Source organism: Malaya genurostris, chromosome 2, assembly GCF_030247185.1.
Source record: "Malaya genurostris strain Urasoe2022 chromosome 2, Malgen_1.1, whole genome shotgun sequence".
NCBI lineage: Eukaryota > Metazoa > Arthropoda > Insecta > Diptera > Culicidae > Malaya > Malaya genurostris.
In genome coordinates this window covers 230016272-230088360 of record NC_080571.1, presented here as the reverse complement: position 1 = coordinate 230088360, position 72089 = coordinate 230016272, and the positions used below count along the sequence as shown (strand labels likewise).

General features: G+C 37.6%; 1 long non-coding RNA gene across 6 annotated transcripts; it reads right to left on the bottom strand.

The window, feature by feature from the left end:
* Positions 1-52485: 52485 nt before the first annotated feature.
* LOC131432612 (uncharacterized) lies at positions 52486-54018 on the bottom strand. Of its 6 annotated transcripts, none has more exons than XR_009229913.1 (4): positions 53813-54018; positions 53294-53741; positions 52816-53030; positions 52486-52755 (listed from the first exon to the last, which is right to left on the bottom strand). It is a non-coding gene; the product is annotated as an uncharacterized LOC131432612 (long non-coding RNA). The 6 variants fall into 6 exon arrangements; XR_009229915.1 differs by having other exon boundaries at positions 52487-52755; positions 53817-54018; XR_009229916.1 differs by having other exon boundaries at positions 52496-52755; positions 53294-53460; positions 53520-54010.
* Positions 54019-72089: the final 18071 nt, after the last annotated feature.

Below are 72089 nucleotides of genomic sequence, written 5' to 3'. Positions count from 1 at the left end.
AAAGGTGGCCTTCATTACCATTCTTGCATGCACTTCCTCTTACATTTCACTCACAGATCATCTCACCCATCTACACGAAAGCGACACAACCTCACAAAATAAACTGGATGAACATCGTTTGACAGCTATCAGTGGTTTGCTCATTTGTTTTGTCTTTATTATTTTATTCTATTCTACAATATTCTATCCCATTTCACGATATTCCATGGTATACCAACCATCAATAAACGTCAAAGATGGATTCGATTTACCGTTCATTTGTTGTCATCGGGTAAAACTTATTTGGAATACGTTCTCCTCACTTAATTTCCAATTCATACTGGTAATAAAGGCCGGAAGTAAAAAAATGAAACATAAAACAGAGCTCAGTTAAGCCCTACCGGCCGCTCCAACTCCGGATGTTGGAGTGTAATGCAATCAACATCCTATTCAAGGTGTTCCATATCTTATTCATTTAATTCAATAATGAAGCTAAAAGCTGTAACACATATCTTTATCAAATTGTAACGCTAATTGATTGTTTCGGATGATGTTTGCAATACCCTCAAGCTAGACGCGGCAACCCCCTCAAAAGATTTAGTGGAGTAGGCATGTCCCCCCAATATTTTGGCAACTGGAATATATATTAGAAAATTTGCTAGAAATATCTTATGATATAACACTTTTTGCCTTTTACATATAGAAAGGTTATGCAATCACTGTGAAAACCGACTTTTGAACCGAGGCCCGGACGGCCGAGTGTCATATACCATTCGACTCAGTTCGTCGAGTACGCAAAATGTCTGTGTGTGTATGTAACGTTTTTTTGTACTAACTTTTCTCGAAGATGGCTGAGCCGATTTTCACAAACTTAGATTCAAATGAAAGGTCTTGTGTTCCCATACAAAATTCCTGAATATTATTTGAATCCGACTTCCGATTCCGGAGTTATGGGGTAAAATGTGCAAAAAAATGAAAATATGTGTTCTAGCTTTTCTCAGAGATGGCGCGACCGATTTTCATAAACTTAGGTTCAAATGAAAGGTCCTGTGGTCCCATACGTTATTCATGAATTTTATCTGGATCCGACTTCCGGATCCGGAAATATAAGGTAAAGTGTGTTAAAAATTGTATACCATCACTGAAAAGGGCGAAAAACCGTAAAAAGTTTTCTAAATCGACCTCAAATCTTCTCCAATTAATAGTTTTTATCAGTAGACGGTCAAACAAACCGATTTCGGTTATTCTTTTTAGGAATCGAAGAAAATTATTTTGCAGAATACCACAGTATTATATATGATGGTATGATTGATATGAGAAAGGCATCATTACACCACTAGGTGGATTAAAACAGGTTTTTCTGTTACCCCCGTAGTTCGTCTCCGCAATTTTACACATTTCTTAACTAAGTTACTAAAATTTTAAAACTAATTTACTACAATGTGAAATGTGCTATACTTTACCACTTTCGAATATTGGTTATTACTGGAATAGTAGGAAAAATGTTTGTGATTTTTACTTGTTTTCTTTTTATTTGCTCTAATCTCTCCGTTTCCTGGTTGGTTGGTTTCATTTGATTTTTTACATGTTATACGTCGATCGTCGCCATCATTCTACTCATAGCATTATGAAAATTATTGCAATTATTTCAAAATATTTGTAAGATTCGACATAAATGTATTTCTATAATGTTTGATTTCCTATCTTTAATAAATAGGTATAGAATTCGCTTGAGCTAAGGAACAATTTTCCAACGTGTGAAAAAGTATGTCAGTTTTATTTGTATTCAAGTCATCCTGTGATGTCTCTTATATTACACACCCGTATTTTTTTCTATCTGCTTAATTTTCTCGGAAATGGCTTCACCACTTTCGATAATAATATGCTCGCTTAGAAATCAATGTCCGGTCATTGATCAAGTTCGTCGCGTTAAAGCATTAAAGTACCCAGTTAATCTGGAAATTATTGGAATTTTGTGTCCACAATATTTTCCCAATGTTATTACTAGACTGCTTGAATGACAAGAGAATGGTATTATTACACCACTAGGTAGATTGAAATTGATTTTTAAGTTCAAATTTGCATGATTCATTTATTTTAAAGGTTAGATTTTCTTGAAAGTGATAAAATTCAATTATCGTGGAGTACTAGAGGAACAGTCATTATAAATGAAACTTTTGAATCAAAATTCTTATTTTCAGTCTTGCTAATGCTAACATCCTTTGTTGTCTCAGTTGTTCACAAGCTCCCAATGTAAAAGCCAATATCCCAGGATCTGAAATCGCAAACATCATCGAAGAACGCATTTAATAAGTTTTGCATTTCAGAATTGGCAATTTATCTCTTCAATTATCATTCCCCAACTGCATTACTGCTAGCTTCCAAAGGGCGACCAAGATGCAGATACATGGCAACTTTGTAATGAAATCCTCGAACGTGAGTTCATTCCGCAAGACGCTCGACTTTCGCCTCCTTAATGGGAATATGTGCATCGTACAAAGCATCCTTCCAAACAGACAAACGGAAGGAACATTGAAGTGAATCGTTTCGCGATTTAGCTCTCATTACGTGTGCGTTTGCTTTGCCCCTTCCCAGTGGAGATTAAAACTCGGTCCCACTTCTTCGGAATCGTCGTTCGTCGGGGCCCCGGGTGTGGATTAGGACGGTGACCCAAGCAGAGTGCCAGGAAAATCTTCCAGTAATTATCTTCACTGCCAAAGCGCCAAGCGCGTAGACTGTATCGGGTCCCTTTTGTTTCCCGGTACATTCCACGTTCACGATTGCCACGTTTCACTGGGTTCCGAGTCTTCGAGAATGTGTATTGAATCGGATTTTCTTAATTATACCGTTCATTTCGAACGGTTTGTCTGCTCCCCGGCTCTCGGTGTAGTGTGGTGGCTTTCCCCGGGCACGACAACGACAGAGAAATGTATGCACAAGAAAAGAAAAGAAGACCGATTACGAAGATGAAATTTCTTAATTTCACTCAAGCCCTTAAACCCTTTCGGTTTTTCCTTGTAGTCGCAGTTGAACGAAACGAAGAATCCAACGGGACGGACGGAATGCATTCTAGTTTCGTGATTGGTTCCAAAGAAGGATTTGTCCCGCTCGAGTTGATCAGGGTTTGATTGTGTGACATGTTTTCCATGATTTCTCGAATGTTTGTTTCGGATACAAAAGCAAATTAAGTTACCCTACCCAATGAACAAACCAAATTTACTGATCCAATGACTACAGTTAACATCGAATTCATCCCTGGAACCACCATTTCTTTTCTTCACAGAGATCACGTTGATAAAGAGATGAATTTTCCCAGACCATGATAGCATGCGAGGAACCAAGCTGACAAAATTACCACGCGCATTGCATAATGCATATATGCAACATCAGCGGCAAACACGGCGAAAGACGACTCGCTCAATAACGGTGTCAAAGCTACATCGTCTTCGAATGCCCCCTGCACTTCTCGAGTGGAAAGTTGTACGAAACCAAACACTCAGCTTGGTTGCAACAGCACTCCGCTTGGTGACATCTATTTAGATTTAGATTAAGATTACGCTCTCTTCATTACACTGCTGCTTGGCTCCGATGTAGCGAAATTCCTAACCCCGGGATCATCATCCGAGCCATCGAAGTTCAACAAAAGCACGTCGTCGAGAGGAAGAAAATTCGCCCAAACTCCCTTCCGGCACCTGTTCCACGCATGGTCCCTTTCAGCCACCAAAGAACTGTAAGCTTTTGTAATTATCCCCTCGAGTACACAAAAAGCAAATAATTACGCACACCCGTTCTGTTCGTTCTCCTGCTCAATCCGTTATCCGATGAAGAGCACATTACCCTCCGCAGTTCGTAGCATAAATTTACCATCAATACCGTCGGATTCTTATCCGTCTTTGACCGGAGGAGCCAAACCAGCCAAACTATGCATGGAGACGAAGGCACAGCTTAGACGACTCATCGGACTACGGTGCTATTCGGAAGCATGTAATAATATTGATAAATGAAGCGTTATTATCTGCTTAATGGGACACAATTCAAATCCCACGAAGGCAACTTATTTCGCCCGGAGCTGTACATACAACTGGAAGCAAGCAACTTTCAGAACGTAGTTCTTTAGTGTGGTACTTATTTCCACTTTGTCAATCAACTGTTTCGGGTGAAATTGATGCGATAAATTAGAATTGTCATAACTTGCTTTAATAATTTATTCTTCTATATGGAAATTAGTTATTCTTTTTTTATTTATTCATTCAGAGGAAAAAATCTACAAAACTGTTAGACAGCTTCTCTTGTAGGCACCATCAAATCTAACTAATCAAAAGTGAACAAATCAAAGCTGCAAAGTTAGAGTAGAAGTTTTTCTAGACCCCAACGTTTCTGCTTGATTTTTTTTTAATATTTTTAAAAATTTTTGGTGGTTGCTCAAAGTGAAAACTACGATTTTTCACAAAAATATCCGCCATTTTGTAGCTGTAAAACCTCCCCAAAGTAACAAACAACAAAAAGGAAAACGTTGGGGTCTGGTTTTTTATATGTAAAAGGTTATTGGTGCAGTAGTTTTTGAATGACGATGGACACGGACTTTCAAAACCTGCTTTCGAGAAAAACGCGTTTGAAGTTTTTTGTCTATGTAATCAGTGGAAACAATTTATTACTCAGGGCTCCCTTGAGTAATAAATTGTTTCCACTGATTACATAGACAAAAAACTTCAAACGCGTTTTTCTCGAAAGAAGGTTTTGAAAGTCCGTGTCCATCGTCATTCAAAAACTACTGCACCAATAACCTTTTACATATAAAAAACCAGACCCCAACGTAGGGTAGGGTAGGGTCTAACATTTTCAAAAAATCATATTTTTTCTTTTATAATTTTTTATAATGAAACATTTCAAGAATGTTTTGTCGAGTTTTGAAGTCAATCGAAGAAGAAATCTTGGGCCTGTGCGTCGAGCTTTTGCTTCTTCGCAGAATGAGATAGCCATAGATAAAGGACTATAACTCCAGAGCTTCGTACCAATAGGCATGGACATTTTACAGAATATTCTTAGAATGTTTTACTATAGGTAAATATAAAGAAAATAATTAATGAATTTTCAAAAGTGTTAGACCCTCCCGCCCCTTAAGTCTAACGAGACGATTTCACATAAAAATTGGTTTTAATCCACCTAATGGTAATAATGATGCCTTTCTCATAATCCCTAATATGAGAAATTGATGCAGGTTCGTTTTCAGATTTTTGGGCGCTATTTCCAGTATCGGAATAACCAAATAAATGTTTTTCGCCATCAGCTAGCAAGACCAATCTGTTTTTCATCGTTATCTCAAACAAGGCCTTGAAAGTTTGAACTCTCTGCACTCTTCAATTCCAAGATCGGATCTGAATAAAAGTTCGAGGCAATCAAGAAGACCATAAGACTTTTCGTTTGAGCCCAAGATTTTGAAAATCGGTTCAACAATCCCAGAGAGTAAGCCATCATTCCTGGTAACAGTTCGGCTGAAAAGTTCGTATCGTTTAATAGAAACACACATTTTTTTTGCCAAAATTCGTTTTTATTACTCAACATAATTGCCATCAGAGGCGATACAGCGATTATAGCGATCTTCCAACTTTTCGATACCATTTTTGTAGTACGATTTGTCCGTTGCCTCAAAATAGGCCTCAGTTTCAGCGATTACCTCTTCATTGCTACTAAATTTCTTACCAGCGAGCATTCTATTGAGGTCTGAGAACAGGAAAAAGTCACTGGGGGGCAAATCTGAAGAATACGGTGGATGAGGGAGCAATTCGAAGCCCACTTCGTTCAATTTCAGCATGGTTTTCATCGACTTGTGACACGGTGCATTGTCTTGATGAAACAAAACTTTTTTCTTCTTCAAATGAGGCCGTTTTTTTGAAATTTCGTCCTTCAAACGCTCTAATAACGCTATATAATAGTCACTGTTGATGGTTTTTCCCTTTTCAAGGTAGTCGATGAAAATTATACCATGCGAATCGCAAAATACAGACGCCATAACCTTACCGGCCGATTGTTGAGTCTTTCCTCGCTTTGGGTTCGGTTCATCGCGTGCAGTTCACTCAGCTGACTGTCGATTGGACTCCGGAGTGAAGTGATGGAGCCATGTTTCGTCCATTGGTATATATCGACGAAAAAAACGGTTTTATTTCGATATAACAGCTCCAAACACTGAGCTCACGCGGCACCCATTTTGCACAAAGCTTTCTCATATCCAAATATTCGTGAATAATATGTCCAACACGTTCCTTTGATATCTTTAGAGTGTCAGCTATCTCGATCAACTTCACTTTACGGTCATTGAAAATCATTTTGTGGATTTTTTTCACATTTTCATCGGTAACAGCCTCTTTTGGACGTCCACTGCGTTCATCGTCTTCGGTGCTCATATGACCAGTACGAAATTTTGCAAACCACTTACGAATTGTTGCTTCGCCCGGTATAGAGTCTGGATAACACTCATCAAGCCATTTTTTGGTATTGGCGGAACTTTTTTTCATCAACACACGAAATTCCTTTTTTTCCATTTTTTTCACAATAACAAATATAGCTTCACTCAAAATGCAATATCTCACAAACTAATAATCAGACAGCTGTCAAATTTATACACGTATCTTTTGAAGGTTGGTACTAACTGAAAATGGTATGGATTTAATACTAGCGGCGCCTTCTCATAGAAACGATACGAACTTTTCAGCCGATCTGTTATTTTCGGAAACGCCAGCTAATTTGAATGATCCCAACTATATTTTGGAATAGTTTTTAGCACAGTTTTTGCATCGTCACCTTCAAAGGCGGTTTTATTTTTTTACACTCTCTATCTATCTATCTATATTTCTGGAGTGGGAGGTCGGATCCGAATGAAATTTCACAGCAGGTTATGTAATCATAAGACCATGCATTTTCATCAAAGTTTGCACAAAACTGTCAAGCAATATCCGAGAAAATCTATACGCTTTTTTCATTCTTTTGCACATTTTACTCCATCCATCAAGTTTGACGAAGATGGAAATCGAAAGCAAGGTACGGTACCATAAGACCTTTTATTTGAATCTTAGTTTACGAAAACTGTTCAAGTGGCTTACCAGAAATCAAGTGCAATTTTTAATTTATTTTACACATTCCACCACGTTAGTGCGGAACCAGCTGTCGTATCCGATTTAAAATTTCTTACCAGGCTATGTGACTATGAAACCTTTCATATTGATCCAAATTTGTGATAATTGGTCAAGCGGTTTCAAAGAAAATTTAAAACACCTCTTTATGCTCATTCCATACCATCGGATCCGGGTAAAATTTGAAACTAAAATTAAGTTTATGAAAATTGGTCATGCGGTCGCTGATTGCAGTTTCATTGCACATTGTACCCCGTTACTCAGAAACCGAAAATCTGATTTGGACAAAATTCAATAGACAAAATTAATTAATCTATATAATTAAAAATGGATGTAAGTTTGTATGTTTTAACTTTGGAACTACGGATTGCCACCAATCTTGGCACAGGTACTTCTTGCTCTTTTGAAAAGGTCATAAAGGTATTTTAATAGGGGAGGAAGCGTAGTAAGTGTTCTTAACAGGGAGGTGGGGGGCTGTGTCATGAAAAAAATTATCTAATTTGACGAAAATCGATACTTTTTTAAGACCATAGAAACATTTTGCATATATTAGATATGATTATATGGGGGTGGATGTAGCAAGTGCCTTTGAAAAGGGGGATGTAATGTTTGTAATGGCAAAACTCCGCAATCACTGAACGGTTTGCTATCAAACTTGGCACATGTACTTCTTGCTTTTCAGAGATGGTCATAAGCGTATTTTTATAGGAGGAGGGAGCATAGCAAGTGTCAATAACATTGGGGAGTCATGAAAAATTCATAGAATTTGACGAGAATTAATACTTTTTTAAGACCATAGAGACATTTTGCATACCTTAGATATGACTATATGGAGGGTGAATGTAACCAGTGCCTTTAATAAGAGGGGAGGGAGGGGTAATATTTGTAACGGCATAACTCTGAAACTGCTGAACGGATTGCTATCAAACTTGCCACAGATACTCTTGCTGGACATTTTCAGGGTACTTGAGGGGAGTTGATATAATGAGTTCTCTTAAAAAAGAAGGTTTAATGTGAAGTCGATTGAATTTTCAAAAAAACGATACAGTACAGATATTATTTGCACTTCAGATGATCCTAAGAACATTTTTAATAGGGGAGGGAGGGTGGTTGTGAGCTCAGAAAAAACTCAATAGATTACCACACCTCACACTTAACTTGGCTCAATCTATTATTGCTGCTGATGTGTTGCTATAAGGATATTTAAAGGAGGGGGGGGGGTGTAGTAAACGATTGCTAACAGGGGAAATTTGAGGCAAAATGTTTCGAATTTTTCCAAAATAGACATTTTCTAACAGATATTCATAACAACGTAAAGAGGATCGATATAACAACTCTTTTAATTATTCCCAAACTTGGTACAGAAACTTCTTGCAATTCAGAGGTTATAAAGATATTTTTTTTATTTTTCTCCACGAGTTTAGATATTCATTGCAAAGGTGATCAAAAGAAGGAAATTTATAGAAAGTGCCTCTAAAAAGGGGTGTTTATTGTAATTTTTTTTCTTATTTGTCGACAAGCAAGAGGGGGAGGGGGGTGGCTTGGCAGATCTAGACGGCAAGGAGGGGGTTTTGAACACCAATTTTCAGCCATTTTTTGTAAAACTAGAAAGGGAATTTCAAGGTCGTGCTAGATAGTATTGCTATTGTTAATTTGAATGCAACGCAAAATGAAAGGTGTGAATCGATACTTTATGACGAGCTCAGATAGTTTCTACACTACTCAGAGGTGATTATAAGAAAACTCATGGAGGAGAGTTGTAGTAAGTTCACTGAAAAGGGAAGCTCAGTATAAAATTTATGAGACGAGAAATGATACTTCTTGACAAATACAGATACTATTTTTGTATCGAAGGAGATTATTATGTTATTTCAGGACATAGGAAGTGTAGCAAGTGGCCCAAACATGCGAAATGTAAGGTGAAATTGATCGGATTTCACAAAAAACATAAAACTGACCAGATTTGACGATAATGCTGTCAAATTACTGTGATCTGAGATGGGACATGTACTGTGATCTGAGATGGGAGAACATGTACGGAGTATTGTTAAATCGGGTTGCGGGATTTAGCTACATTCAGAGTATTTCGATAGGCAGGACAATTTTTAGAATCGTTTTGCGACCTTGCCTTCACGAAACATTTCCGAGCAACGCCGGGTAATTCAGCTAGTGGGACTAAAAAAACTTTCATTTATAGACACGTTTATTGAAAACTGTTGAGAATATCGAGTGCAATTATTTTCGTATTTTCGCATGTTAAGCACCGTCACTCCAAAGCCTGTAATCAAATCCGGATGAATTGAATAGCAGGCTATGGGACTGTGAGACCTTTTATTTAAATGAAATTTTAGCAAAATCAGTATTGATATCTCCGATAAAACCGTGTGCTCAACAGAATCGAATAGTATATGACACTCGATCTTCTGAACCTTGGTTGTGAAGTCAATTTTACAGTAATTGCATAATCATTGAATATGAGAAAGGCAAAAAAATGTTTTTGTTGGATCTCGTCTGTTACCGATCGTCTGGAATGGCTCTCTTAGCCCTCGAGGGTGTTCTTCGAAGTCCAGAATCGATCAAAGGACCAAGGGGTGGGTATAGAAAACGCCTTTTGGGTCCTCGTGTTCCAGGATCGTTGTGGAGGTTATGGGGAGGCTTTCGGATCTTGTTACTAATGGTACTCGGAGGTTAGCATTACATTTCTATCTAGTAAGTACTCACACCGTTTTGGGCGATGTTGATTTCGTTGGTGGATAATGTGCTACTGTGGTGCGACGAGAAAGTGATTGCCTGGAGGGGATGATCGTGGAGATGGCGTTCACAGTGATGGATTCTTCCGGTGTCGGGAGCACTCCCACAGCGTGGTAAACCCTGTCCTCATTGGCGAACAGCAGATTGGATTGACGAAAGCAACCTTAATAACCTTAAGGGCGGTGCAGAATGTAGAAAAACCCACCTGACAATGTCTTCGAAATTTAGTTGAGAATATTCTTTGAAATTTTCAGAATGATTCATTGAGTTTAGCGGTCGTGTTGTATTTTTTTCTGACTGAAGAACTGCAGAAAATGGAACGCTCGGAAATGCATACCGCTACTTGTTCATCGAATATCTCGGCTTTGAAGGCTTGTATCATAAATCTACCGTAACAAAGTCTAGATAATTTATTTTAGATGCGATTAGTACATAAAAACATATATGTTATCGCGATAAAAATAAAGTCTTCTATTTTTCTGTGAAACAAAGTCAGTTTCAATGCATCCGCCATTATTTTCGCTTTGGTTTCCTGATAGCATTCTAAAAAGGAGAGAGAAATAAAATTGGCTCGACAAGGCTGCCAAACACACAGACATTCTATCTTTGTGAAAGTTGAATATTTTTTAATTGTTCATTGGAATCCATGTAATGTTCAACCCATACGATAGATTAGTGTGATAAAACTTCTCATCAAAATAATAAAATGTATGCTGGCAACCCGGTACATTTTGCTCATATACGAGAGAGTACAAGAGAAATGCGTTGCGCAAAGAAAATTGAGCGAGCCACGTGGTCGATTTAAAACTCAACACGTGACCCTCTGTCCTCAGACCTTAAAGAACAGAATTGCTTACTGATTCAGACGATGCTTTCGCCTCCACAGTCAAGACACAAGACAGCTTGTTTAACTCTTTTGAGATTCCAGTAACCTATCAATCTCGTTTTCACACCGTTCCTTCTAACAGCATCCGGTACATCTCTGCCATCAAGCTATCATCATGATCGAAAGTCATCGATTGGCAATGTCCATTTTACGTTCCACCTTAAGGATCAAGAGTAAACCAAGTTAACTTGTGTTTGTAATTTGTATATTACGTACATTTTATTTGGTACGTATGTCATAGATCTATGTATTCATATATGCAGTGCAACCAGTTTATCAACGATTGAGTCTCAAACAATCTGTTTAGCAATAATTTATTCTCAAACGAATGTTAAGCCTGACTTTTTGGATGAAATATCAGTTTTGATCAATTTTTCACCAACGTTTAATGGAAAATTGCTTACATTTTATGAATGTAGATTTTAATTCCCTAATAAATAAGTTAGCAAAACAGCTTCAATGCATTTGTATTAGATTGCGCTACACAAAACTAAATATTTTCTGCTGCAAATGCAGTTTTCCGGAAAAATAAATAGTTTTACGACAACATTCCATATCCATTGCCTTTCGTGAGGGTCATTAAGACTCCCTATTTTGCGCGTTTACTTATAGAAAGTACGTAAATCTTTATATCGCAATCATTTCTTCAAGAGGAAATTCATATGAGAATGTGTTTGTTGCTAATCGAATGTGTTAGTGAAAGTAAGCTGAAACTAAAATATTTTTTTTCGAGCAGTTTTCAGAAAAACGGAAGAGTCTTAGATTAGATTTTTGCTTTTATTGGATTGTAATTTAAAGCAGAATGAACTGATTGGTTTATTTTTCAACCATACAAAAGATTTATTGGTTAAAATCAGCTAAAGTAGCGCAGGAATTTAATTTTACTCACACATTGTTGACATTACTTGCTCCCTAATGAAACCGCGAGACAGCGAATAGGTTATAAAACCTCTCCCCGTACACCAGTTTTACCAAAACATATTTTCTTATTTTCTCGCATTCGATGAATACAATAGTAAACCTTTCTGGTTACACGCAGAGCTGAAAATTGTCAGTCATGTCAAATGACCTTGACAGACTGACTAAAATCATCGTCAACTGTAATCGGTACGATCAAAGTGTCTGTCAAATGAGATACTCGATAGTTCAATGACCAAGTAGAAGTATACTCAGTCAAAGACAGGTGACGCATTTTGTTCTCTCTCTCTCATTCTCCTATTCCCTGTTGAAGTACAAAAATTCCATGAGAGTACTAACATAAACATAAATTGATAAAGTTCATTGTTCTCAAAATTGATTTTTGTTTCATTATGATTCAGTTCCCCTGTGATTTATGTGATTATAGTGTTGTGTGGTAGGTGAGAATCAGAAACATTCGAACAATCAATATTTAAAATACACATAAAGACTGTACTAAAAAATTCAACACCTTCTTTTGTGTACAACTTTTTATTGCATGGGTAGAATTTGATGAGATATTTGGTAAAATTAATTTGAAGTTAACTATTTTGGGGTTTGTGTTAAAACATTAAGCAGTCTCTGTTGCTTATTAGTAGTGATGTGTATAGTTTGGAGTATAATGTGTACATGAGCGAAAATACATCGCAATCTGTCAAGAGGTTATAGAAATGACTACCAGGCAAGAAGTTCTTCGACGAAAACAATTTGAGAATGGTTGTGGAAAATCCAGACCAGTCCCACAGATGATTCGCGAAACAGTTGGAAACTGAATATTCTATCGACTCCAAGGCGGTAAAATCATCAAATGTACTATATATTCATATGGATTACTCTTGCGATTCACGAGGAACATCACAGTAACGTTACACGAAAAAAAAACAATAATACCGGACTAAAACACAATCTTTCACAAATTCGAGAGGGATTATATTTTAAACTTGATCAGTATCTAACGTGGAAAACAGATTGGAAAAATTACATGCGAAAACAACTATGTAAAAAAACGATAAAATGTTACCAAAAAGACAGGACCCGAGTTTTTAGCTAGCTTCTATCCAGGGAAATTGTTTTGCCAATTAAACTATCCTGCATGTAAAATACACAAAGACACAGCTTAATTAAGGCTCAGAAATCAATACACTTATATTCAGGTTTAAGATAATAATGATTATCGATTTCAGTGGTATCACAATATCACAATCTGTTTATTTTCACAATACACGAACTGTTTATTTTCAGAAAAGTTGAACATCACTTTTGAAAGAGAAGAAGATAAATTAAATTCTAATTCTGAACAGAACTTAAATAACCGTTTGTTATTTTAATTGTCGTACTGTTTATAGGCGTTATTTTTTCTCTTATTACTAATAACCTAATCTAAAATGGTAAAAATACGGCAGACATGAGAAAGGCAAAAACAGACAAGAAATACAACCCAATGAACGCAAGGAAAATGAGGAATTGCTTCAAGCTAAATTTGAACCAGTCGATTCTTAACGTGACCAAGAGGATCAATTTTTCCAGCAGTCAATGAAGCGAACTTCATGTGTTCATTATAAGCTGCCGTGCATAACGACCGTCACCATCAACAACCAACCGTGTAAAATAAAATATCTCCAGAAGCGACTGTTGTCTTTGTTGTCGGTCCCACGAAAATGACAATCATTTTTTATTAGATCTGGCATCGTGCCATTACGCGTAATCGGTGATGGACCAGTGCGAAGTCATTGATGGTGTCTCCGTGCAAAAAAAAATTTCAAGCCAATCGGAATAAAACTCAGCAAGTTAGGGGCCTTGGCCTTTATCTTTGCTTATCTCATACTGCGAAGAAGTAAGAGCTCGGTGCACAGACCCAAGATTTCTGCTTCGATTGACTTAAAAACTTGACAAAACATTCCTTCCCCCTTAAAGTCCGGAGGTGCGAGTAATTAGTATAAAAGAGGAGGTACGCTACGCTAAAGCATAGCAAAAATGTGTCTAGTTATTTCTTGGGAGTTTACAAAATATTCGACATTTTTTTGTATAATAATACAAGTTAATAGGCACACTGCTTGAACTCTAAGATGTTGAGGGCATAAAATATTCGACTTGAAAAGATTTTTTGGTGATCATTTTTTTTTGTTGTTGCAGTTTTTCGAGTACAGTATGTTTCATTACCATCAGTTTTAAAACAAATAAAACCGCATTTTTACCAGCATTCAGTTTCTGTTGCTAAAGCTGCATGATGCCAATCATCTTGGACGATTCGTCACTCCTGTCTGTTGGGTGGTCATTGGCCACAAACGAACAAAAAATAATAAAACAGCTGACAAAGAATAATTATACTTTCGTGAGATGAAATTTTCTGGCTGCCAGAGTCAATATTTAGAGCAAATAAAAAGCGGCAAGAGAAAAATACCGAAATTGTATTGCATAGCTCAACAACTCAACTTTTCCACTGCCACTGATGTCCATTATTCGGTATTCGATATTCAACTGTAGGGATGTCTGTTCTTGTATACTAACACGTCGGTCGAAAAGTCCCCGATCTGACAAACAGCATTTGTTTTGAAATTTTTATATTATTCATCGATGTATTATCCGTGAAGAGCAATACAATTATTCCAGTGGTGTTTCATCCAGGGCCGCCGAGAGAAAATTGGGGCCCAAGGAGGCTGCAATATTACGGGCACCTAAATATGAAAATTATAAAACACATTATTTGAATAAAATAATTTGCAAGCCAAATTTGTTTCGATTTTTGATATTTTGTTTTATTATGAAGAATGAACAAACAATTTTGAATCTTCGAATTTCTGGGCCCCCTGAAAATGTCCGGACCCGGGGAGGATTCCGGAACCGGGGAGGTTGTCATTTCCGGTTCAGGAGATATAATGGTATAAATGACGTAACCGGCAAACGATTTGTTTTTTACCCGCACAGTTTCCTCTGAGATGGCTGAACCGATTTTAACAAATCTTAACTCGTTTGAAAGCCTCTATTGGATTGTGAATAAAGTTTAAAGCAGAGGTGGAAATAAGCCCATTTTGCGCACGAAGATGTGAACGATCACAATTTAACATTTTTACAATTTTGTAAGAATAATAAACCCTACTTATTTTAAAAGGTCTGTTCTATGAGATTTGTTTAATTACTTTCCTTGGCGTACGGCACAGGGCTGGAAAAATCTTGAATCTGGGCTGGAAAAATCAAGATCAAAATATTATCAAATCGTAATCACTAGCGAAGATGATCGCTTGTGATCTTTTCCAATAAAGATCACTAATGATCTGATCTTGTTAAGATCAGTTGATCAGTTATCTTTGAATCACTTCGATCAAAATCATTATTGACCTTCCATCACACAAAATCGGTAGTGATTTTGAGCCACTATTAACACTGATTCCTGTAAAATCAAATCACTGGACGATTCGATTAGCTTCGAGCCATGTGAAAAAAATCACATATGAGCAAAATCAGACATGAGTGCCGATTGATTTACGTCTAAAATTTTGAGGGGTGTGAGAAATAGTGACAACCGTAATTTTTAACTAAGGATAACGCGTGTCAATGAGACTATTAAAATCGTGGAAAATTAGTAATTTTGTAGCTTTGGGAAGTTTAGTGATGGGTGATAAGGAATATTAAAGGAGCATGTACATCAATGAATTTTGTCAATTTATAAGCATGTGGCTGCTCAAATGGGGGAAAATTATCACCAGAGTTGGGAAAAATACCGGTATCATTACGGCACGCTTATGAGGTTTCGACTTATGTTCTCGTTTTATACAAACCGTATTTGATTTCGCCACCTGCACCATTAAAATGAATACTAGACGAAGCCAAATGAATGCTAGATGTAGGTTTTATGAAAATAATCAGTTGGGATCTTAATCACATTGATAATGTAAAATTAGTTAAAAATATAAAACATCAAATAGTAATTAGAGCAGCACAAGACTTTGTTTTACTTCCAGCTGGTTGAAGCTGATGATGCTCATGGACTATTTAGATTAAACCCAATAAGACGCTATTTGACATGAATTTGATTTATAGAAGTAACAGGAGCACAGCATTTCGCGCAGCGTTTGAATTGGCGTAGCCAAATCCTGCACTCCTGTTACTTCTGTGTAGGACATATTAATATATGGGTAATATTAATCAGTCGCATGGCACGCTTTGTGATTAGATTTTACTTATCATTATATTCTTATTATTCATTGCAGTATGTTTGTTAACACTATTAGCTGTTTTTTATGATATTACTCCACCACGACGGTATTACCGAATAAATTTCAAATACATCACGAAGCATAGAATTACGGGTATAAAATTATTGATATCGATTAATCCATATCCGAGAAAATTGAGCGGTAATCAGTTTTGACGTTCACATCACTTGTACCATCATACCACCGAAACCGCAAGTGACAGCCTTTAGAATAAACATAGAGTAGCATTAAAACGATCCTAACTTTGTTGAAATGTTGTTGTGATACTCATAACGATGAAGACATTTTTAAATTCTAAGTAAAACGAAAATTTATATTATCAAAAATCATTCGTTTCAAAATTTATTGTAATTTCTACAATAAATATGTGATATGGAAAGATAATACTGACTATTTTTATTTGCTGTGAATCAAAAATCTTGCTTATTTCCACCCCTGGTTTAAAAATAAAATGACTGGCACTTCCGGTTTCGAAGATATAATAGAATAACGCGTTGTTTTTTACCGTTCAATTTTCTTGGAGATGGTTGACCTAAAGTCTAGGCTCGCTTGATAGATACTACTGAATTGTGGATCATTTCTGAAGATCAAAATATAATGGTATAAGTGTCGTAGCGACAAAACGTTTTTTTCCACTCAATTTTCCCAGAAATGGCTGAACCGGCTAGTTTGAAAGATATTGTTGGACCATTGATCAAGTTCTCAGATTAAATGGCTGTCACTTCCGGTTCTGAAGATATAATAGTATAAGTGACGTGAACATCTAACCTCCGATTTTTCATCGATTGAATTTTCTCAAAGATGACTCAACGAATTTCGATAAACATAGGTTTGTTTGAAAGCAGAGATGGCATTTCACCAGAGTGATACACGCTGGAGTCAGATTCTTGTCCACACCGAGGATGCAAAAAACGAAGCACCGCACAAAGAGGAAAGCGCACTTCTTCTCAGTGTCGAATAGACAGCATTTGAGTGTGTGCTTGTGGGTAAAGCAGCTGGCGCGAGTGAAACACATTCTTTTCGCATGAATCGCTCACACGCGCTCTCGTCTAAATACACCCAAGTGACGACTGGCGCATGATGGTGAGAGAACACTTCTGTGAACTTCAATTAATAGAGAGTTGATCTGGCCTTGCTATGAAAAATTTGCAAGGAAAACCGAAAATTTTACGATAAATTGTTTTATTTTGCGTGTCCACACTTTTTCTACGCAAACCATACAGCAGAGTGCTCACCGGCGTGTACACCTCTGTGAAAGTATCTCCATCCACCTCAGAGAATTTATTAGCTAATGCTCTAGCACTTTGGTGCGATTCAGTGGAAGAGGTAAAAGGAAATAAACAAACGCACTCATGATGCGTGCACACTTTATACAACAGTGGTGTATAAATGTGAAAGAGAAGAGCTCTCGTTGAAGTTGTCAGTGCGAGGGGAGAAATTTTGCTTGCTCTTCGTCACACAGAGGAGATAGACATCTCTGCTTGAAAGCATTGCAACAAAATTTCTCGGAGATGAATGAATCGATTTAGAAAGACTTAGACTCGTCCGAAAGCTACTATTAGGTTATTTGATAAGCTGATAATACCACAAATGTTGTAATGGGACTATTTAAATGGCAAGAGAAAGACATTATCACGCCACCAGGTGAATTTACAAATGTTTTCCCATAATTGTTGACGGAAATTAAATTTCATAAATATACATCAAAATTTGTTAACGTAAACTTAATTTCATAAAGTACCTCGTTATGACCGTACAAAGGGTAAAGCGTGGTAAGTTTTTGCCTTTCTCTTATAGAAAAATTATGCAATCACTGTGAAAACCGACTTTCGAGCCGAGGCCCGAAGGGCCGATTGTCATATATCATTCGACTCAGTTCGTCAAGTACACAAAATGTCTGTGTGTGTATGTAACGTTTTTTTGCACTAATTTTTCTCGAAGATGGCTGAACCGATTTTCACAAACTCAGATTCAAATGAAAGGTCTTGTTGTCCCATACAAAATTCCTGAATATGATTAGGTTCCGACTTCTGGTTCCGGAGTTATGGGGTGAAATGTGCAAAAATTGTGAAAATAAGAGCACCAACCTTTTCCGGACATGGCTTAACCAATTTTCACAAACTTAGATTCAAATGAAAGTTCTTTAGATCCCATACTAAATTCCTGAATTTTATTTGGATCTGACTTCCGGTTCCGGAGTTACCCGATCAAATGCACATAACAAAATTATAACAAAATTATTTTAACAGTTGTTATTTTTATCAAAATGTGATATGTTTAGTTATCTATACAGTATATTTGTCTGTTTATAATAACGCATAATATCAATATTATAACACAGTCTGTTACAATTACTTTAAACGTATACTATCAAAGTCAAATATTTATTATTGTTTATCGTCTTGATCTAACATGGATAGATGGGATAAAACGCACCTTGAGGCAAACAAACATATCGCCTTTTCAAAAATTACGTCAAAATTAATTTTCTTTAATATAGTTTTGTTCCAATATAGGTCAGATATTTGGAATACAATTAGTTACTCTACACTTATGCCAACTGAGCAAAATTATATAAATTTCGAGAAGAACAACACTAAGCCATTGGTTCCTAGGATTTAAGTATGAGATATCGAATTAAAGACTAATCGTGAATAATTCTTACATTTAACAAGCGCACTCGCTTAAAAAATGTTCATCTATCTTTAATATAAAAACAACATATTTTAGTAATGAGTTTATATGTGTCGTTCGTTTTGTCATTTTATTGCATTATTATAGTGCAATTAGTAGTCTTTTTACAAGTTTCGGAACCCGGGATCGGTTAGAACGAAGCAAATTTATTTGGTCATCAACATAAATTGACCTATTACACCCAAACCTCCATTTACGTTATAATCGGGGGTTAGTAAAAAATTTACGTTACTTGGAATTTTCAACGTAAAAAAAGTTTTTCTTTTGTAAATGTATTATTGGGTATGAATAATATAATGAATAATTTTGGAACGAAAATCATCAGTATTTGCAGAAAAAGGATGTTCTAAATAGCTTCAAAATTCAAGAAGACGACTTCCGATTCATTGAAATGTCATAAAAACCCTTACAATGTTTTTGGAACAGGATTGATGAGAAGATGTCAACTTTTTGCCTATGTCAGGTTGTTTAACTATCTCTTACCACTTCATCGAAATTTTCCGACATCTAACTATAACACCCGATATGAAAATATCAAAATTGTTACAGTTAGAACCATTTTAAACATCCTTTCTCGACATCTACATATCCAATGAGTTCCGAGAATACCCATACTGTAAGGGTTTTCAATGAATATCAAAGAGGCCATCGTAGATTTCAGAACCTCTTTAGAACCCCATTTGAGGACATCTCATCAAATTTGTTCCAAAAACCGCCATATTTTAAGGGGTTTCATGAAATATCAATGAACCGGAAGTCGTCATCTAGGATTTCAGAACCACTCCTTACATCATTTTCAGACATCTACTCGTCAAACCCTTCCCAAAAATACTAATATTGTAGTAGTTTCCGTGGAATATAAATGAGCCGGAAATCCTTTTCCTTGTATGCAAAATCCTCTTTTTACGAAGTAGGTTCGTAAAAAAAGTTAACGTTATTTGGAATTTGCTTCGTAAAAAAGTTATGTAAAAAGATGCAACGTAAAAAAAGTTTACGTAAACTAAGGTTTGGGTGTAATCGAAAACAATAAGACCAATGCTGCAAATTACACGTTCGTCACTGTAGGACAATTTTGTAGTCATCACTCATCACAAGCCTCGGATTTGAAAATAAACTGGAAACTTGCAAATATTTGGTTGGTGGCTATTTTCACAGATTTCACAAATCCGTTATTCAGCAACCGGAAATCGAAACCGTATAACATCCAGTAGCGTATAACCATTTAAACATTTCAGGTTTACATACCCCACTCAAAAACCCGCTTACATGATCATTCACTGATTAAAAAGAAGCGACGCAAGAAGTGTGCGACGATGGAAAAACACCACTTATCATGTATTGGTGATATTTCCATCCACTCATAAGTAACCTTCACAGTCTCGTGTATTCGAAGTGTGTGTTGGCAATAGCAATCTTCCCGGTTGAAATTTGGTTCCGATTGCCGGATGCTTTTTTTTATTTCGAGCAAAATCGCCTAAAGGTATGCAATTGTATTGTACATAAAAATCTATTTTTAGAATTGCTCGGTGAAATCTTACGCACCATAAAATTGGTAATAATAGTTGAAAAACCTACAGGATTCATAACAAATTTGGATATAATATTGATATTAACATATTAAGTTTTGCTACAATTTAGTTGTCATCTAAGCCAATTTTAGATATAATTTTTGTTATTTTAACAGCTAACCAGCCAAATATAAAACCAATTTTGTTATGTGAAATAAATATCCCAATTTGTTATAAACTTGTTTCGACCATCTGATCGGGTATGGGGTAAAATGTGCCAAAATTGTGAAAATAAGTGCAACAACTTTTTTTCGGAGATGTCTAAGCCGATTTTCACAAACATAGATTTAAATGAAAGTTTTTAATTCCCATACTAAATTCCTGAATGGCATCTGACTTCCGGTTTTGGAGTTATGAGGTAAAATGTGCAACAAAATGAAAATATGTGTTCTTACTTTTCTCATAGATGGCGACCGATTTTCACAAACTTAGATTCAAATGAACCGATTTTCACAAACTTAGGTTCAAATGAATATAGGGTAAAGTGTGTTAAAAATTTTATACCATCACTGAAAAGGGCAAAAAAACGTAAAAAGAAACAAATCGATTTCAGTCATTTTCTCAAGCATCGAAGAAAATTATTTTGAAGTATACCACAGTATTATATATGATAGTATGATTGATATGAAAAAGGCATCATTGTTACACTACTAGGTGGATTAAAACAGGATTTAGTCGTGGTATTAGTCATTAAAAACAGTTCAAATTTTTATACGCCATAAATATCTCATTCAAATAGTGAGAATAATTATCATAATATCCCCGCTTTGCCCTCCCTTATCCTACTCTGATACGATATTGAGAATGGAAACAGCTTTGCATTGAAAATAATCAATGATTCTAATCAAGTTTTCGAAATTGTTTCGAATCATGAAAGAAAACACATGACGCGTTTTTGCGATTCTCAAGCACGGACGACAGTTTTAAGATAGTCTCATCATTGTGGTAATGGTGATATTTTGGTTACACGAATATATTTTGGTCCGACGTACATATTTCTGGCTGTAATCAAAATGAAGTACATCGAGTTTCCGAATTTTGAAGATTCACAAATAGTTGTAACGTACGAAGCAGTCTTGGCATTAGATTCCTTTTGTGGAATTTGGCCTTTCTGTTATAACAGACTTCGCAGCCGATTCATAGCGTACAGAATCATTTCATGGCTAGTACTCAGATTCTACTGACACTAAGAACCCTTCCAGGTCGGGGTTCGAAATTTGTAACATACGACTGATTCTTCGAAAACGAGTTATAATGAAAAACGCGGTGAGCGGCACTCCAGTGTTCCATAATGGAAAACTACTAAACTAAACAAAAACCTTCATTCTTCTACTTTCGGATGCCGTGTTTGTTTTCTCCCTTCCATGTTTGATTCAAATGTTACCGGAGAACAAAATGTGGCAGGTTCCTTTGCGTAACTCTCTGTGTTAGATATTAGTATGTGCTTCATGTTGATTACAACCAAAAATGTGAGCAAAAATATATTAGAGTGGACAAAATACCTCCGTGTACCTGTACACTTATCTAGGAAAATCTAATGTACTGGTGGTAAAAATCAATCACAAACTGATGCACAACCTATCAATTACCTATGGAATTGTTAAAAATCAATTACAATTAGATGGTTTGATTTTCAGTTCCGCAATTGAAATCGCAGCCCGTATAATTTAAAATGAGCAAACGTAGATTCCGTGTAATACTATCATAACGAATGGCTCACATTTTTCGACAAGATCCCGTTTCCATTAAAGTCTATTTATTAGACAACCCCACATAAGACTGAGCATTCAGAACTAGTATTTGTTTACTGGTAATAGGCAAAAAGTGAGGGATAGCAATAAATGCGATTGGAAAACTTCTCCCAGGAATATTCACCGGAACCGATCTGCAAATAATGTGATGGTCGATTATGTTCACGAAATCGAGAAGCAACACCACACGGACTTAGTTGAAAGGGTTGTGATAATTTATAACATCGATTATCCCTGGTTTCTTTATTGTTCTTCAGAAAGAAAAAAAATTAAAGCGAATGAAATATGATTTGCGGGGAGCAGATGATATGAAAATTCCTAACTGCCACCGTTTGATATTTGTTCTTGTCCCAGTTATGATTGATCTAGCTTGAGTTTCGCTTTGTGATATAAAATAACGAAACAAAGCCAAGTATTTCTGGTCTGGTTTTAAAGCTTGAAAGTGTTTAAAATATTGCCTTCAGTTTGGCTGTAATCAAAATTGAATTTCTGTAGTATTATCTCGCATCAGACACACACGAAATGCGCTCAAAAAATGCGATTTCATTTAAGGATCCAACGTCGTCATGCCACAACCTATTCGAAGATCAAAACGGAGATGCAACATCAACCAGCCATTCAATGTAATAATTCAATTTCCCAAAGCAGTGAAACTAGGCTTTCCTGCTGGCAGCGCAAACCAGCAAGCATGCGCCACTTCCGGAGACGGATTCGAGTGCCGTTTCAAGAAAGTATTATTTCGAATTGGTCATCAACCGTCATTTTAGCACAAACTCCCGTGCAACACAACGACGTTCAGTCGAAGGGTAAGTCCCGGATCGAGTTTAGTGACAAGTACGGCAGAAAGTAGCACTGAAAGTTCATGACGGAAAAATGGGCTCCAGGTATCCATATACCCAGCATGGAAACTGATGAAATTAAATTGCGGTTTTTTGGTGTAGGTCTTTTGCCCGTTGCAGACTAGGCCTAACTTTATCTTTTGCCGTTGGGGAAAATACTACTGATTGAAACGATTTTTTTTCTGCGGCAACCTCCATACTATATAAATGCGGCGAATTGAATGGGAACCGCAACCACATCAAAGGCATCTGCATATGCATGGAATTTGCCATCTACTTGTTCATATCAAGTTGTTTTCTTCATTACTTTCCGATAGAGACATCCCGGCAGTACGTGGAACTGTGGGCGGGCAGGGAAGGATTCTGTTTTGGAACTGTGCGCTCTTTTCATCATTGCTCCGTATGACTGTATGACTAATATGATTGATGGGCTACCTATTACAGAAGTTATTGGTAAATAATTGCGTTTCAGATGAATTGGTTCAACATCAGCTGGGTTCAGTTTCATTCGATAACTTCACCATATTAAGAAGACGACGTGGAATAAAAAGCGAAAGTTGATTTCGAATGACTGTAGCATTGAAAGTTAAACTTCTACTCTTTTACGTTTCGTCAGTCTCTGATTTAGATGTTTGTAAACAGCGATTTACAAATCGAGTACTTTTGACAGTTTTTACATTATTCCAAGAAACATTCTAGAAATACAGTAATTTTTAAACACAGAACGCTCTGGTCGTCCAATTCAGGTTGTTACTTCAGAAAACATAAAAAAAGTTCACAAATTGGTTATATCCAAACATAAATTGAAATTGCGTGAGATAGCTGAGGCCATAGAGATATCGAATAGCAGTGTGTTTACAATTTTTACTCCTTTCACAGTGTGGTGCACGTTGATGATTCAGAACAGCGTTTAGTCAAGTTTACAAAAAATAAATCAGATTTTTTTTGCGTCAATATGTGACAATGGATGAAACAGGGATCCACATCTTCACTCTGGATTCAAAACCATCCGGTGATCCACGTCCGAATCATCCAAAGACAAAACGGTCAGCTTGGAAGGTAACAGCTGCAGTATTTTGGGATACACATGGTATAATCTTCAACGACTATCTAGAAAAAGGAAAAATAATCAATAGCGAATGCTGCATAGTGTTGTTAGATCATTTATAATGCAAGTTCAAGGGAAAACGACCTCAAATGACGTCGAAAAACCAACCGTTTCACCGCAACAATGCACCGATTCACTCGACGGAAACGATGGATAAATAGAACGAATTACACTTCACTTTTGCTTCCTCATCCACCGTAAAGTTCAGATCTGGCCCCCAGATGCTACTGGCTGTTCTCTGATCTCAAAAAAAAAAGATCGCCGGTAATAAATTTAACCTCAAATGAACAATTGCTGAATGTGAGGTAAAAAACAATTTTCTACAATCAAAGTATCGAGCAGTCAGAGATGCATTGAACTGATAGTATCGCTCTTAAGGGATAATACCTTGATGAATAAAATCGATCCCGGGCAACAAAAAATATGATATCGTAGTTAGTTACACGACATATTGAGTGATATGCAATGAGGTTCACATAACTAAAAAAAATAAAAATAAATGATAGAAAAAAGAGCACATTCAGAAGAATACATTATTTCGCCAAAAGCCGCTTCGTTGAAAGCCGGGAATGGACCATTTCTCCAAAAACCAACCGAAATGAATTATTCATTTCGAAAATCATTTCATCAGATTAGGGATATTTATCGAAGTGTGGTCTTTCGGGTTTTAATAGAATCAAACGGATCAAGGTCATCTCACCGAAAGCGAAAACAGAAAGCCATTTCGCCGAAAGGGTCATTTCACCAGATGTCATTTCGCCAAAAGGACAATTTCGCTGATTTCTTCAATTGTCTTTATATCGTAATTGGAATATATTCTAGATAATTTAATAGTGTTTGCGCCCGTTGTGTTGACCTAAAATTGCATTTTTGAAATATATCATATTTAAAATAACGGATAAATTAATTTCCCTGTGTTTAATCCAAAAAATCTTGAATGTTTTTTCTAGATTGGTTCATGGTCCGCAGAGCGGAATTCCCAAGAAAGCTCATTGACTATATTAGCTACTAAGCATCAAAGCATTTCTTTTGGTATATCCACCAGGCAAATTATCGCGGTATTTTCCGTTAACCGAGTGCAAGTGAAATATTATCTAACGTGGCATTGCCACATCGTTTTTGTTCGTGTGCTATCCGACCTCGTTCGGACCTAACTAAAGCAAAGAAACTGGGCAAACGAGGCGGTTACAGGTTTGCGCGAGGCCGCAGAGACTCGGCCGTTAACTGGACCGGGAACGGCAACAGCATAATGGGTTACTCAATGCCTTTCATGAAGCCCCACCTGGGTTCGATTCCCAACCCTGAACATAGGGTCAGAAAGTTTTCTGAATTGAAGAGGCGAATTGCCTTAAGTATAAAACCTCTTTGATCGAAACAAAAGAAAAGCCTGGAAGACCCCTGCCTGCTGGAAATATATGTTAATTGTAAGTAATAGGGATAGGAATAGGAATGAGGGACAAAGCGGGGTTTTCTTGATATACCCGATCAACAAGGGAGAACAAAATTGTATCTGGGGTTGTTTTGTTTTTTCTATCTAAACTAGTCATAATCTTGGCCTCGTTAATAGTTAAAATAACAAAAATTATAACTGAATTTAACCTAGGTGATAACAAAATTGTTGCAAACCTTGATATCTAAATATCAATATTATATCTAAATTTGTTACAAATTTAGTACGAATTATCAGCTGTATTACCCATTTTTTGAGGGGAAAGGCTTTACCGTGCAAATTTAAAAATAGATTTCGCGAAGTGAGATGAAATTGCATACCTTTAGGCGATTTGATTTGCCATAAAAATGTTATGCACGGTTAAGCGACTGGTTCCGAACCGGGAAGTTTTGAGTTACCAACATACGCTACGATTGCATCGGGGCATGAGAACCAACTGATGTTGGAAGGATATATTGGCATCATATAGTAACTAGTGTAAGTCCATATTACTACAGAAATAATCTATCGCTCTTCTCGCTCCCTCTTTCGTCGTTCCCTTCCAACCGGCATAGGAATGACAAAGGGGCTATTTTAGAACTACGAGGAAGCTTTCTTTTGGTACTGAAGAAAAGTTGTGAATGAACGGAAATGATTAAATTCAGTGAAACAAAACTACCTTATAGAATCTGAGGAAATTAACTAATGAATGATAATTTTTCAGTTTTTTCTCCTTGTACCAGTACTCAGTTCGCTCGTTAGTTGAAGTAGTGAATTGTCTGTATGTGTATGTGATTCGATTGGTGGTCATATTTGATTAGAATGTGCACTTAATTTTCCCGGAGATGGCTGAATCGATTTTCGTAAATTTAGATTAGAATAAAAATTCGTTTGAAAGACAGTGAAAAATCAGAAGTGTATATAACATCGATTCGGACAGCAAGTTTTTATGATTGATGATGAACCAATTGTCTATTAGTCACATTAGTTTGCGATATTCGCATCCAGAAGCCCAGCAATTAATGTTCAAAAACCATCAAAATTGAACTTTCGTTCCGGTTCGATTGTTAGATATCTACTTAGATTGACTCACAGAATACCCGGTGAACGACCGCAACTAGGTTAAAACCGGATATAAATAAACGATATAATAATAATGACTCACAGAAAAATGATTCAAATGGAAAATCTCATAATGCGGGTCGGTTGCTTTAAACTCTAATTGCAAATTTCGAATCCCATCTCGCGATTCCAAATTGGAAGTAATCAAAGTACTACGAAATGAGGCTATCATAAATTTATCAGATATGGATAGATTGAACTTTTCAAATCGAAGGTATTATGGTGCGATAAATCGTTTTTGTCTTGGCCCGTACACAGGATTTCTTTTCGGGAGGGGCCCAATAATTAAAAATAATTTTACCGAAGATTGCTTATGTACCTAATTCTCGGTGTGCCTTTTACTGGTGTTAAACTTTATACTTTTCCATTTGAACTGATATTGCATTACATTTCATTACGTTTACTGTCTTGTAATTTGTGTAACACATGTCTGAGACCTTTTAAATAATTATATATCTATTTTTGATTTAGGGAGGTGCCAGGGGCTAAGTTTAGAGGTTTTGAGCCCAGTTTAGATTTTGTTTTTCGTTTATTGCAGCGTCACTTTTAAAGACGTTTCGAAATTTTTGACACTTATCACGTATCACGTATTCGGAAACAAAAATCGGTCACCGATAATCCACTTTTTCCAATATTTTTAGTCCAGTTTTAAAGCTTTTGCCTTACCTTTCTTTGTTCGTAAGAGAAAAAGCGAAAAATCATCTTGAAGAATATTTATTTTCAATTTAAAATTATTATTTGAATAAAAACTTTACACAATTTAAGTAGGAATTACTTGAACGTTCTCACATTTAAAATTTAGGCCTTTATTTTGAAATTAAATATCTAATTATTGTTTTCAAAAGCATCTTCAGGAATGTGAAATTGGAAAATATGTTTGTTACTGCTGTTTATTGAAGTACACTGAAGTCTTTTTTTATGCGAATTTAACTCTGAAAATTCGCATAAAAAAGTCGCGTAAAAAACGCATAAAAAACCGCATAAAAAAAGACCTCAGTGTATAGCATTTTTCAAGTTGAAAGTCAAAAACATGATCGACAATAGTGTTTAAACTCTCTTTTTCTCAACTCTCTAGTATAGTTTTATCCGAAATATAACGGCTTTTAATATAATATCTGGACTTGCTATAATCTTAATAAAATCTGAATGTTTGCTCTGATTTGGAATCATATTTATAACATAATGAGATATAAATATCAGGATCATATATAATTTTGATAGAATCCTGTTATGATCTGTTGATCGGGTATCTTCTGGTTTATGGTGCCAGCTATCGAAAAAGTTCGAAATTTCGTTTTGCAACATCATGCGTTTTCGTCAATTTTCTTGTAGAGATATACTAGTTATGACACTAGTCTCGGTTTGTTTCGGCGCGTGGTTATAATCGTTCAAAACTTTTCAATCGCACGTGGGGTATCTCAATCCATATATACTAATAGTTTCGTAGTATTCCATAGTGCTCTCTTTTGCGCTTCAATAAAGTATTATGTATTTCATTTCCAAGCCCTATTGTGTTTGCTACGAATCGGAAAGAAAAATGTTTTCTCGTGGCAAAGCGGGGTGGCAAAGCGGGGTATTGCACAGCTTTCAGCGACATGTAACCTTACTTTGCGCGAGTGCAAAATCTGGTAAATCATACAATTTTGATGCGTAATATTCATTGTAATTTTTCAATTGATTATTTTTCAACAGAATGGTTTGTAAGAGATAATTTTCTACTCGATGTAATTTTTAAGCACCTTTTGTTAAAATTAAATAAATAATTTTCTAACCATAAATTGTTGAGGAAATAGTGGTTTTTCAAATATTCAAATATTCGGCATTATTGTGAGATTTAATAAAATACATTGGGGTAATGTAGGGCAAAAAACATTTTTTTTCGGTCGTTCTGGACAATAACTTATTGTAAAGAAAATTTAAGATAAAAGTAGTTTTTAGTCGAGTTATTAGTTGCTAGAGACAATACAAATTTTTATACGCAATAAACATCCAATTTAAATAGTGAATATAATGTTCGAACTAAAATGTCCCCGCTCCAGGTTTAAAACTAATCATTAAAACTAACAATTAAAGCTAAACCACTAGCCCTGTAACCCTATAACTAGTTGATAGCACTAAGCATTACATAGCAGCTTCTTTAAAAGGTGAGATAGAAGAGAACAGTGATTAGGAAGTTGGAAGAAGATGGTTAGTTGAGGGAGCAGTGAGTAAGCGTGGGCGAACGACGGGGTTAGTACCGACATGCAGATCTAATTAGTGATCAAGAAGATGATGGAAGACCGAGAAAATGAGAGGAGGGACGAACGGATTAGTTTCAGCGAGCGCCACGGTAATCACCGTTTTTCACTTTTCTTGCCATCATTCAGTTCAAGAGAATCCCAATTTCCCACTATCTCATGACGTGAAGACGATCCGAAATGGTTTGGTCTTCTATCAGCAATCCTTGCAATTCAGCATCTTCAAAGTTTCTGGATTGACCTGTGCGTTCTTTGTCTTTCACACTGAAATTCTCACTTTTCAATCGTTTCAACAAACGATCACGCTTCTCGACCGATAAAGGATCGCGAAAGCTTCACCGTGCATTCGATGAGGGTCAGCTGCACTTTTTTTCAATAAAAAAATGAATCAATTCAATCATGTTTACTCCACTACATGTGTATAACACTAACTTGCAATTGACGATACAGCATTGGTTTTTAGAAACGTGATGTTACAGAAAGAAGTAACGCAATGATTTCAACGTTTTTCCTCTATTTTCCAAGACACTATTTGAAAAAATCCCGCATTCTAAACTGACTTACCTGATACATACCTGCAACCGTCGCACAGTGGTCCAAAACTGGAAAAAGACGGTCAAAAGTCTGTACGGACTTTCACTTATTTTTAAGAGCTAACGTGTCTTCGAAGAAGTTTTACAAGATTATATTACGCTTCTTTTGAAAGTGGCACCTTAATTTTTGTTAAGAAGGTAGTACCTATGTATTTCGAATAAAAACATTTTTTTCACAAAAAAAAATTTTTTTCTAGCTCATTTTGAAGAAAAACACATTTGAAGTATTTTTTCTGAAGATATCAAAAATGCAAAAAAAAAAAAAGTTTTTTGATATATCCACTTTATTTTAAAAACATTTTTTTGGATTTATCTACGTAGAATCTAACTCTATTACCAAAGTATCTACTACAAAGTGCGCGTAAACACGCATAAACATGCTCATGCTTGCACGCGCAACTTAAGCAAATTGTTGTGATTTTTATTTTGTTTACTTTTAGACAATTAACAATATTATGAAAAATCTAAGTGGAACTCGATGCAATTTTTTAGGCCTTTTTAAAGTGAGTTTTAAATATTGAAAATCCAAAAAATTATCAAAAGACACACAATACATATCAATAAAATGGAAAAATGTTTTTCAATCAAAATATGAAAATGTATTGCAAAAGTACAAACCTTTACGAAGAGATTTCATTTTTAAACTTGTAAATAAATTGAGTTATCGCGAGGTAACACGTTTTCTAAGATGATATATTGATCGTGCGACGCTCACTTAGATATGTGCGAAGCAGCTCATACCGGTGAGCAGCTCCGAACCGATCAGCTCACTAAAGGGAATCGATTCAATGTATCAGCTCATCAGCTCATTTAGATTGAACTGAAGGTTTGTTTTGAGCGCCGTTTTTTGCGCCGTTTTTCTTACTCCGTTTTTATTTCATATGCATGATCGAAATCATTGATGCACAAAGAACAATGCTATGCGAACTAACTTGTCTGCGAATTTTTATTATGGCACATTTGAGAAAATCTGCAAAAGTGGCATCTCTGAATGTACCTTAGCCTACTGAGTGAGAGGTAAGATTTCTTATTGACAATGGCTCATTCAATCTGTTAAAGAAGAATAGATACACATTTGGAAGAACGAACCAAAGCTCATGCACAAATTTCTTCTCATTTATAACTCGCTCTTCAAGAGCCGAAAATCCGTTCAGCTGGTAGCTTGTTGTTCAGTTGGTAGCTTGTTTCCAGCAGGGATACCAGTCCATTTTTAAAAAAAATCTGTGATCAAACCAAAAACCTGTCTGTGCAAAATCTGTGCACGTTTCCCCGTTTCCATAATATCTGATCGGAATCATTTTGGTAAGCAAAAAAAGGTCTCACTATTTTCTACCGCTCTGTAATTTTTGGTGCTAAACTGTGATCACTTTCAAAAATCTGTGATCGATTTCAGAATCTGTGTAAATCTGTGACAATTTTCAGAAATCTATGAAAATCTGTGCCATTTTTTAAATCTGTGCAAAAGGTTGAAAATCTGTGGAACACAGATTAATCTGTGAACCTGGCATCCCTGCTTACCAGTGCGGTAAACTGGTGAGCTGCGGTTCTTTTAAAAAGAGCTGTGAGCCATCAGATCACTTTAAAGATTCGATTCACTGGAATAGCTCAAGAGTGGATTGCACATCTCTACGCTCACTGCAAAAGTGAGTTACAGAAATAGCATACGAGCGACGCCCTCCGTTTCTGAAACATTCATGGTTTCAGCATGGCCATAGTGAAAATGAGTCACACGAATAGTGCTCAGGATATTCTTATTGGAAAATAAATTGGATTAGGAATATAATTTCCTAGAAGTATTGTAAAAGTTTGCTGCATTAAGTTGCATATTTCGCTTCGGTACAAGGTTTCCTAGGTAAAAATACAGGGTCCGGCACTCGAAGTGTAACCAATTAAAAAGGCCATAAATTCAGTTTGGAAAACTACTTTTACTTAATTCAAAGTACAAAATGTGTAAAAATAATACAAAATTCAGAATCAATTCACTTTTGCTCGATATGACCACCTTTTGCCTTGACTTGATGACATGAGAGAGCGAAGGAGTTGCTTCGTTTGGCCGAATGTGACTTGCAGGTATTTTGGCCCACTCGCGGACAATAACTATTTTCAGCGCCTCGAGACTGGTGTATCTTTTAGTTCGGACTTTGCTCTCCAAAATGGCCCAAAGAGAATAACCCATTGGATTCGCATCTGGTGAATTCGAGAGCCATTGTGTGGACGTGATGAAGTTCGGAACGTTGTTTTTCAGCCATTCTTGGTTCACTCGAGCTTTGTGAGACAGTGCCGAGTCCTGCTGAAACGTCCATGGTCTGCCACCGAAATGTTTGTCTGCCCACGGCTTCAAAGCAACCTCCAGAATACTTTCCTGATAATATGTCGCCTTTACCTTGACGCCAGGCTCGATGAAAACGATTGGAGAGCGCCCATCTGCGGTTACAGCGGCCCAAACCATTATCTGTTGTGGGTGCTGCCTCCTGGTGGCCAATCGATGACTCAAATTCTCGTATGAACGGTCGGTCAAGTAAACCCTATCGTTTTGAGAGTTTACGAATTGCTCAATTGGAAAAAATTTCTCGTCAGAAAACACAATGTTCGGAAATTGACCGCTTTCGGCCAAACGAAGCAACTCCTTCGCTCTCTCAAGTCATCAAGTAAAGGCAAAAGGTGGTCATATCGAGCAAAAGTGAATTGATTCTGAATTTTCTATTATTTTTACACATTTTGTACTTTGATTTAAGTAAAAGTAATTTTCCAAACTGAATTTATGGCCTTTTTAATTGGTTACACTTCGAGTGCCGGACCCTGTAGGTAAAATGATGTATAACTTTTTCAGAAAAGAATAAACCTATGCATTACCTTCTGCAAAATTATGGAATTTTGTATTTTCTACAATTATTCCAAACATAATATGTAAAAAATAACTTGAAACAAGTTATGATTAGAAAACTAGTTTTAAGGGTGCTGTCATAATTCAATAACTAAAACTAACTTTGGAATGTCCTAAAAAAAAGTTCCATCGAGTTTCGCTTAGATTTTTTTTATAGTATTTAGCATTTCCTATAAATTTTGTAAAAATCAGCTGCATAAAGTTGCATATTTCGTTTCGGTGTAAGGTTTTATCATAGGCAAAAAAAAGGTAAAATGTTGTATAACTTTGCCAGGAAACAGCAAACCTATGCACCTATGTGGAGCACGAGAATATTAAGTACAACATTCCGGTATATATGGAAGATAGTGCTATAGAAGTGCGTGTGCATGATCTTCCCTCAAGCGTCACAGATTATTATATTCGCAGAACTATGTCCCAATACGGAGAGATACTCTCTATCGAAGAAGAAAAGTGGAAGAATTTTTTCCCCGGTATTCTAAATGGCGTACGTGTATTACGCATACACTTGAAGAAGCCTATACATTCTTATATGATTTTCGGTCAAGATACAAGAATTCCGTGCAAATCACTTGTTACCAATGACAATCAGATGGCCACATGTCAGTATTGTCAAAAAGCTGTTCACTACGGTAAGCCATGTGATAAACTGGACAAGGAGACAACTACACCAAAGGACAACAGTGCTTCCGTCACACCAACCCAAAGCAATCCCAGTACACCTGTAACAGTCACCAACAACAGTGAAGCATCCACTTCAACGAAACCATCCAACGTATCCCCTATAGAACAAAGTGCATTAACTGCAGTGAACAACTTACCATCCAACCAACCAGCAACAGCAAACAATGTACAACAAGGCTCATCTCCAGCAACTAGCAATGAAACCAACAACAATACCATCGATGTGGCAATGGATGACGAGACGAACCACGAACGAAGTGCCCCTCAATCCTCGCAGGAGGGAAATGGAAGCTCCTCTCCCCCTAGAAAAAGGGTGACAACGAGATCCAACTCAAAAAAAAATATTTAAAAAATCGGCTCAATCGGCCACGTAAAGCTTGTACGCATATACTGCCCATACTTGCATATCAGTCCCATATGGAAAATCGGCATGTCGAGAAAAAGACGAGTAAAATTTTATTTTCAAATTTTTTGATTTATTGTGGTACCTAATGCTAAATCATGGTATTATTACATGAAATATCGGTAATACACCTTTGCTATTCCAATATTGCAACAAATGAAATTATTGAAATTTTCACTGAATGGGACTGATATGCGGGTACTTTGCATATGGGACAGACATGAGTTGATATTTTTTCACATTTTACAGAACAAACCCTCAACTTTTATTGAAATTTCTGAGAGTATATTGAGGATGGATTGCATTCCTGAAGCTAACTCAATATTGGCGAAAATCGATATGGGACTGATATGCGAGTATGGGCAGTATAGGCCTGAATAAAACTATCTTTTTAAATAAAAAAAAAAAGTTATGAAAAAAATTTATTTTAAGGGTGTTGCCTCAAAAACGCTTTGTATATCCAAAACGGTGCGACCTACACATTTGGTATATTTGACAAAGTAAATTATTTTCAATAGTTCTAAAAGTTTGTAGAATAAAAAAAAATTCTATCTTTTCAGAAAAAAAGTTAGGGTTATATTTTTTGTCAAAGTAGGCAATGAACAATTAGGGATAGTATCAAATTACGCGGTATATATTTGTTAATATTTTATTAAAGGCAACTAAATGCATTAAAAGAACGGTTTGGCAGCTACTGATTTATGTCCATGTTTTTATTGATTCGAACCACTGTGCGTCGTATGTCCGGTCTACACAATGCTGGGTTTCCATACCTCAGTTAGGTCAAAACGTGTAGCAGCTAGATGCATTCAAGTCTTGCAGTTTCCTAAATAAGAACGGCGGTTTTGTTTCCCGGCGCTTCGTCTACTAATTTTGTTTTTTATGGAAGGAAATATCATAATGCTCTTTGTCTGATAATCATGCCCCCAAAGATAATTTATGAAAAATTCTCAAGTTAGTTCACAGTGGTAAAATATTACTGAATAGAAGTTCTTGAAGTATGAAGTGACAAGGAATAAAACGCAGCTCTAACATCGTGCTGACCTGGATCTATTTTGATCACACTTCAGGGTGATGTAATGCTGACGCGTATTTCAAGAATCCTAGACGGAGAGTGAAATAACTAGTGATATATTAATGGTGACTTCATGTAAAATATTCCAAACACACAATCGGTGAAACAAAAGTAATTTTTCAGCCATGGAAGCTATCTTAAAGCTGGCTTTAGAATCAGGATTCATAGCGATTGCACCATTTTTTCTTACAAGAAATGTGAAACCATTACTCATGATCTGCTGATAACCAAAACCCACCAAGCCATAAAATTTCGAAAACCTTTCACGCCAAATAAGATGACGTTATTGACTGCTAAAGTTAGAGGTATAACTTCGAAAAAGGAAACCGAGCTAGAGTCTAATAAATTTTTTACTATCGAAAAATGGTGCACTTTTTCCCACTACGGCATAATTTCAGCTGAGCTGAGAATCGAGCCGAATGATTGAAAAGCTTCGAGAAAGTGGCGGATTCTTACCGCGTACGGTGCTCAAGCGCAGATGACACGCTGCATTTGTAGATTCGTGGAAACCGATCCTTCCTGCTCTCTATGGTGTATCGAACCGATAGTCGGAGGGATGAAATTGGCTCGAATGCAGAAGCAGCTGTAAAAATTTAAAACCGTGATAAATTATCCAACTTTGCAACTTGACACAAGATGGTAAGTTACACGGGAGGAACCCGTCAGGTCACGTTCGCGACTTCGTGTGATGGGTTCGGAAAAAGTTTGGGATCGAGTCTTCCTGGAAATAATAGTTTGATTGTTACTGTAATAGACTTTGAAAACTGCTGCATGCTGCTCACCTGATCTCACCGGTAATGGAGATTATTTTATCTGACAATATTTCACAGAATGACTTTGGAAGGTTTATCATCCGAACGGGACTGGGTAACAGAAACTTCTGAGTTATGAATTATATGTTCCAGGGTTTTAAGATGTTTGTTCTTAACTGATTCGTAAATAATACTTAGAAGACCAAATTCATAAAAGGGTCAAACAAACCAATCTTTTCTATATGTGGAAGAGCGACGTTTTCAAACATTCTAAAATTGCAACTGTTTTGATGAATGCACCATTTTGTCTAACTGACGAAATAAACAATGTTCAGTCCTTAATCAAACTTCGATTTAAAAAAAGTTAATGAATGAAATAACAGAAACAAAAACTAAACTGAAAATATTCGAGATACTTTAATCAGTTTAGGTTATCGGTACAAGTCAAATCGATTTTTTTATCATTCGTCATCTAGCACATGTAGCCCTTCAAATGTGAGGCTAGGACTCTTCAGTTCTGTACTCAAATATTATTTATTATATAAAAAATACCTAAAAATCGTTATAAATCGAATAACAAGAATTAGTCACCATTTCTATTACTCAGTGATGTGTACTTGCCTTTCACCGAAACCGTATATGTAATCATTTCCGGTCGAAAAGGTATTATCCACCCTGAATTAGATCACTGCAAATGGTTGCAAATATTTTACATGGGAAATTTTGCAAAATTCGGAAAATTATTACCGGATTTCAATCAATTCAATAGATGGTTCTTAAATTTCATTTGAATCTTAGATCGGTTCCGCCATCTACGAGAAAAATTAATTGCATTATTTTAATTTCGTTTCATATATCATCCTGTGGTTCCGCAATCAGAAGTCGGATCCAAATGTAATTCAAGAACCTTGTTTGGGTGTACGTTACTTTTCATATGAATCTGAGTTTGTAGAAAACGGTTTAGCCATATCCGAGAAAATTGAGTGAAATTATTTGTCACACACGCATTTGCTGATCTCGACGAACTGATTCGAATGGTATATAAAGGGTGATTTTTTAAGAGCTTGAGAACTTTTTTAAACAATAAAACGCATAAAATTTGCAAAATCTCATCGGTTCTTGATTTTAAACGTTAGATTGGTACATGACATTTACTTTTTGAAGATAATTTCATTTAAATGTTGACCGCGGCTGCGTCTTAGGTGGTCCATTCGGAAAATCCGCTTTTTTATCGACAAATTTTGTTCAGCGATGAGGCTCATTTCTGGTTGAATGGCTACGTAAATAAGCAAAATTGCCGCATTTGGAGTGAAGAGCAACCAGAAGCCGTTCAAGAACTGCCCATGCATCCCGAAAAATGCACTGTTTGGTGTGGTTTGTACGCTGGTGGAATCATTGGACCGTATTTTTTCAAAGATGCTGTTGGACGCAACGTTACAGTGAATGGCGATCGCTATCGTTCGATGCTAACAAACTTTTTGTTGCCAAAAATGGAAGAACTGAACTTGGTAGACATGTGGTTTCAACAAGATGGCGCTACATGCCACACAGCTCGCGATTCTATGGCCATTTTGAGGGTAAACTTCGGAGAACAATTCATCTCAAGAAATGGACCGGTAAGTTGGCCACCAAGATCATGCGATTTGACGCCTTTAGACTATTTTTTGTGGGGCTACGTCAAGTCTAAAGTCTACAGAAATAAGCCAGTAACTATTCCAGCTTTGGAAGACAACATTTCCGAAGAAATTCGGGCTATTCCGGCCGAAATGCTCGAAAAAGTTGCCCAAAATTGGACTTTCCGAATGGACCACCTAAGACGCAGCCGCGGTCAACATTTAAATGAAATTATCTTCAAAAAGTAAATGTCATGTACCAATCTAACGTTTAAAATAAAGAACCGATGAGATTTTGCAAATTTTATGCGTTTTATTGTTTAAAAAAGTTCTCAAGCTCTTAAAAAATCACCCTTTAGAATATAACACCTTCTTCCAGCATGTAAGTAGTTTAAATCAATATAATTATGAAATTACTTTCAATTCGAAAATGCTGCCATCATTTGTTTTACATATGTCATATTGGAACGATTATGTTGCCAAAAACGAACCGTGCTAAAATCGGTCCGAGGCAAAATGTTATGAAAAAGGATGCTGTACACTGCCTTTTTGATATTTAGAAACAATTATATGCAACAGTATAAATAATCCTGTTTTATGTTGCTCCCAAGCATTACTTTTTGCCTTTCTCATATAGAAAGGTTATGCAAGCACTTGAAAACCGACCAGTAAAAAGTGTCATATACCATTCGACTCAGTTCATCGGGCTGAACAATGCCTGTGTGTGTATATGTCAAATAGTCTCACTACGTTTTCTCGGAGATGGCTGAGCCGATTTTGACAAACTTAGAATCAAATGAAAGGTCTTCCGGTCCCATACGGAATTCCTGAATGTCATTAGGATCCAACTTCCAGTTCTGGAGTTATAGGGTAAAGTGTGTTCAAACAACAACGGAACAAAAACTGTAAAAAATATTGTAAACTGAACTCAAAACCGTTATTTCCAATCTTAGGGTCAATTGAAAGGTCTTAAAAAGGCCAACACTAAATCTCGACGTTTCATGCAATTTTAAGATTTTGGGCATCAAAAAAAAATTTTCGATTTCGGAAATATCATGTACTCCCCCTCCCCAATGGTGCTTTTTCAAGATCGAAAATTTTCAAACCTTAACCGCCGGTCAACATCCCTTACGCATGTCCGATTTAGCTCAAATTTTGCATGAGGACATTTTTCGAGGTGCTGAAACTTTTGAGCACTAGCGCTTTACGAAATTAGAGGTGATCCCAAAATAAGAGCGGTAAAAATCAACGTGTTTTGTCGGTTACGTCACTTATACCATCATATCTCTGGAACCAAAAGTCACAGCCGTTGGATCTTTGAACTTGATCAATGGCTCAACAGTAGCTTACAAACGAGCATAAGTTTGTTAAAATCGGTTCAGCAATCTATGAGAAAATTGAGCGCGTATAAATATTTTCTAAAAGTGCATTCACACACACACACATTTTCCGATCTCGTCGAACTGAGTCGAATGGTATAGGTCTCCGATGCTCCGTTCGAAAGTCGGTTTTTTTCAGCAATTCTAATACCTTTCTATTGAGAAAGGCAAAAAGGTAAAACATAAAAATCGTACTTAGGAGTTAACCTTAGTTTGTTCGTAGGCCACATAATCGTTTTTACTTTTCTTTACGTTTCGTATTGAGCTCGTCAATAACTTTACGTCTGCTTAGCGGTTTAAGTTGAACTGTTTAAGTGTGCACTACGCAGCTCAATTTCAACTGCTCTGCATTGACGAAACGTAAAGAAAAAAAAAAATCGTTTTAAATCGAATAACGAGGATTAGATACCATTTCTATTTCTAAGTCATGTGAAAAACCTTCCTTCGAGACAATTGTCTTAAATGTCATCATTTCCGGTGGAAATGCAAGAGGTCATCGTCATTTTATGGAATTCTTAATAGAAATAGATTTAATATTCCGACCACTTGCTTCACAATGGTGTGCTAAGCCCTTCCAAAAGTATATGAAAATTGTGTTAACCATCCTGAATTAGATCACTCCGAATGGTTGCAAATATTTTACATGGGAAATTTTCAAAAATTCGGCAAACTTTTGCAGGATTTCAATCAGCTTGCCGTTCATTAGTTCCATAATCGCATTGATTATAGAGCGTTCGACTGGGCCGACTTTGATCCGATTAGTTACAAATGAAAGATTTTATATCAGCCAGAAGGCTATTATTTTCGTTCTTTGATTCGTTGTTTATTTTATCAGTTATACAAAGTCTTATGGCAAAATTTGAAGCTTTTTTCGACAATATCTATCTCGCAAAACCTCAAATACAAAATAGATTCCAAATTAAGATACTTCGTTGTAGTACCTATCAAACAGGCCATAGTTTCGATTCATTTATTTTTAGTTGGTTCGACGAAAACCGTCATAACTAAGTTAAATTTTTTCAATGACTGAGTGGAAGCATATATTGGAGAAGCCAAATGAATGAGAAACTCACAGAAAAGATTTTTTATTTTTGAAAAACATACGCGTCACCATTTCCGCCATGAGCTGTGGTAGACACGGTTCAGCCTAAAGACTGGGTTTGGTAAGCGTACATCGAACATGGTCTAGCACGCCTTCTCGCTCTGTAACTATTTTTCCGCTCAAGCACTGGGTAGGAGAGTATATTTAAAATCACTTGTTGCCTTCTCTACTGGAAAATTTTCCGTAACAATCTGCTTTTGGTTGGAAAGGGTAGACTGTCAAAAAGCCGTAATAGGGTCTGTGGCACAGTAACAGAGAAGGCAGGTTGCATTTTCATCAGTTCATGTGTGTTTTTTTCCGACAGTTGATTTGCAAGTGTCAAACCAATTGAACATTTATTGTAATATATTTGAAATAAATCAGATTTTAAGTGAATTTTTGAAATTAAATCAGATTTTAAGTGGTTTACACTTGCAATTGCGGCTAAATGAAGAGTAAAACACATCAGTCTAACGTATTGACTTTTATCAGTGTGAGGGCAATGGACTGTGCAAATAATTTTCTCGCATAATTCCAATCAAGTATAAAATGCGCAATATGTAAACCTGAAATTCAATTTGAACTGCTGTGTCCTTTTCGCCAACCGGTTACCTTCAACCACAACCCCCAAATGGCCCCATTTTCCAAATGCAAATTCCTGGATTTTTCGATTGACTCCTTATATGAGGTTTTTCACAAGTACTTTGGTCACCTACCTTACTGCAGAACGCCAATTTGGCTTGAACTGAGTCTCGCTGACAACTGTCGGTCGCGTCTCCTTGAGGTTCAATCTCTGTCGGGACATCTAGACTTTGTTCACGACAAGCAATATGCCGAATCTAACCAAAACAGAATAAAACATTTGTGTTGTTTGAAGACAAACAACCGACATTTATTCAGGCATGGATTCGAGCGCGATGTAAGTGTCGCTTATCAAACCACAGTTACAGAAGGCCTTCCATACGTGACATTATTTTTGCGAAGTTTTACATCATCTTCCAGTTGTCCTGAAAAATGTTTAAGGTCACTGGGACTACGTCAAAAACATGTATACAATATGGGGATGAATTTTTTTTAAATGGTAGAAAATTTATAAGCGCGAGTATACCCGCAGGTATTAGGAAAGTTCTGAGCACACTAAAAACCGAAAACGACTGAAAGAGTAGATGAAAGAAAGAACAAACTACTCTTCCGCGTATGTCGGTGACGGGACATGGATCTCGTTCTCATAATTTGCAAGCGGAGCTGAGAGTGACATTCATTTCTCGTCATTTTCGTCTATTTTGAATCAATGAAATATCTTTTTGCCTTTCTCATATAGAAAGGTTATGCAATCACTTGAAAAACCGACTAGTGAAAATATACCATATACCATATATATGAAAATATGTCATATACCATTCGACTCAGTTCATCGAGCTGAGCAATGTCTGTGTGTGTGTGTGTATGTATGTGTGTGTGTATGTGTCAAATAATCTCACTAGGTTTTCTCGGAGATGGCTGAACCGATTTTGACAAACTTAGATTCAAATGAAAGGTCTCGTGGTCCCATACGGAATTCCTGAATTTCATCCGGATCCGACTTCCGGTTCCGGAGTTATAGGGTAAAGTGTGTTCAATATTGTACACCGTCACTTAAACCGGCGAAACAAAAAACCTAAAAAAAATTCTAAACTGGTCTCAAAACTACACAAATCGATAGTCATTATCAGTAGGCAACTAAACAAACCGATTCCGGCTATCCTGGTTCCCGGTACCCGGTTCCGGAAGTACCGGAAATAGTGGTCATATATACCAAAATGGATCTCACTCACTTTTCTCAGCGATGGTTTGACCGATTTCCACAAACTTAGATTCAAATGAAAGGTCTCGTGGTCCCATACGGAATTCCTGAATTTCATCCGGATCCGACTTCCGGTTCCGGAGTTATAGGGTAAAGTGTGTTCAATATTGTACACCGTCACTTAAACCGGCGAAACAAAAAACCTAAAAAAAAATCTAAACTGGTCTCAAAACTACACAAATCGATAGTCATTATCAGTAGGCAACTAAACAAACCGATTCCGGCTATCCTGGTTCCCGGTACCCGGTTCCGGAAGTACCGGAAATAGTGGTCATATATACCAAAATGGATCTCACTCACTTTTCTCAGCGATGGTTTGACCGATTTCCACAAACTTAGATTCAAATGAAAGGTCTCGTGGTCCCATACGGAATTCCTGAATTTCATCCGGATCCGACTTCCGGTTCCGGAGTTATAGGGTAAAGTGTGTTCAATATTGTACACCGTCACTTAAACCGGCGAAACAAAAAACCTAAAAAAAAATCTAAACTGGTCTCAAAACTACACAAATCGATAGTCATTATCAGTAGGCAACTAAACAAACCGATTCCGGCTATCCTGGTTCCCGGTACCCGGTTCCGGAAGTACCGGAAATAGTGGTCATATATACCAAAATGGATCTCACTCACTTTTCTCAGCGATGGTTTGACCGATTTCCACAAACTTAGATTCAAATGAAAGGTCTCGTGGTCCCATACGGAATTCCTGAATTTCATCCGGATCCGACTTCCGGTTCCGGAGTTATAGGGTAAAGTGTGTTCAGTATTGTACACCGTCACTTAAACCGGCGAAACAAAAAACCTAAAAAAAAATCTAAACTGGTCTCAAAACTACACAAATCGATAGTCATTATCAGTAGGCAACTAAACAAACCGATTCCGGCTATCCTGGTTCCCGGTACCCGGTTCCGGAAGTACCGGAAATAGTGGTCATATATACCAAAATGGATCTCACTCACTTTTCTCAGCGATGGTTTGACCGATTTCCACAAACTTAGATTCAAATGAAAGGTCTCGTGGTCCCATACGGTATTCCTGAATTTCATCCGGATCCGACTTCCGGTTCCGGAGTTATAGGGTAAAGTGTGTTCAGTATTGTACACCGTCACTTAAACCGGCGAAACAAAAAACGTAAAAAAAATTCTAAACTGGTCTCAAAACTACACAAATCGATAGTCATTATCAGTAGGCAACTAAATAAACCGATTCCGGCTATCCTGGTTCCCGGTACCCGGTTCCGGAAGTACCGGAAATAGTGTTCATATATACCAAAATGGATCTCACTCACTTTTCTCAGCGATGGTTTGACCGATTTCCACAAACTTAGATTCAAATGAAAGGTCTCGTGGTCCCATACGGAATTCCTGAATTTCATCCGGATCCGACTTCCGGTTCCGGAGTTATAGGGTAAAGTGTGTTCAATATTGTACACCGTCACTTAAACCGGCGAAACAAAAAACGTAAAAAAAATTCTAAACTGGTCTCAAAACTACACAAATCGATAGTCATTATCAGTAGGCAACTAAATAAACCGATTCCGGCTATCCTGGTTCCCGGTATCCGGTTCCGGAAGTACCGGAAATAGTGGTCATATATACCAAAATGGATCTCACTCACTTTTCTCAGCGATGGTTTGACCGATTTCCACAAACTTAGATTCAAATGAAAGGTCTCGTGGTCCCATACGGAATTCCTGAATTTCATCCGGATCCGACTTCCGGTTCCGGAGTTATAGGGTAAAGTGTGTTCAGTATTGTACACCGTCACTTAAACCGGCGAAACAAAAAACGTAAAAAAAATTCTAAACTGGTCTCAAAACTACACAAATCGATAGTCATTATCAGTAGGCAACTAAATAAACCGATTCCGGCTATCCTGGTTCCCGGTATCCGGTTCCGGAAGTACCGGAAATAGTGTTCATATATACCAAAATGGATCTCACTCACTTTTCTCAGCGATGGTTTGACCGATTTCCACAAACTTAGATTCAAATGAAAGGTCTCGTGGTCCCATACGGAATTCCTGAATTTCATCCGGATCCGACTTCCGGTTCCGGAGTTATAGGGTAAAGTGTGTTCAATATTGTACACCGTCACTTAAACCGGCGAAACAAAAAACGTAAAAAAAATTCTAAACTGGTCTCAAAACTACACAAATCGATAGTCATTATCAGTAGGCAACTAAACAAACCGATTCCGGCTATGCTGGTTCCCGGTATCCGGTTCCGGAAGTACAAATAGAATACCACAATATTATATGTACATGAGAAAGGCATCATTACACCACTAGGTGGATTAAAACAGGTTTTTAGAATTTAGGAACGCTATTTCCTGTAATTCTGGAATTGCATATCAAAACGGGTATAGTCGATGTCAGTTTGTATCAATCATCATCAATTAAATTTGAAATTTCTGCCTTAGAATTCCTGAATCGGAATTCGGAACCGCATAATATTCAACAATAGGCTATTAGTTTATAAAACTTTTATTCGATCATAAAGAGTGTAGCCGAGTTTGAATACAAAAATTTCCCAAAATTTTAACCTTTTAACTGCCATATTTGAGGAGTTAGGATGGTTCTTCTGATTTTCATTTGATTAAAATTTTTCAAAAACCTCTTTAGCAGCAAAATTTAAAAAAAAAATCAGGAATACTTAAGTATTATGGGAAGCCATTTTAATTTTTTTTCAGATTTTTTCAAAATGTTTTTTATGTAAAAAAAATAATAAAAATATTCCTGTGTTTTGATTCGCACTTACAATTTGGTAACACTCTAGATTTTACATCAAAAATAAATCATTTATGAGTAAATTACACTGTATTATTTTCAGATATAAAAAACAATGTTGACTTTTAAGAAAAATAGATCAATCGAAAAACCATGCGTCTCCATCAAATTCAAATTATAAATAAAAAATTTAAACCGTATATTAAAAACTAAATATTAGCCATTTCATTAGTTCTGATTAATTCCTTAATTTAATTCTTTATTAATTACAACCATCAGTTGGCACACATTTTCAATTATGCACACATTTTCACTAGTACATCCTGCATGATTACTAGGTAAATCGTATCAGGCGTGCGGGCGTGTGTAAATACCATTAGGAATAAAATTCTTTTATCATGATTAATTATTTCAAGACCAATACCTGAGCTCAAGTTGCAAACGTATCGTATTTAGTACTGAAGGTGAGTAGTGTATGATTTCAGGACTAAATACCATGCATCTCCATCTGATGATAATTTCATGGAGACGCACGGTTTTTCAATTGATTTAATTTTTTTTAAGTCTGATATTATACCTGTCTACATTTTTTTTAAATCTGAAAAAATACAGTGTAATGTACTTATAATTGATATACTTTTAATGTCAGATATAGAATGGCACCAACATTGTAAGTGCGAATAAACAAATTTCGGATATTTGAGCCTTTGAGTCCAGCTTCTAAGATTTATCACGAAATTTGAATCGTTATGTTATATGATGATTTGACACGAATATGATGGTTTGACATGAATATGATGGTTTGACCGCCATCTGTCCACAAGATTCTAAATTTAGGTTTATTGAAATAAGTTTAGCCAAAGTAAGAGCCGTTCTGAAGGTCACCACTACTTCGGGTGCTTCCGGAAACGGTCTTCATTTTACCAGTAGTATAGAAAAAAGTTTATATTGCCATCAACTAAAACCGGTAAACCGGTCATCAGTTCCTTAGATCTGTTCATCAATCAGTTTTATGAAATTGGAAACTTTTTCAAAAGTCACTTGAACAAAATGCTTATTAAATTGAAATGTTTCCACTTATCGAACTGTAATTTCGAAACCAGCAGTTGGATCCAGATCAAATTCAGGAAATTATTATTTACATAAAAGATCTTTCATTTTTATTTACTTTACATTCCTTTACTCATTTTCACAATGTGGTAGGATCAATTGTCTTTGTTTCTAAACTCAATTAGTAGAACAAGAGCTGATGTGAATTGAACTAAATCAATCGAAAGACGGAAACGGTCAATGAATACAGTTAAAATTTATGGCCATAGAGTTTTGTCTGTATGTTACCGAGTATTCTACTCTAGTTCAGTCTGTTCGGTTCGGCATCCAAAACCGTTAAGCATAGAGTCTCACAGAATTACGGGACCCCTCGATGACACATCGCTTCAACAGTAAAGTTTTTCAATTTACCGCGTCCCCCAATTAACGAGGCAAGCGAACAAATTGGGCAAACAGCAATTTGTTCGAGTAAACTTTTCTTTCGGACAAAAAATTGGTCCCAAATTTCATCAACAAATGAAGAAGCAAAGGCGGGAAAACCCTTCAGAAGAAATTATTCTTAGATAATCAGCCTTCGATGTCCGCCAACGGAAACAGCTGAGAAAATATTTTCTCTTCGGAAAATCCCTGCGGCTATGTCGAAAACGGAACGGCACCATTGTAGTTTATTTTTTTACGTTGTCGGATCCACCCCACCCGAATACATTTACTCTCGTCTTACCCGGGCTGAGTGGTGCGAAAACCACCACCGGGTCGTTTCCCTCGGAACTCAAGCTGACAAGTGTCAAAAGTGTTTCGACTTCATCTCCAAGCCCAAAACTGATTGTGCCGGATCAGCCTTGACGAAACTTTTATTAGCAAGTTATTTTTGCTACCCTCTCTTCCGTACCGGGAATCTGAGGGCTGCCGATAAATGATGAAAAACACGAAACTTTGCCGTACTTACCGTACCGTCTTGGCTGCTGCATCCTGCACTTGAAGCATAATTCAATTTTTTTTCTTCATACTGTTGCAATTAAGATAATTTGTCAGAATGAATGTAACGGCAGTTAGTTTGGTAGTGGGGAAATGTCGCGATGAAGTAAACTTCACAACGCAGCAAATTATCACTGGAAGTTTTCCTCGGCGAGGTACCCCGTAAACATGATAATGCTGTTAACTGTTTGAAAGGGAGAAGCATCCAACAGAAAGTTTTAGTTGCGAGATTTTTCCTTAGCCATTTGTTCCTGGGCTCATTTGTTACACAACAACACCGAATTTTCGAATGTTTGTTAAAAATATGAATATACTACCAGTTTCTTTGGCATTCCTAAAAAAGCGTCAATTTAAATAATAATTTCAAAAATCATCTAGCAGAATAGTTTATATACTTTAGCTATAATCCTAACAAATTAAAGTCAACGTATTCGAAAATACGCAACTGACGCGATATATTAACCTATTACTGGGAATTTCTATACTTTAAAAGTGAGTGCTGTCAGAATTCTCCATTTTACAATCTGCACGAATCGAAGAACACGACTTTTTCATTCAACTTTCACTAGGAAACTGACACGCAAACAGGTTGTTTAGAATTTTTCAAATTTAAATAAGAAGGTTTATAAGTGTGCATTTTATTTGATGTTGCCGTGCGTTTCTCCCGGTTGCTTTGATAAATGTTGACCTATTGTTTGAGATCATTCTGTCTCTATGTTTATGTCGTTTTCGTTTTTAAAATGCACTACACTGGTGTAGCGAAAGCTGCACTGAAACCGTTCGTTTTTGCCAAATGCACTACACCAGTGCTACACTTTTTCTGCATCGATACCACTGGTGTAGCACTCATCAAAAGTTTGGTGTAGCTCTGTGCAATGGAATCATGTATTGTAGTCAATGGTTACTGTTTATGTTGTCGTCATTTTTGTTCGTTTATTCATGCCTCAGTGTAGCACTGCACCGGTGTAGTGCAAATTAAAAACGAAAACGCCATTAGATAGCTTATTTCCGAGGGGGACGACACTAAAAAACTGCACTTCGCTTCGATTTGGCTTTTTTACGCTGCATATGATCGTGCACACTTTCCTTCTCTTTGCTACACATAGTTACGATTGAATATGGATCGATCGTCTTTTCTTGGGTTTTTGCTGGTTAAAAACATAACCATGGAGATATGATGTATCGTAATAAGCAATGAAACCTGAAAGTTGCAAATGTCACATGAAGAAAAATATAATTTCGAAGATTGAAGTTTTTTATTTTTCAAGGAACAATGGTATTAAATTTAAATAAAATGATGATATTTTTTAAATCATCAGTTTTCAGGAACAATCAAACATGTGAAGCGATTTTTAGAGAGGCTCGCTCTTTCACTTCGACCGAATCAACGATTGTGAATTTCACAATTCAAGGATTCGAATCTAGGTTGAAAGAAAATAAAAAAAAACGAGATGTAATGCACAGCCAACCAAACACGCTAAGATTCCCACGACTGAATCTTCATTCACAGGGAACAGGGTCGTTCTACCCAGTGATTGTGAAATTTCTGATGCAGTAGAAAAAGCGAAAGTTGCTGCAAGGATCCAAATGTTAGGTTTTGATTGTTCGAAGGTTTTAAAAGAAAGCATTATTTTAAAACAACCAAAAACAAAACCTTCCAGAGATTGTGCAAATTTCGAGTTTGTTGCAGTTCCCGAGAAAATTCAAAACGAAAAATTCGTCTAAATATAACTATTCGATGAATTACTATCCTATACACAATAAAAAGCAGTTTTTTCATGTGAAAATTGTTCATGAAATAGCATAATAGGTAAAAAATAATCCTTCTATGTAGTAATTTTGTTCAACAATTTCGTTATGTGAAATGTATAGTTTGCTGTTAATATGTATTAAAGTAAAAAAAAATAAACTGTTACCATTTCTTTAAGATTTTTAATAACATGTTTAATATTAAAAACAGCTTTATTCGAGTTTTGCTTCAGTATTAATGAAAAACGTTTCTAAACATAAAAATGACAAGTCTTAGCATATGACAAATTATAAAACCAGTTTAATATCACATACAGCGGTATCTTTGGGTAAACCTTCAAAGATCTACAATAAATTGAAATATATTCCATCTTCATGCTCCAAGTTACTAAGAAAACTAATTTTCAATGTTGTTTAACCCTAATTTCATTTTACCAATCAGCTGACGAATCCATGTGAACACTTAGTGAATGTCAAGACCAGTAACAGAAACTTTTTAAGAGATCATATTTTTTTTTTGACTTTCTTTTACACGGTTAGAAACGCTTTCAAACGGATCGATCTAGATGTTTGGAAAGATGTAGTTTTTTCGCTTTCCATTGACTTTTTGTATTTTATTTAAAAAAAAACAGATCTGTCGTCACCCTCGCTTATTTCTCATTTCTTCGTCTTTCGCCTTCTGCTCATCAGTACTTAAAGCAGTTCAAATTGAACTGCCATCTCCACCTAACAGTTCAATTTGAACCGCTGAGCAGACGCAAAGTTCACACAATTTGTTTGACACTATAAGGATATTTCACTATGTGCCATATCCTATCTGACGTCTCGGGCGAAAATGTGTGGCGACCTACTGAACTGTTGGGCGGAGATGGCGGTTCAATTCGAACTGCTTTGAACTGCTGATGAGCCGAAGGCAAAACGCGAAGAAATCGAAACGAAATAATATGTTTTTGAAGATCGGGCGGTTTGTTCAACACATAATTCAAGAAGGACAATTTTAATACGTTTTCAAAAATGAAACATTTCCCGTAATTTTCAATTTACGCATATTGTCAGGAAATCGTTCTTACTTTGAACTTCGCAGGACGCTTCGATCGAGTAAAATTCGCCGTCGTATGAAGTTCACTATCTACAAAACGCTGATTAGACCGGTTATCCTCTAGGAGCACGAGTCCTGGACAATGCTTGCGGAGGATCAACGTGCACTAGTTGTTTTTTAACCGAAGGTGTTGCGAACCATCTTTGGCGGAGTGCGGATGGAAGACGGTACGTGGAAAAGGCGAATGAACCATGAACTGCACCAGTTGCTGGGAGGATCAACCCTCGTCCAAACCCGGTTAAAATGATCCTCGATAATGATCCGACCGGTATAAGAAGAAGAGTCCCGCTGCGGGCAAGGTGGATCGATCATATTGAGGACGACCTGCGGACCCTTCGCAGCTACCGAGGCTGGCGGCGAACAGCCATGAACCGAATTGAATGGAGACGCCTCCTGTATACAGCAGAGACCCGCGTGGTCTACGACTGAAAAAGTAAGAGTAAGAGTGAAGATACTACAGGATTCTTAAAAAAAAAACTTGAATAAAAACAAGAACGTTTATTTGAGCACAAACTAGCGCAACCTCATTAATTTCAAAACAGCTTTGTGCGAAATTTAGCACAGATTTTGAGATTGCCAAACAGAGAACAGATTTTTTGCAGCACCGCTCTAAGTGGTGGTTTGAGCAAAGATAAACTCAAGAATAGTCTATGATTTCTCATGTACTATTCAAATACGACCCCTCGATGATTTCGGTTCACCGTCAGTTGTAGTTCAATTATTATTTAAAACAAAACAACAAGCGTCGAATCGCTACATGCGTCGTTACTATAACAGTGCTTGTTTATGTAGTACCAATCCTAAGCTGCAATATGAAAGAAATCTCGGTATTTTGCTGCATGACGCGTAAATCTTGGAACTTGACAAATCAATTAAATTATTACTAACAATATATTCAATTTGTTATAATCTTATCTTACGAAGCATTAAAGTGAATGGAAGTAACAAAATATTTTGTGTGATATGATTACAAAAACCGAAACCGAAATTCTTAAATTACAGGGGGATGTTATATACACCGACCTGAAAGCAGCCTTCGATCGTATCGACCATGAAGTTCTTCTTTGCAAATTCAGTCTGCTCGGAGCCACACACAAGCTAACTACTTGGCTACGGTCTTACCTTACCCACAGGATCATTCGTGTAAAACTGGGTTCTTGCGAATCATCCGAATTTACCAAAAGATCAGGAGTACCACAGGGTAGTAATCTGGGTCCCCTGCTTTTCATACTCTTTTTTAATGATGTAGCTTCCGTTTTGGGTACTGGATGTAAACTGATATTTGCTGACGATCTCCAACTCTATTTGGCAGTGCATTCGACCGAGGACTGCGTTCGATTGCAAACACTATTGAATAGCTTCGTGGATTGGTGTCGAAAAATTCAGCTGACCATTAGCATCGCTAAATGCGCCGTTATGACTTTTCCTAGGAAGAGCGATCCGATCATCTTCAGTTACCGCATTGATGGTATACCGTTACGTAGAGTCAATGAAATCAGTGATCTTGGCATTATATTGGACCACAAACTGAGCTTTAGCTCCCACATGGCTCATATAACTAAAAAAGCGAATCGACAACTGGGATTCATATCTAAAATATCTCGCGACTTTACGGATACATATTGCTTAAAATCTCTTTATTGCTCCTTAGTCCGGCCAATTCCTGAGTTTTCATCGCCTGTTTAGAATCCGTATCAGTTAACTTGGTGCCTAAAACTAGAAAGAGTTCAGAAAAGATTTATACGATTAGCTCTCAGAAATCATTGAATCATTGGAACGTCGTCGTCGTATTCAACAAGCCTTAACAGTTGCGAAAATGGTGAAATTGATGCACCTGAACTGATATCCCGTTTGGATCTTCGAGCCACTAGAAGAATCCGCGTTGTGTCGTTATTATCAACGAGGTTTCATCGGACGAGCTAAGGATATCACGAACCAGTCTCCTCGATTATACGTACTTTTTCACGAGCAGAGTGTACCTTCGAGTTTGGCGACTCATCAAAAAATTACATCCTCTATACGAAGACTACAACTGCTGTGATATTTATATATACTATTTATTGGTGTTTGTATGATTACCGTATGATGTTTGTATAGTTTTATTAATTACCAACGACAATTTTGTATGTATTATGTGTAAATTTTAGCGTATTGGGAAAGATAGTGGTTTTTATGCCTCTTTGAGAATAGTGCCATTGAAATGTTTTGGTGCACTCAAACCGGCTTTTCTCCACTTATATCATTTAGACTGTAATGTGCGATGATCATAAATAAATAAATAAATAAATAAACAAATGAATAAATAAATTAATTAACTAATTAATTAATTATTAAACGAATAAATAAATAAATAAATAAATAAAAACATAAATAAATAAACAAGTATATAAATAAATAAATAAATAAATAAATTAAAGTTTACTTCCTGCCAAACTTGTATTGCTACTGTGGTATTTTACTGTCATTTTCAAATGTTTATCGACGCTTATTAACGAAAGGTCAACCAAATTACACTATTACTAAGTTCACTGGTTCACGATTACTGATCCGATATTTTTCGATGGATCGTATGGGACATTGTAATCTACAGTTTATTTTTGGTTTGAGGTCGTCAAAAAGTGAGATAACTAAGTGCTCACAAGTTCCTATCTCATGTCTCCCCGTGTGTCTATGCTGGCATTTGGTCAATGGAACGGCTTCGACTGGGTACTATCGCTAACTACTGAAAATCCTTCAAATAGTATTTTCTATTGCTGAAGTCTATTTAAACCATTAATGTGACATAAAATTGACAACTTATTTTGATGAAAGCCGTCTGCAGCATTCCTTGCAATTCATAAGCTAGCATTTTGCATATCATCCTTATATAATTTGACGCATTAAGCAAAATAAAGTCGGAAGAATAACTTTTTGTGTATAAATAATAATTCTATTCCTTTTATTAGTGTTTTATGCAGAAAAGTTCATAGAAAATATATTCAAAAGTGTGCAACATAATACTATGTTCCAAGGGTGCAATTGTCTAGTTCAAAAGACTGAAGGTTTGGATGATTTCAATAACGTAAAAAATGAAACATTGAATGAAAACTCGTGTATTGGTAAGATTATAGATTGGTAATTATTTATGCAAAACTATAGAACATAAACTATGTAGGCATCGATTGATTGTCCTGTGCAAGGGAATCGAAAGTCTTTCTGTAATGTTTGAATCTATTTGAAGCAAACATTTCATTTAGGCGGGGCTGCTCGATGAAACTGTGATCTTGGAACACAATTCGCTCTATATACGAAATGGGTCATCGGAATTCGATAGAGTCAACATCTCCCTAAGTCCTGGACTAAAGTTATTTGCATGCATAAACAAAATATATGGAAACATCTTTTTTCTGTAAACTGCTGGTTTGCGATAATCCAAACACACACACACACCGCTCTAAGTGGTGGTTTGAAATTCCGGTTGGAATTCAATAGCAGCTTGCAGCACCACAAGACCTATCATTTGAGTCTAAGGTTTGTGATATTCGGTTCAGGTAAGGTTTAGGCAAGGTAAGTACGTGAGGAGTTATGTGAATATTTTCCAGCCATCTTTGCACGTAGTTTTCAATGGATTGGCATTTAATAGTTATTTTATGCATAGTCCCCTAAGAGTTACATGTTTCATAGATGAAATGTAGTAAGTGTTCACATCATCTTCACCTACTAGATAGACAATTGTAATTTTAAATATTGGTAAAAATTCCACATGTAATAAAAATGTAAAGCAAAGTCTTGGCATTACACTCAAGTCATGCTACCTTGTTTGCTAAATTTCAGACACTTGCACTGAAGATTATTTCACACCTCCTATAAGGGAAGATTTTCTCACATGTTCTTTCAAATAATTAATATTCTAAAAAAAAATTGTAGCTTTTCTCAAACGAGAATTTCATTTCATTTCGACTGACCTGAAAAATGGAATCGCTTATTCTATCCTATCAAAGAAAAACTCTTTTTATCATTGTCGGTAGCACAGCTCGTCTCAATTCAGCTTTATTCGAAATTTAGAAAATTCACGATAAATTCATCCATAAGCAGAGACTAAAGCCTTAGTACGCCAACAAACTATGGTCAGAAGAAGAAAAACATTATTAACAATGCAATAACGAAAAGAAATTTTGTCCTTCAAGCGGTCACTGTTCCGTTGATTGCTGCAAATGGGAACAAATGGTAATTTTTTTATTTTCAATTGCAAAAACTAATCAGGTCACCTCTGTATTTAGAACAAGAACTCTCATCATGCACAAGCGTGTTCACTGTAATCAGTTTGGTATGTGGAACGATACGGCGTAAACTCACCGTAGTCATTGAGTCGGAATCGGCGGCCTTGATCGCAATACTGCCAAACGTCATCGTACATCGATTGGGTGGTTGTTTTGGGAATGTAATGCTTCGTTGTATAGCCGAATGTTCTGTAGGTGGCTTGCTGCAATTAGAGTGAAATATTAAGATTCATCACCTTGTTCCGAACGGGTAAAAGTATGAAAATCTACACCAGCTAAATATTTACGGCGAATATTTGGCATATTGTTTTGCATATCTATTTAGTGTTAAGCTCTTCAAAGTGAGTTTTTAGGGAATGTAGATTAATTGAACCGTTAAATCCGCTTATTCTGATATTACTTCCACTTCCACTGCAGTTACTAGCCACAATTTTACAACTGTGCGTGATTTATATCGTTTACTCACCCCCACGGAACAGCAGGGACAATCCTTCGGATACTGCTGCACTCGCTCGTTCCAGCCGGAAATTTTCACCCGGACATCGGTGTACTTAGTTATAATCCCATGTTCCATCATTTTGCCGTCCGTTTGTTTAATGGGGTGCCAAAAATGAAATTATCTTAATTTCTCTGCTACTGCAAGCGAAGGGCAAAACAATGAAACCGAATCGAACCGTTAATTTATGTTGTACCCATGAAATTGGCTCTCGCACTGGGATCGCCCTTCCTGTTACCGTTCCGACAAAGGACACTTACTCAATTGTTTTGTGTGATTGGCCACCCGAACCCAACTACTGGTTCCGCACGACCAACGATCCGATTGTAATAATGGATGGCGAACGGAAGTGAGACCTTAATTTATGCTCCGGATACGGCTCTGGTTTTGTTTCGTTAGCGCCACGACCAGAAGCGGCCTGAAATTTACTCACTCAAATTTACAATCCAATAAAACACTATATCCGTGAAAAATAAAATATTGCATTACGAACAAATTTCCTCGTGCAACTGAATTGAAATTCAGCCGAAACGGCAGCCGCCCCACGGGTCCCGGATGCGGGGGAAAAAATCCAATATATTGATATGTCAATATGACATTTAATGCACAATTTTTCCAACTGCTTCCCCAGCGACCGAAATAACAAAGTGTGTAATGTACTGCACACGTCGCGTCCAATGCACACGTGATAGGAACTTACCTATAGCTTGCACTTGCCAAGTATATTTGAGTTTGATTGCTTCAAAACAAATCAGACGACTCGAACCAACGTTCGCGATGGTGGGGTTCCGGAGCGTTGAAACAGAAACGGAAATGAAGTGAAAAACAAGGCACACATTCACACGGTCACGCGAGAAATTCTCGCTTCTCGCTTTACAGGTCCGGATGTTTCCGAAGGTTGTCAGAAGGTAATATGCCAACAATTTGCTAAAGGTTTGCCATCGCCTGTTTCTCCGTGCTAAATAAGCTGAATGCTGCAATCTCACCACGGTTTTTTTTGTTCGTGTGTTTTCTACTGGTTTAATTACTTTTTGCCCTATAAATCATCAATCATAATTGATTCCTAGTGGAGCAATACTTACATTTTTTTTTTCAAAGATATATTTATTAAGGCACAATCCATTAAGGTTTACGATGCCAAGGGCTTGTCTATGTGGGAATACTTACAATTGACTGCAATGTGATGGAATAAATAAATCCTATGAATATAACTTGAATTTGTTTGGAAAACATACCTAAAATTTTAAATAAAGACGTAAAGTTATATACTTTAAAACCTAAAGATATATCCACTGGGTTGTTGTTTCCACGTCGTAAAAGGCAACAATACGTAAATAATTCGCTAAACCTTTGGAAAACTTTTTGGAAGGCCGAGTGTCATATGCCAATCGATTCAGCTCGAGGAACTGATCAAATGTTTGTATGTATGTGCAAAATTAAGAGGCGTACTTCTCAGCAACCGAATTTGACCAAACTGGTGGCTCAACCGAATTTGACCAAACTGGTTGCAAATGAAAGGTCTTGCCAGAAGTGTTCACCTTATTTTTCATTTTTTTTATCTGATTATTACTTTCCGAATTATAAAAACTTTTATGGGGTAATTGCAATTTTTCGACAATATTTGTCACAATTGTCCTGGTAAACAAAATATGTTTCGGGACTTAAAATCTAAACGGTAATAGCTATCCAACAAGCCATAGATTTTCAAAATTCGTCCATTTTTAATGGAGATATCGATATTTTTGAATAGGCGACTTTTCACTCTATTGCAGTGCAAAGTACTCCAAAACGCATTTTTAGTTGCACTTCAGAGGTTGATTTTGAAGCCTGAATGCGTTCGAAAGAATGTTTGATTGGAATTGTCCCCTTCTTTTGATATTAGTAAAATTGTCAGTAATCCACCTAGAAGTGAGATAAAAGTTATAATTTATCTATATGGCGTTTAGACCATATTATAACAAGAAAACATGTCGAATACATGATTTTTTGAAAATGGATTGGTACAGAAATTTTATCGGATTGGTACTGAAATTGTTTATTGGAGGCTCCAAAATGTAGTTTTACCTTCTGTGTCATTTTTATAAATACAAAAAAATTATGTATTCGCACAAAATTTGGAAAGCGAACTGAGCAAATGTCTGCGTGTGTATGTATGCATGTCTGTATGTGTTTCTATATGTGTGTCTGTATGTGTGTGTGCAAAATAGAGAGGCGTGAAACTCAGAGATGTCTGGACCGATTTTGACCAAACTCGTTGCTTACTTACCTTACCTAACAGCTATAGGCCTGGGGTGTCCTTTGCTGTATCAAGAATACGTCTCCACATAACTCGGTCCATGGCTTCTCGTCGCCACCCACTCAAGGCACGGACGCTTCTGAGATCACCCTCCACTTGATCGATCCACCTTGCTCGCTGCGCTCCTCTGCTTCTTGTACCAGTCGGATTAGATTCAAGAACTATTTTGCCCAGCCCACCGTAGACTTCCGATTTTAGCTGTTAGTACGATAGGTGGTTCTCCTAGCAGCTGTTGCAATTCGTGATTCATACACCGTCTCCACGTTTCGTCTTCCATCTGCACTCCGCCATAGATGGTCCTCAGTACCTTTCTTTCGAAAACACTGAGGGCGCGTTGGTCCTCTGCCAGCATAGTCCAGGTCTCGTGGCCATAGAGAACAACCGGTCGACTTTTTTTTACTCTACTTTTCTCGATCGGAGGGTTTTTCTGAGTCCAAAGTACGCACGATTCCCTGCCAAAATACGTCTATGAATTTCTCTGCTGGTGTCATTATCGGCGGTCACCAGTGAGCCCAAATACATGAACTCGTCAAACACCTCGATATCGTCACCGTCTATCAATATTCGTGGTGGGAGGCGTAGTGTTTCTTCTCTAGAACCTCTTCCTCTCATGTATTTTGTTTTCGACGCATTTATCGCCAGTCCGATACGCCTAGCTTCAGCTTTCAGTCCGATGTAGGTTTCCATCATCTTCTCAAGGTTACGTGTCACAATATCAATATCGTCAGCGAAGCCAAAAAGTTGTACGGACTTTCGGAAGATCGTGCCACTCGTGTCGATCCTTGCTCTTCGAATCACACCATCCAGGGCAATATTGAACAAGATACAAAAAAGTCCATCACCTTGACGTAGCCCTTTCCGAGATTCGAAGGGACTCGAGAGCGTCCCAGATACTCGGACGTAGCACATCACTCTATCCATCGTTGCTTTGACCAATCGCATCAGTTTATCCGGGAAACCGTATTCGTGCATTATCTGCCATAGCTGTTCTCGATCGATTGTGTCGTATGCCGCTTTGAAGTTAATGAATAGATGATGCGTGGGTACGTTGTATTCACGACACTTCTAGAGTACTTGTCTTATCGCGAATGTGTGATCCGTAGTGGCGCGGGCTCCAGTAAATCCCGCTTGGTACGGCCCTACGAATTGCTTAGCTATTGGTGATAGACGACGGCAGACGATTTGGGAGAGTACCTTGTAGGCGGCGTTCAGCAATGTGATTGCGCGGTAATTGCAACAATCTAGCTTATCGCCCTTTTTGTAGACGGGACATACAACTCCATCCATCCATTCCTGCGGTAGAATCTCCTCCTCCCAAATCTTAGAAATCATCCAGTGCAGCGCTCTAGCCAGTGCCTCTCCTCCATGTTTGAGCAGCTCGCCTGGTAACTAGTCATTGCCCGCGGCTTTGTTGTTCCTCAGCTTGCCGATCTCCTCACTTATCTTAGTCAGATCAGGTGCTGGGAATCTGTCGTCGGCTGAGCGTGCACCCAGATTTATTCCTGTGTTGTTCTCTGTATCCTGTGCTTCGCCATTCAGATGCTCGTCATAGTACTGCTTCCACCTGTCGATCACCTCACGTTCGTTTGGAGAAGGTTACCACTGGTATCTCTGCACATTTCGGCCTGTGGCGTGTAGCCTCTACGTGAGCGGTTCACCTTCTCATAGAACTTCCGTGTGTCATTTGCGCGATACAGCTGTTCTATCGCTTTGGGATCTTGGTCTTCCTGGTGGCGCTTTTTTCTCCGGCAAACCGTGTTCTGTCTGTTCCGTGCCTGTCTGTATCGTTCCTCGTTCGCTCTAGTGTGTTGTTGCAGCATCCTCGCCATTGCTGCATTCTTCTCTTCGACCAACTGCTGACATTCGCCGTCAAACCAGTCATTTCCTCGATTCGATAACCTCGTACCTAGAACGGTTGCAGCAGTGTTACTCACGGCGGACCTTATGTTCCTCCAGCCGTCTTCAAGAGTCGCCGCGCCAAGCTGCTCTTCCGTTGGTAGCCCTTTCTCCAGTTGTTGCGCGTATTCCTCTGCCGTACGAATGCTACGTAGCTGCTCGAGATTGAATCCCGGCGTTCCTGTGCGACGAGTATTATGCACCGTCGATAGTTTTGAGCGCATACGAACCGCGACAAGGTAGTGGTCAGAATCAATGTTGGCACTGCGGTAAGTGCGGACATTGATGACATCGGAGAAGAATCACCCGTCGATGAGAACGTGGTCGATTTGATTTGTCGTATGTTGATCAGGTGATCTCCGGGTGGCTTTGTGGATATCTTTGCGGGGAAGAAGGTGCTTCGAACTACCATTCCTCGGGAGGCTGCAAAGTTTACGCATCGTTGACCGTTGTCGTTTGTTACCGCGTGCAGGCTCTCCAGCCCGATCACAGGCCTTTACATTGCCTCCCGGCCTACCTGAGCATTCATGTCGCCGATGACGAGTTTTACATGCCGCCGTGGACAACTGTCGTAGGTTTGTTCCAGCTGCGTGTCGAATGCTTCCTTCTCGTCATCGGGTCTCGTCTCATGTGGGCAGTGCACGTTGATGATACTGTAATTGAAGAAACGACCCTTGATCTTCAATACGCACATCCTATCACTGATTGACTGTCACCCAATCACGCGCTGGCGCATCTTGCCCAACATTACAAAGTTCCTGCAGTGCTACGACATCGAAGCCGCGGATTTGAAGCTCATCATGCAGCATTCGGTCGTATCCTGGGAAGCCAAGCGATTTGCAGTTCCATGTGTCAAGCTTCCAATCGTAGTCCTTATTTCGTTGCGTAGGTCTTTGCCGATTATTCCGAGTCGTATTTGTATCCTGATTATTCGTAACAAGTGTTTTCCGGGCGGCTTGTTAGGACTGCACCAACCTCCTGTCTCGCCGGAGGACCATCGTGTCAGCACTGTTTAGAGTCCCACACTGACACAAGGACGGTAATCAGCCGCTCCTAACATGGAGAACAGACGCTGTTTCGAGCCGCCCCAACATGGGGAACAGACGCTCGGGTAGGCTCGCTCTCTGTAAAGAGAAGGCAAGCCCCCCCTTCCCTGCCAGCATACGACCAAGGTCCCACCGGGGTTGGTTATCCGATCTTTCCTATGGTTACTCGTACCCCAGCCGGTACCGCGGGGAGGCAGGGATAGGAGTTACTGGACAAGAGGCTAAGAACCACATTGGGGCCTGAATTGCGCATTCTCTAGTCGTTTACCAAACTAGTTGTAAATGAAAGGTTTTTCTGGTTTTGGATTTTATTATTACTTTCCGAGTTATATAAGCTTTTAACTCAAAATTTGCAGTTGTTTTGACAATGTCTGAAATTATCACATCACTCCAATATACTCAAAACTATATGTATGATTTGCCTTTCTCATATAGAAAGGCATTACAATCACTTTGAAAACCGACTTTTGAACCAAGACCTGGAGGGCCAAATGTCATATACCATTCGATTCAGCTCGACGTATGTATTTAAATGTGTATGTGACAAATAATGCTACTTGATTTTCTCAGAGATGGCTAATTAATTTTATCTTTATCCGACTCCCAGTTCCGGAATTACATGGCAATATGAGCAAATCTATGAGGATTTATTCAAAAGTAATGGCGAAACGAGATGCAAATTATTATAAAAATTACTGGCAAATTCATCTAGCTGCCAGACCTTGTTATTTAGTGGATATATAAATCTACTTTGGGACTACTAGTCCCCAGTTTCCACTTCCGAACGCACCGATAATAGTGAAGACAAGCTCCAAAAACGGAACTCACTTTGATTCCTCAGCAACGGTTAAACCAATTTTCACAAACCATGATTTAAAATAAAGCTATCAGTGTCTTAAAAGATACTGTGCCATTTCATCCAGATCCGTCTTCCGGTTCCGAATTATAGGGCAATGAGTATCTAACCTTTCAAATCATCATTCAAAATGACGATGCAAAAACTACATCTAGCATATAGCCTGCTTTGTTCAATTTTGTATAGCGTGCAGGGTTGTCACATCTAAATCTATGTTAACTTGACATAACTGTTTACAAATTGAAAAGGTAATGGTAGTTCTTGATTTTATTCAAGTTTGATAAAAAATCTTGACAGAATCTTCAAGTTTTGTTTTTGAAAATATAAGTAATATGAGAAAGGCATCATTACACCATGAGGTGGATTAAAAAAGGTTGTTTTGAATCGTTCTGATTAGTTATTTTACTAAAGCAAACGACGATAAGTCTTTCTAATCTCACTTCTTAAGAGACAAGCGAATATTATTGCAGAAAACATGTGGATCGATATAAAAAAATATCATCTCACTGCTAGGTGTATTAACACTAGATTTACGGACTCCATGATTGTTTTGAAAGTAAACATTTAATTTAAATTGATTTGGATCTTTTTCTTTGAAAAATACTTCAAATTTCTTGTGTAAGTCCAATTGGCTCACTCCAGTAGAAAAGGTATATAACCAAAATCCGTATATCTAGTGTTAAGAACGTTTTTACTAAACTATCACGTGATGTTTTTATTCATTCTTAATTTTTCGACAGAACTTTTTCTTAGCTACTATTCTTTCAAGCTTTACACAATAGTGTAATCTGGAAAAAAATGTATGAGTTATAATTCTCATTTTTCAACACTATTGGTTGTGGTGCGCTCAATTCATTCGCGTATACCTTATGATCAAAAAAGAACCGGAATTTTCATTTTAAAATTCCCGCGCTTGTCCAATCGGTAAACTTTTATTCTCTCAACATTGGTAAGACTTTTATACACATTCTGTCAAATTTTGACGCATATCGTACGATTAGTTTTTGTTTGGCGTCTATACAAAGAAGTTGAAAAATTTTCGTGTGGCGATTTTTATAATGGATGAAAATTTAGAACAACGGCTCGCCTTCGAGGCGCCATTCGGTCGATTGTTGTGCGGTTTCGACGTCATATTCATAGATCCACACCTCATCACCAGTTATGATGCATTCGATGAATGTGGGGTCACTATTTGCGTTGGAAATCATCTCTTTGGCCACATCAACACGAAGCTGTTTTTGAATGAAATCCAGCATTTTTGGCACCAGCCGAGAAGCAACGCGTTTCAAACCCAAAACATCAGTTAAAATGTGTTCGGCTGATCCATAAGAGATGCCCACCAACACAGCAATCTCTCTAATCGGTACAGAACGATTTTGCAACACGATTTGCTTCGCCGATTCAATGTTTTCTTCAGTAACAGATGTTGTTGGGCGGCCAGGGATCTCATCATGATCCAAGCTTGTACGACCACCTTTGAAGCGTTTATACCACTCGTATGCCTGTGTTTTTCCTAGACACGATTCACCAAAGGCCTTTTCTAACATTTCCAACGTTTCGGAACACTTAAATCCATTTGCAACACAAAATTTGATGCACGCACGTTGTTCTAAATTTTCATCCATTATAAAAATCGCCACACGAAAATTTTTCAACTTCTTTGTATAGACGCCAAACAAAAACTAATCGTACGATATGCGTCAAAATTTGACAGAATGTGTATAAAACTGTTGCCAATGTTGAGAGAATAAAAGTTTACCGATTGGACAAGCGCGGGAATTTTAAAATGAAAATTCCGGTTCTTTTTTAATCATAAGGTACAAAATCGCTAATTCTGTTGACGTGATTCGTCGTTAGCAGTGCATTCATTAAAAGTGTTCCACTTAGTTATTGTTTGTAGTTTCCTTTATTTCATACACCTCTTTTACGAACTTAAATCAAATTATCAACTTAGTTTTCTAATGCATATTCTAAACCGTCTGGATGATGGTGAGCCCAATGTATCCCCGTCTCTTATCTTTATTTCGAATATGGCGATTCGTCAATAATGAAATCATTTAGCACACATATCTTCTTACGAAATACGCTGTTTTAATCCTTTATTTTGTATTTTTATGACCAACCAGGAGTCTGTCAGGGATAAACACGATTTATATAGCTTGATTAGGCCTTTGGATGGCCAAGTTTGAACTCTTCTTGGTTCAGACGTCTTGGTTGTCTTATATATTTTTTGTTGAAACAGTTGAAGTTTCTCAGTGTTTACTGTGATAGTTAGCTATGAAGTAGGACAACACAAGGTCAAAATTTATCTAAGAACTGGTAATTTGAAAGGGTGAAAAGAAATTTTCACCCCAAAATTTATGCTGGTGCACATACCCATTTTCGTTAGTTTACGTTACGTCTTTGACTGACAAAAGTGGCAAAACAATAGCCGTCAGGTCGCGCTAGTAGTTCAACATAAACTGTTACGCACTAATGAGTCAAAGACGAAACATGCATGGAGCTTCTATGTAAGATAAACCGAGGATTATTAAACTAGAGCGATAACTGATCGTAAGAATCGGTTCATTCGAAAATAAATAAATAATCAAATGTATTTTGTTCTCCGTTTTAACGACTAAATATAATAATCAATATTTCTTTGCGACATTCAGCTAATCAGAGACCATCTTGTAGAAACAGGAAATGCAAATTATATAATAATAGTACCCAATCAAAGCAAGGATGTGAAGATATAGAACAGAAAGGTGAGACGTGACAGAGGGTCATTTAAGGAAGCAAAAATCTGAACTGGTAACTAAACTTTTACCTTCTACCAGAGAATCCGAACCGGCTTTCACAAGGTGAGCACCATGTATGATCTCGACAAGAATTGTGGTTGTGTGTTAGATGAAATGAGCATGATAGAGTTTTGTTGAATGTGGGGGAGGTGAATGCAACAGCATGTTTTATAGAAGATCTATCACTCTGGTTTGATTATATCAATAATAGACGTCAAGAATATGCAATAACTAGAGTAGATGAAACCAGATATCAGAATGTTGTCAAATATATGAGGAATACTGCAAAACTTGTTTACAATTTGAAAGTTGCCAAATCTGGTAAATGGAAACCATGGAAAGCTGGTGTTGAGATAATTCGATTTACTCAAGACAGTTTGGAAAGATTGTTTTCTGTAATACAATTTAAAAAACCTCGTCCCACTTCCCCTGAATTCAGACGAAATTTGAAAAAATGTTGCTCTGTCCCAACATATGGCTGCAATGCCAAACGAGTCATACGTGACAGACGAACGAAAACATCTAATTGGTATAACTGAACTAATGTCTCACCGACGACACGACCTGCCACTCGTTTATGAAAACTGTATCGCAAATTTAACTACCCCTCAGTAACTGGTAATGTCATAACGGAATTGATTGAAAAAATATTGAAACTGGCAACAAAGTACGAAAAATGTTGATTTTAAATAACAGTTATCCATGGTTACGTATGTTGTTCCATTACAATATATTAAACGAAATTCTTAGAAGGAAAACAATATGTGAGTTCTGTGAATCGGAAGGAGATTGTGTGGTATAAAACTTGATCGGATTAACACGAGGCCCAGAGTTATCAAAAAAAGGGTATTAGCTTTGAATTACCACGTACGAAATGAAAGTACGGAGCTTAACTCTATTTTTTCCTATATTATATATCACATACTTCGGTATGAAAGAAATAGTAGATTCCAGCTCGTTCACCGAGCAGAGTTGGAAAAATCTGTATGCCGGGAAATTTTTGTTATAGTCACTTAATAAAATAAAAAACACAAAGAACTGTAAGGTAGTTTTCACATCAGTAAAAGGCCAGATGAATAAAACCGAGGATAAATAAACCTTATTATAATGAAAACAATAACAATAAGGCAAATTGTTTTGACAACTTTAATATCGTGAATCATACCGACCGATTGCCCCTAATAGCGGTCGTTGTGGCCGTATTGTGAAGGATAGCGATAGTACTCGTTCTGCAATGAATAACCGAGCTAATCGTACAGAGGAGCGTAATGCTTCCGTTCGTATCGATCGAGAGCCAGTCGCTCACGTCTTTAGGCAAAGCAGAGCAACTACGAATAGTACGCCGTTATACTAAGCGGAATTCCAAAGCGCATACGTCTAAGTTCAAGGAGCGAGCTTGGCTTGGAATGTTAAATTGATCGTGATCTTCAACAAGGCTGTGAGATCCTACTTTTTACTTTATTCTCATATTAATTTTTTGTATCTGATTGTTTGTGCCATAGTGTTTCCGTTTGGTTTTCGTACTTTAATGCGATTTTGCGAATAATTTCAGCCCTATTTACAAAATGTGTATCATATGCAGGAGTTTGAAAATCATTCAGAAATTCGTAATCGTCTTGGGTCTATGGTGTTTTATATTTGAAAATGAGTTCTTAAATCCTGAGTTTCAGCGGATTGGGCAGCTGTTGCGTGGATATGAAGTATTGCTATAATCCGAAAAAAAAACTGTGTGGTTTGCCATGGTCGTCGCCTGCACTCCCTACGACTTGTTGAATGTGCTTTCTGCAATGATGCAAAAATCCAAAGAAAAAATGTTCTTTTACTATTTATACTTTTTATTAATGTAATCTCGATCCATATCAAACAACCGAGTTTTTCACTTGCCTATTTTATAATATTGCCAAAAGTTGCGAGCGAAACCCGATGGAAACTTTTAATTCTAATTGAAGTATAGTTTGTGTTTGTTTATTTGTGTTTCAATAAAGGTTTCTTGGTAACGAGTTTGTAGCAACCATAAAAGGGTTGCTGAAAATATTTTTTTCTATGATTAACAAGGGGTCGCTATATTTGTGGTAACTGGCAGTAAATCGCTCACAGACACTTTTTAATCTGATTTTTCTTCGGAGTGTCTGGTCGTGTCGTCGGTCTCACCATAGTGAAATAAAACATGTGCTGAAAACCGGCCCCGATAGTATACGAGTAGAACTATCAGACATAAATGAAAACGAAACTAACATTGAAGTGGACTACGAAGTGCTGGTTTCCGAAGCCGTAATAATGTTTGATCGAGTAAAAAAAATCATGCATAATAAAATTGTCTTGCACCGTGACAACAATTGAAAAACGTAAGTTCACAAAATTCACATCTTTGCGAGCAAAGCCGCCAGAAAATAATGTCCATTTCTTAACGGAAGATTATTATTTTATGACAATGGAAATTATATTCTGCAACTATAGAGCGAATTGCACATCCGAAGCTAGTGATTTACCACCGAAAATGTTGAGGTAAATGAAGCAAAATTTGCAGGAAACAATTGTTTACGCTTTTATTATTGGCCTTAAAGATTTGAAGTCTTCGGCACATTAGTTTCACTTAATTAACTGCATTTTTCGGCCATAGTGGTTTTAGGGTGGTCCTAAAACAAACCATGAAATGAAATGGGATAGAACAATGCATTCTTCCACAATAATTTAGAATATTCAATTTAGAGCAACTTTGTCGAAGATATTGGATGTGTATCTATAAAAGTTTTTATATTAAAACGATTTACATATCCTAAGTTGGGGTGCTTCTTAAAAATACAGTTTTTTTCGATAACTTTTTCATTTGATTTTCTCAATATAGTAATGTTCTAAGAAATTCAGGAGCCTAAAAAGGCACAACTTTCAGTGTAAGAAGAGTTTTTTTTATACTGCCTAGTTCAAGAGTTATGAAATATTTTATGAATGAAATAAGCCTTTTTTAAATAACGGTATATAAACATCCGAAAAAAATTCTTCTGATTGCATTTGATAGCTTGTACTTTTTGTTATTTTTCTATTTCATTTAAATCAAAATTTCGTGCAAGTATTTTTGTACGTTATCATATAACATTTACCTTATTAATATACTAAGGAATGTTAGAAAAATCGGGTAACCAACCCCGGTGGGACCTTGGTCGTATGCTGACAGGGAAGGAGGGGGTTGCCTTCTCTTTACTGAGAGCGAGCCTACCCGAGCGTCTGTTCCCCATGTTGGGGCGGCTCGAAACAGCGTCTGTTCTCCATGTTAGGAGCGGCTGATTACCGTCCTTGTGTCAGTGTGGGACTCTAAACAGTGCTGACACGATGGTCCTCCGGCGAGACAGGAGGTTGGTGCAGTCCTAACAAGCCGCCCGGAAAACACTTGTTACGAATAATCAGGATACAAATACGACTCGGAATAATCGGCAAAGACCTACGCGACGAAATAAGGACTACGATTGGAAGCTTGACACATGGAACTGCAAATCGCTTGGCTTCCCAGGATACGACCGAATGCTGCATGATGAGCTTCAAATCCGCGGCTTCGATGTCGTAGCACTGCAGGAACATTGTTGGACGGGACAGAAGGTGTGGAAAAGTAGGCATCGAGCGGGTACCTTCTACCAGAGCTGTGGCACAACCAACGTTCTAGGAACGGGATTTGTAGTGTTGGGCAAGATAGCGTTCGTACTGTAGTGGAATACGCGCAACAACTGGAGCTAGTGCTACCAACGGAAGAGCAGCTTGGCGCGGCGACTCTTGAAGACGGCTGGAGGAATATAAGATCCGCCGTGAGTAGCACTGCTTCAATCGTACTAGGTACGAGATTATCGAATCGAGGAAATGACTGGTTTGACGGCGAATGTCGGCAGTTGTTCGAAGAGAAGAATGCAGCAAGGGCGAGGATGGTGCAACACCGCACTAGAGCGAATGAGGAACGACACAGACAGAACACGGTTTTCCGGAGGAAAAAGCGCCACCAGGAAGACCAGGATCGCGAAGCTGGAACAGCTGTACCGCGCAAATGACACACGGAAATTTATGAGAAGGTGAACCGCACACGTAGAGGCTTCACGCCACAGTCCGTAATGTGCAGAGATACCAGTGGTAAACCTTCTCAAGAACGAACGTGAGGTGATCGACAGGTGGAAGCAGTACTATGACGAGCATCTGAATGGCGAAGCACAAGATACAGATAACGGTACAGGAATCAATCTGGGTGCACCACAGCCGACGACAGATTTCCAGCCCCTGATCTGTCGGAGATAAGTGAGGAGATCGGCAAGTTGAGGAACATCAAAGCCGCGGGCAATGACCAGTTACCAGGTGAGCTGCTCAAACATGGAGGAGAGGCACTGGCTAGAGCGCTGCACTGGATGATTTCTAAGATTTGGGAGGAGGAGATTCTACCGCAGGAATGGATGGATGGAGTGGTATGTCCCGTCTACAAAAAGGGCGATAAGCTAGATTGTTGCAATTACCGCGCAATCACATTGCTCAACGACGCCTACAAGGTACTCTCCCAAATCCTTTGCCGTCGTCTATCACCAATAGCTAAGGAATTTGTAGGGCCGTACCAAGCGGGATTTACTGGAGCCCGCGCCACTACGGATCACATATTCGCGATAAGACAAGTACTCCAGAAGTGTCGTGAATACAACGTACCCACGCATCACCAAAGCAACGATAGATAGAGTGATGTGCTACGTCCGAATATCTGGGACGCTCTCGAGTCCCCTTCGAATCTCGGAGAGGGCTACGGCAAGGTGATGGACTCTCTTGTATCTTGTTCAATATTGCCTTGGAAGGTGTGATTCGAAGAGCGAGGATCGACACGAGTGACACGATCTTCCGAAAGTCCGTACAACTTTTTGGCTTCGCTGACGATATTGATATTGTAACACGTAACCTTGAGAAGATGACGGAAACCTACATCGGACTGAAAGATTAAGCGTATCGGACTGGCCATAAATGCGTCGAAAACAGTTGGTAGAGGACCAACGCGCCCTCAGTGTTTTCGAAAGAAAGGTACTGAGGATCATCTATGGCGGAGTGGCGTATGAATCACGAATTGCAACAGCTGCTAGGAGAACCACCTATCGTACGGACAGCTAAAATCGGACGTCTACGATGGGCTGGGCGTGTCATAAGGATGTCGGACGACAGCCCAGTGAAAATGGTTCTTGAATCTAATCCGACTGGTACAAGAAGAAAAGGAGCGCAGCGAGCAAGGTGGATCGATTAAGTGGAGGGTGATCTCAGAATCATCCGTGCCTTGAGTGGCTGGCGACGAGCAGCCATGTACCGAGTTATGTGGAGACGTATTCTTGATACAGCAAAGGACACCCTGGGTCTATAGCTGTTAAGTAAGGTAAGTAATGTTAGAAAAAGGAATTGAAAGTGTATTTTCATAAAAAATATTTACAATCTATTCTTTGAACTTTTGTTGTACATATAGTAAGATATACCTTTTAAACTTTTAATCTTTCTCATAAAGAAAGGCTATACAATTACTGTGAAAACCGAACTGAACCGGAATAATAGCGAAAAAAGTGTGTGTATCTAATATTCTTTGGTATACGTGGACCGATCTACAAATGGTTTTTGTTTTTTTCGAAAGGTGACGTTTATGCGGAGGTTTTAGTCTACAGTACATCAGAAAAATCCTTCGAGAAAGTAGAGAAAAACTAGAAAATTGATTCGTTAGGAATTGAAAATTTTCCACTCAATGCATGCTTGATCTCCAATGATCGTTTGGCGTGTATGGCGTTGTGAAACGCTAGCTGACTTTAGAGCAAAATAGGAACACTAGATTATTACTAAAATCCTTTGGCGCTAAACACGCTGATTTGTTCAAAAATTTCACTGAGCCTACTTGATTCGCGTGTTTCTTTATTCCGAATCCATGTCCCGATATATAAATTTGGGTTCAATGCCGTGAAGTCAAATTATAGAACGACTATAAGAAAAGAAAGTGATTAACGTTTTATTTATTATTCGTTGTTTTCCTAAAACTCCAGAAATGTGAATCTTCACGATAGATATAATTATTGCTGTCACAATGCGCTGAAATTTCATTCAGAGACAACAGGATTGAGGTGTGCTGCCATTTCAAATTAACACCGTTAACTCAAACACCAAAAATGTTTGGCTCTCTACCTTTTGTAACAATCCCGTTCGAATTAGAAGGATGTTTTCAGTTTTTTTTTCGGTTTGAATTTTTTATAAGCATTTCTCATGCTATACCTTTGAAAAATGTTTTGGACGAGATTTTGTGTAAATTTTTCTCGAAACGACCTCCAAATTTCGTCAATTGCTTCAAATTGCAAGTTCGGTTATTTATTTGAGTTCCAACGCCTTCAATTGGCCCAAACGCGATTCGAATTTTATCAACCCAGAGTACTTCGAAATTTCAAATTATTTGCATTTGAGTGGCTATGAACAGTACCATCCTGTTTGCCTTCTATTATTAAATTTCATCGATGGAACCGAGATTTGGGAACGCATCGACATGTTTTACCTATTCGAATGATTCACTCTCTTGCTCATAAACTGTCAAACTGATTTTGGTCGTATTTTGCTTGGGTTATTTAGGACTTCTAAGCAGGGGTGCGAAAATTTGACATTTTTTATACTGTTGCCAAGCATAAGACAGTCACTGCCAATGATACGCGCAGCTGCTACGTTCAACAGTAGCCAACTCGCAATGACACGAGAGCTTGGCGCAATCATGAGAGCCACGACACACGACAGCAACATTGAGAGCAGTTAATTTCGTCGCACTCTCTCGCAGCAGTCAAAGCCACAGCGTTCGCTTTGTAGTAGTGTAGGTACATACTGGATAAGTAGCTGCTTTGTTCATTTTTGGTCACGAGTTTCGAGAATGTCACGAGCTCAAAATGTCATGACATTTTCATAACGAGACTGTTATATCCGCTGTGATTGATCTGTGGCGCTAAATTTAATGCGAACGGCGGTGCTTTTATTACCGGTTCAATTTCAGTTTTGAAAAAAATCAATCACAAAGCTTGTTCATGCAGATTTTTCAAAAATATTACTATTATTTACATAAATTTTATACACGAAGTATCAGGAGCGCAGCTTTTGCCTTTCTAATATGACGCAAAGGCAAGAAATCTTACAGCAGAGATAATAAGTTTTGCGCTCCTATTACTTCTACAATTCTGGTTCATGCTAAACGAGGTTTAATTGTTTGATCGAAAAAGTGCATCCAAATTCTGGAAGTCAGAGCATTTACTTTGCTTTTCTCACTGAACCGCTTCCTTCCAACGGAAGTGCAGAGAAACAAAACACGTAAGGATACACAAAAAAAAAACGTCTGCATTGGGAAGCAAGACTTTCTTGTGCATGTCCCCCTACACCTCATGAGAATCGACATAAAACGAATTTCAAAGTTAAGCCTTGTTGGCGACTGTCTCTCGAAAGTTGTTGAAATTGGAAGGAGCTACTGTTTATTGTGGCTAGCCATTCGCAGATTGAAAAGATTAGAACAGCTATCGATGAGAGCAAACGGCGACACTCACGAGAAAAAATGTCATGAGACCTATGACATTTTTCATCTCCTGCAGTCGTGGCGAAGTACAATCGGCGACTGCTGTCATTTGCGCGGTTTGAATGTCTGCTGTTTCGTGTCATTCTCCAGTACCGTTCGCAACCCTGCTTCTAAGAGCAGGAAAAAACTGCTTTAAAGTGTGTACCTGTTTTTGGGAAAACATGTTGAACTCGAATCAAAACAGTTGTCAGATGATTCATTTTCACGGAACATGAAGGATAATACTTCTCACTGTGCGAGAAAAATACCATTCTACTTCACTGATCACGAGCAATCATGAGGGTCGTTCGATTATTCTGACTTTAGAGTATTCGAAATAATTTCCATCCAAAGATAATTTTTGAGCTGTAAGAAGTTCACCGGGACAGCTACAGATACAGAAATCAGAGGACCAAGTACAGAAGGTAAGTTCAGGAAAAATAAAGAAGTGCAGAAAGTACAAAACCAAGTACAGAAATGAGAGGAACAAGCAGAAAAAGGTACAGAATGTGCAGATGGTACAAATATAAGTACAGAAGTTACAGGACCAAATACAGAAAATATTGGAACAGGTACAGAAAGTACAGGAAAAAAATCTGAAACAAGCACAGAAAGTTCCTGAACTTGTAAACACACAAAATACAGAAACAAGCACACAAAGTACAAAATAAAGTGCAGACAATAGAGGAACAAGTACAGAAAAAAGTTTAAAGCTCAAAAGTTAGTCGCAAATTTTGTCGAGGCAAAAATTTTGAATGGCAAATTAGCAGAAGAAAAAGCTTTCATTCCACGCATTCCAATGATGCCCTGTGATATGTCAGTTCAATTTGAACGTAATTTTCTCATCCGTTTAACGTTTCTGTTCCCGTCAATAATCGTTTGGAGTTTGTAGCGTTAGCACTCGTTATGAGTCTGCAGCGTGAATTTAGAGTTTTTTTTTCAGATGGAAAATTGTTCCCTGCCTGTTCGCGTTTCGGCAAACCATCGGTTTTATATATTTTGTCCTGTTGTGCGCGATATAAAAAGGTTGGGGTCACTATCATATAGCATTATAATGATATTCTTCAATAATCATTAAAATGGATAAGTAGTTTTGATTTTCTACTAGAATAATAATGCGCTACGAAGTGTGCGGGGGTCCGCTGGTATTATATCAGGTGTACAACTTTGCTTCCGCCGTTTTTTTTCCAAAATTAAAAGCTTTATTGCGAAAAAGTGCTTACAGATGTATTATTCAAAGCATTGTCCGTCGCTAGCGACAACTTTCTCCCATCTTTCCGGAAATTTTCGGATCCCGGCTCGAAAAAAAGGAGTCCTCTTTTGACGGTATCCATGAAGCAATCCATTTTTCCAACTCTTCGAAGGATTGAAAATGTTGATCTGCCAGGCCGTATGCCATCGAACGGAATAGGTGGAAATCAGAAGGGGCGACATCTGGGGAATTCGGCGGGTGGTGCAAGACTTTTTGGCCACTTTTGCGACGTGAGGCCGAGCATTGTCGTGTTGGAGGACAGTTTCCTTCTTTCTGAATCATGTCCAGGGCCTAGAGACGTTTTGAAATGACTTGCTGACTCACTCCCAACGATTCGGCTTGAGTATGAGTAGCTTTTCTTGAGTATGGCACAAATCTTCATTAAGCAATGCTTCTAGTTGTTCATCTTTGAAGGTTTTTTCTCTTCCACCACCATGTTTGTCTTCGACATCGAAATCACCATTTTTTAAACGTTGAAACCACTCCCGACACGTTCTTTTACTAAGAGCAGCATCACCGTAAGTTTCTGTATTAATTCGATGCGCTTCGGCTGCATTTTTTTTCGAATTGTAACAGAAAAGTAAAACTTCCCGCAAATGGCGAGAAATGGGCACATAAACAGACATTTTCGAGCGTGAATAATACGAAAACAAGAACAACTGTCACTGAACCGGCGATGACAATTCATTAGGCACTGTACACACTCACTTTAAAGGCATTATCATATATGTATTTTGATCAGCCTCAGCCGGTACAGCCACCTATCGGAAAACGGCGGAAGCAAAGTTATACACCTGATATAAAAAAGTACAAGCTATTAAATGCAATCGAAATAATTTCTTTCGGACTGCCCCATTTCTATATACCGTTATTTAAAAAAGGCTTTAAATTCTTCATAACTATTGAACCAGAAAAAATCTTCTTTACTTTTTTTACATTACTTTATTTAGTAAATTCAAATGAAAAAAGTTATCGACAAAAAACTGTTCTTTTAAGAAGCACCCTAACTATGCAAACCGTTCTAATATAACAGTTAGACATACACATCCAATTCTAAATTATTTTCGAACTAAAGAACTGCCTAC